General features: G+C 52.4%; 1 protein-coding gene and 1 long non-coding RNA gene across 2 annotated transcripts; both read right to left on the bottom strand.

Moving 5' to 3' along the window:
- Positions 1-8,386: 8,386 nt before the first annotated feature.
- On the bottom strand, positions 8,387-29,211 carry LOC121275041 (transient receptor potential cation channel subfamily V member 6-like). Its single transcript, XM_041182432.1, has 3 exons — positions 29,095-29,211; positions 22,858-22,964; positions 8,387-8,621 (listed from the first exon to the last, which is right to left on the bottom strand). Exons 1-3 carry the CDS (start codon positions 29,209-29,211, stop codon positions 8,387-8,389), a joined length of 459 nt encoding a protein of 152 aa, XP_041038366.1.
- A 22-nt stretch (positions 29,212-29,233) lies between these two features.
- LOC121275039 lies at positions 29,234-54,455 on the bottom strand. Its single transcript, XR_005942348.1, has 3 exons — positions 54,433-54,455; positions 43,144-43,210; positions 29,234-29,363 (listed from the first exon to the last, which is right to left on the bottom strand). It is a non-coding gene; the product is annotated as an uncharacterized LOC121275039 (long non-coding RNA).
- Between the last annotated feature and the right edge of the window lie 14,565 nt (positions 54,456-69,020).

Raw genomic sequence — 69,020 nt, 5'->3', positions numbered from 1 at the left:
AAGGCCCTTCTGCCCTCCAACCACCTGAGAAGCCAGACGGAGGGGTGGGGGGTGGTGGGGGCCAACCCAGCTGATTGACTGTGGCGGGCCTCGCCGCCCCATCAGAAACCACCCCCTCGTCCATCGTCTGTGAGCGGGCTGTGGGGTGGCGGGGGCGGGCAGTGGACAAAGCCCTTATTTCCTCCAACCACCTAGGACTCGGAGGGCGCGGGTTGGGGGGGGGGGGGGCAACCTTGCTGATCGACTGTGGCAGGCCTCGCTGCCTGGTTAGAAACCGCAACCCCCACTCCCCGACCCCCGGCCACCTTCCGAGAGCAGGAGGAGTGGACAAGGGCCCTATGCCCTCCAACGACCTGGGAAGCAAGAGGTGGGTGGGGGGGGGGGGGGGTGCAATGATGCAAGGATCGACAGGCAGGAGGGCCGACCCAGCTGATCGACTGGGGTGGGCCTCGCTGCACCATCAGGGACACACCGCACCCCCCTGCCACCACCCCCCCCCAACCCCCACAACCCGACTTCATCGTCGGCGAACAGGGGAGGGGTGGTAGTGGATGCAACCGCTTGAGAAGCCGGAAGGGGACCAACCCAGCTGATCGTCTGGGGCGGGCCTCGGTGCACCATTAAGAAAGACCCCCCCCCCCCACAAAACCCCCACTCCCCCCCCCCCACCCCGACCCCACTTCATCGTCGGCGAGCGGGGGAGGGAGCGGACAAGGGCCGAATCCCCTCCAGCAACCTGGGAAGCAGACGGGAGCCGATCGGCTGATCGACTGGGGAGGGCCTCACCGCCAAATCAAAAACGACCACCCACCCCCCTCTCGTCGGTTGACTGGGAGCTTTTATTGGCCGCGTCCAGGCAGGCGGATTCGGAACACCCCGGCCCCCTCCCACCCACACCCCCACCGCCCAGCAGCTCAGCCTGCAACGCTGTGCAGAGCCAGCTGCGTAATGTCCTCGTCCTCCAGCCAGTGCCAAAGCAGCTCGGCAACCTCGTTGCGCTGCACGAAGATCAGCAGGTCGGTCAGCTTGGAGACGACGGCCGAGTCGAACAGCTGGAAGCGGTCAGGGCGGGGCTCAGGGTCGCCCAGGCCCACCAGCCCGGAGAGGAGGTGGAGAGCATCCAGGTCCCGCTCGCCGCTCAGCGAGGCAAGTCTGTGTGTCATCCCGTGTGGACCTAGAGGCAGGGAGAGGGAGAGCAGGGAGGTCAGATACAGAGTAAAGCTCCCTCTACACTGTCCCCATCAAACATTCCCAGGACAGGTACAGCACGGGGTTAGATACAGAGTAAATCTCCCTGTACACCGTCCCCATCAAACACTCCCAGGACAGGTACAGCACGGGGTTAGATACAGAGTAAATCTCACTCTACACTGTCCCCATCAAACACTCCCAGGACAGGTACAGCACGGGGATATGTACAGAGTAAATCTCCCTCTACACTGTCCCCATCAAACACTCCCAGGACAGGTACAGCACGGGGTTAGATACAGAGTAAATCTCCCTCTACACCATCCCCATCAAACACTCCCAGGGCAGGTAAAGCACGGGGTTAGATACAGAGTAAATCTCCCTCTACACTGTCCCCATCAAACACTCCCAGGACAGGTACAGCACGGGGTTAGATACAGAGTAAAGCTCCCTCTACACCGTCCCCATCAAACACTCCCAGGACAGGTACAGCACGGGGTTAGATACAGAGTAAATCTCCCTCTACACTGTCCCCATCAAACACTCCCAGGACAGGTACAGCACGGGGTTAGATACAGAGTAAATCTCCCTCTACACCGTCCCCATCAAACACTCCCAGGACAGGTACAGCACGGGGATATGTACAGAGTAAAGCTCCCTCTACACCATCCCCATCAAACACTCCCAGGGCAGGTACAGCACGGGGTTAGATACAGAGTAAATCTCCCTCTACACTGTCCCCATCAAACACTCCCAGGACAGGTACAACACGGGGTTAGATACAGAGTAAATCTCCCTCTACACCGGCCCATCAAACACTCCCAGGACAGGTGCAGCACGGGGTTAGATACAGAGTAAATCTCACTCTACACTGTCCCCATCAAACACTCCCAGGACAGGTACAGCACGGGGATATGTACAGAGTAAAGCTCCCTCTACACCATCCCCATCAAACACTCCCAGGGCAAGTAAAGCACGGGGTTAGATACAGAGTAAATCTCCCTCTACACTGTCCCCATCAAACACTCCCAGGACAGGTACAGCACGGGGTTAGATACAGAGTAAATCTCCCTCTACACTGTCCCCATCAAACACTCCCAGGACAGGTACAGCACGGGGTTAGATACAGAGTAAATCTCCCTCTACACTGTCCCCATCAAACACTCCCAGGACAGGTACAGCACGGGGATATGTACAGAGTAAAGCTCCCTCTACACCATCCCCATCAAACACTCCCAGGGCAGGTAAAGCACGGGGTTAGATACAGAGTAAATCTCCCTCTACACTGTCCCCATCAAACACTCCCAGGACAGGTACAGCACGGGGTTAGATACAGAGTAAATCTCCCTCTACACCGGCCCATCAAACACTCACAGGACAGGTACAGCACGGGGTTAGATACAGAGTAAATCTCCCTCTACACTGTCCCCATCAAACACTCCCAGGACAGGTACAGCATGGGGTTAGATACAGAGTAAATCTCCCTCTACACTGTCCCCATCAAACACTCCCAGGACAGGTACAGCACGGGGTTAGGTACAGAGTAAAGCTCCCTCTCTCTGCTCCTTGGGGGTACCTTGTGCATATTTTCGGGCTCGGGACTGGGCGTTACTCTTCATCTCGATTATTCCAATCCAAATCATGATGACACTGATGGAGAGGAATCCGATGAGCTTCAGGAAGATCCAGACGTTGATTCTTTGCATGTTTCCTCCTGTGTTTCTCCCTCTGTCTGTCAGGCTGTCAGCTTGGCGCAAACACACACGCAGAGAGAGGCCGAGGGAAAGTGAGGGAGTCTCTGGGTGAGTCCTGCCTCAGATCGACGCTGCTCACTGACATTGTGACCTCGCTGGCCCTGTCCCCCTGTGACCTCGCCGGGGTTCAAAGTGTTAAATTCACCCTCCTACAGGGGGCATCGCTATATAAAATAATCCCGGTCGCTGCAGCAACCCCCCCCCCCCACCCAAAATACTCACCCCCTCCCCCAATCCACTCCCCCTCCTCTCCCCCAATCTAATCCACATCCTCTCCTCCAATCTACTCCCCCTCCTCTCCCCCAATCGACTCCCCCTCCTCTCCCCCAATCTACTCCCCCTCCTCTCCCCCAATCTACTCCCCCTCCTCTCCCCCAATCTACTCCACCTCCTCTCCCCCAATTTACTCCCCCTCCTCTACCCCAATCTACTCCCCCCTCCTCTTCCCCAATCTACTCCCACTCACCTGCCGCAATCAACTCCCCCCTCCTCTCCCCCTATCTACTCCCCCCTCCTCTACCCCAATCTACTCCCCCTCCTCTCCCCCAATCTAATCCACCTCCTCTCCCCCAATCTAATCCACCTCCTCTCCCCCAATCTAATCCACCTCCTCTCCCCCAATCTACGCCCCCCTCCTCTCCCCCAATCTACTCCCCCTCCTCTCCCCCTATCTACTCCCCCTCCTCTCCCCCAATCTACTCCCCCTCCTCTCCCCCAATCTAATCCACCTCCTCTCCCCCAATCTAATCCACCTCCTCTCCCCCAATCTAAACCACCTCCTCTCCCCCAATCTACGCCCCCCTCCTCTCCCCCAATCTACTCCCCCTCCTCTCCCCCAATCTACTCCCCCCTCCTCTCCCCCAATCTACTCCCCCTCCTCTCCCCCTATCTACTCCCCCTTCTCTCCCCCTATCTACTCCCCCTTCTCTCCCCCAATCTACTCCCCCTCCTCTCCCCCAATCTACTCCCCCCTCCGCTCCCCCAATCTACTCCCCCTCCTCTCCCCCAATCTACTCCCCCCTCCTCTCCCCCAATCTACTCCCCCCTCCTCTCCCCCAATCTACTCCCCCTCCTCTCCCCCAATCTAATCCACCTCCTCTCCCCCAATCTACTCCCCCCTCCTCTCCCCCAATCTACTCCCCCCTCCTCTCCCCCAATCTACTACCCCCTCCTCTCCCCCAATCTACTCCCCCTCCTCTCCCTCAATCTACTCCCCCTCCTCTCCCCCAATCTACTCCCCCTCCTCTCCCCCAATCTACTCCCCCTCCTCTCCCCCAATCTAATCCACCTCCTCTCCCCCAATCTACTCCCCCCTCCTCTACCCCAATCTACTCCCCCCTCCTCTCCCCCAATCTACTACCCCCTCCTCTCCCCCAATCTACTCCCCCTCCTCTCCCTCAATCTACTCCCCCTCCTCTCCCCCAATCTACTCCCCCTCCTCTCCCCCAATCTAATCCACCTCCTCTCCCCCAATCTACTCCCCCCTCCGCTCCCCCAATCTACTCCCCCCTCCTCTCCCCCAATCTACTCCCCCTCCTCTCCCCCAATCTACACCCCCTCCTTTCCCTCAATCTACTCCCCCTCCTCTCCCCCAATCTACTCCCCCCCTCTCCCTCAATCTACTCCCCCTCCTCTCCCCCAATCTAATCCACCTCCTCTCCCCCAATCTACTCCCCCCTCCTCTCCCCAATCTACTCCCCCTCCTCTACCCCAATCTACTCCCCCTCCTCTACCCCAATCTACTCCACCTCCTCTCCCCCAATCTACTCCCCCCTCCACTACCGCAATCTACTCCCCCTCTCCCCCAATCTACTCCCCCGCCTCTCCCCCAATCTACTCCCACCTCCTCACCCCCAATCTACTCCCCCTCCTCTCCCCCAATCTACTCCCCCCTCCTCTCCCCCAATACTCTCCCCCTCCTCTCCCCCAATCTACTCCCCCTCCTCTCCCCCAATCTACTCCCCCCTCCTCTCCCCCAATATACTCCCCCTCCTCTGCCCCAATCTACTCCCCCTCACCTACCCCAATCTACTCCCCCTCCTCTCCCTCAATCTACTCCCCCTCCTCTACCCCAATCTACTCCCCCTCCTCTCCCCCAATCTACTCCCCCCCTCCTCTCCCCCAATCTACTCCCCCTACTCTCCCCCAATCTACTCCCCCTCCTCTCCCCCAATCTACTCCCCCTCCTCTCCCCCAATCTACTCCCCCTCCTCTCCCCCAATCTACTCCCCCTCCTCTCCCCCAATCTACTCCCCCTACTCTCCCCCAATCTACTCCCCCTCCTCTCCCCCAATCTACTCCCCCTCCTCTCCCCAATCTACTCCCCCTCCTCTACCCCAATCTACTCCCCCTCCTCTACCCCAATCTACTCCCCCTCACCTACCCCAATCTACTCCCCCTCCTCTCCCCCAATCTACTCCCCCTCCTCTCCCCCAATCTACTCCCCCTCCTCTACCCCAATCTACTCCCCCTCCACTCCCCAATCTACTCCCCCTACTCTCCCCCAATCTACTCCCCCTCCTCTCCCCCAATCTACTCCCCCTCCTCTCCCCAATCTACGCCCCCCTCCTCTACCCCAATCTACTCCCCTCCTCTACCCCAATCTACTCCCCCTCACCTACCCCAATCTACTCCCCCTCCTCTCCCCCAATCTACTCCCCCTCCTCTCCCCCAATCTACTCCCCCTCCTCTACCCCAATCTACTCCCCCTCCACTCCCCCAATCTACTCCCCCTACTCTCCCCCAATCTACTCCCCCTCCTCTCCCCAATCTACTCCCCCTCCTCTACCCCAATCTACTCCCCCTCCTCTACCCCAATCTACTCCCCCTCACCTACCCCAATCTACTCCCCCTCCTCTCCCCCAATCTACTCCCCCTCCTCTCCCCCAATCTACTCCCCCTCCTCTACCCCAATCTACTCCCCCTCCACTCCCCCAATCTACTCCCCCTACTCTCCCCCAATCTACTCCCCCTCCTCTCCCCCAATCTACTCCCCCTCCTCTCCCCAATCTACGCCCCCTCCTCTACCCCAATCTACTCCCCCTCCTCTACCCCAATCTACTCCCCCTCACCTACCCCAATCTACTCCCCCTCCTCTCCCCCAATCTACTCCCCCTCCTCTCCCCCAATCTACTCCCCCTCCTCTACCCCAATCTACTCCCCCTCCACTCCCCCAATCTACTCCCCCTACTCTCCCCCAATCTACTCCCCCTCCTCTCCCCCAATCTACTCCCCCTCCTCTCCCCAATCTACGCCCCCTCCTCTACCCCAATCTACTCCCCCTCCTCTACCCCAATCTACTCCCCATCACCTACCCCAATCTACTCCCCCTCCTCTCCCCCAATCTACTCCCCCTCCTCTCCCCCAATCTACTCCCCCTCCTCTCCCCCAATCTACTCCCCCTCCTCTCCCCCAATCTACTCCCCCTCCTCTCCCTCAATCTACTCCCCCTCCGCTCCCCCAATCTACTCCCCCTCCTCTCCCCGAATCTACTCCCCCTCCTCTACCCCAATCTACTCCCCCTCCTCTCCCCCAATCTACTCCCCCCTCCTCTCCCCCAATCTACTCCCCCTCCTCTACCCCAATCTACTCCCCCTCACCTACCCCAATCTACTCCCCCTCCTCTCCCCCAATCTACTCCCCCTCCTCTCCCCCAATCTACTCCCCCTCCTCTCCCCCAATCTACTCCCCCTCCTCTCCCCCAATCTACTCCCCCTCCTCTCCCCAATCTACTCCCCCTCCTCTACCCCAATCTACTCCCCCTCCTCTACCCCAATCTACTCCCCCTCACCTACCCCAATCTACTCCCCCTCCTCTCCCCCAATCTACTCCCCCTCATCTCCCCCAATCTACTCCCCCTCCTCTCCCCAATCTACTCCCCCTCCTCTCCCCAATCTACTCCCCCTCCTCTCCCCCAATCTACTCCCCATCCACTCCCCCAATCTACTCCCCCTCCTCTACCCCAATCTACTCCACCTCCTCTCCCCCAATCTACTCCCCCTCCTCCACCCCAATCTACTCCCCCTCCTCTCCCCCAATCTACTCCCCCTCCTCTCCCCCAATCTACTCCCCCCTCCTCTCCTCCAATCTACTCCCCCTCCTCTACCCCAATCTACTCCCCCTCCTCTCCCCCAATCTACTCCCCCTCCTCTCCCCCAATCTACTCCCCCTCCTCTCCCCCAATCTACTCCCCCCTCCTCTCCCCCAATCTACTCCCCCTCCTCTCCCCCAATCTACTCCCCCTCCAAGCCCACAAAACGGATTCTAATTCCCCTTACACTCGACCCCTCCCCCGCCCGGGCACTCGACCCCTCGCCCGCCGGGGCACTCGACCCCTCCCCCGCCGGGGCACTCGGCCCCTCCCCCGCCTCGGCACTTGACCCCTCCCCCGCCGGGGCACTCGACCCCTCCCCCGCCGGGGCACTCGACCCCTCCCCCGCCTGGAGAAACGCCCCCTCCCCCGCCGGGCGAAATGCCCCCTCACCCTCGGCCCTTCCAGTGGACACACCCCCTCACCCTTGGCCCCTCCCCCCACCAGTGGACACACCCCCTCACCCTTGGCCCCTCCCCCCACCAGTGGACACACCCCCTCACCCTTGGCCCCTCCCCCCACCAGTGGACACACCCCCCTCAACCTCGGCCCTTCCCCCTCCTTCCACAGGCTCTGAAACCTCAAAGAAAACTCCATTCGGTTGGTGAATCATCATTTTATTTGGTTGGATATTCGCAGCGAGAGGCATCACATCTGTCTTACAATTCAACGCAGGAGGCCCCTCCCATCACCTCCCCCCCACCACATCATCTCCCTCCCCCCCATCACCCCCCCCATCACCTCCCCCATCACTTCCCCCCCACCACATCATCTCCCTCCCCCCCATCACCTCCCCCCCATCACCCCCCTATCAGCTCCCTCCTTCCCCCCATCACCTCCCCCCATCACCTCCCTCCTTCCCCCCCACATTGCCTACACCCCCCCATCACCTCACCTGCGCCGCATCACCCCCCCACATCACCCTCCCCGCAGACCCCCCCACATCACCCTCCCCGCAGACCCCACCGCATCACGCTCCCCGCAGACCCCACCGCATCACACTCCCCGCAGACACCTCCCACATCACCCTCCCCGCAGACCCCCCCACATCACCCTCCCCGCAGACCCCACCGCATCACCCTCCCCGCAGACCCCACCGCATCACGCTCCCCGCAGACCCTCCCACATCACCCTCCCCGCAGACCCCACCGCATCACGCTCCCCACAGACCCCACCGCATCATGCTCCCCGCAGACACCCCCCACATCACCCTCCCCGCAGACCCCCCCCACATCACCTTCCCCGCAGACCCCCACCACATCACCCTCACCGCAGACCCCCCCCACATCACCCTCCCCGCAGACCCCACCACATCACCCTCCCCGCAGACCCCACCGCATCACGCTCCCCTTCCTCAGATGTGGTAGATGTGTTCGTGCCTCTGGCCCATCGCTGGGCACAGCGCGGTGCGTCTGACAAGCTCCCAGCCCTGCCCTGAGACCCCCTCCGCCTCCCCCCGCCACCCCGGGGCACCCTCTCCCTCAGCCTCGCCCTCCTTCTGCTTCTCCGCTCCGGAGGCTCCCGCCTGTTGGAAATGCTTCAGGTAGCGCCGAGCTCTCTGAGACGCACTCTCGTTCCGGTCCTCAACCCTGCAGGGGGCAAGAGGCAAGACTCAGTCACTGCGGGCAGGGGTGAGGAATAGCCACACATCACTTAGCACAGAATCACACCCGCAACACTAACATACTAACCCCCAAGGCCCTAACACCCGAACCCCAAACACCCTAACCCCAAACACCCTAACACCAAACAACCTAACACCCTAACCCCCAACCCCCAACCCCAAACACCCTACCCCAAACATCCTAACACCAAACACCCTAACACCCTAACCCCCAACACCCTAACACCTAACCCCAACCCCCAACCCCCAACCCCAAACACCCTACCCCAAACACCCTAACACCCGAACCCCAAACACCCTAACCCCAAACACACTAACACCCTAACCCCCAACACCCTAACCCCTAACCCCTAACCCCCAACCCCCAACACCCAACACCCAACACCCTAACCCCCAACACCCTAACCCCTAACCCCCAACCCCCAACACCCTAACACCCAACACCCGAACACCCAACACCCTAACACCCAACAACCTAACAGCCAAACCCCAAACACCCTAACCCCCAACACCCTAACACCCTAACCCCCAACACCCTAACCCCTAACCCCTAACCCCCAACCCCTAACCCCCAACACCCAACACCCTAACACCCAACACCCTAACAGCCAAACCCCAAACACCCTAACCCCCAACACCCTAACTCCCAACCCCCAACACCCTAACACCCAACACCCTAACACCAACACCCAACACCCTAACAGCCAAACCTCAAACACCCTAACCCCCAACACCCTAACACCCAGCACCCTAACCCCCAACTCCCAACACCCTAACACCCAACACCCTAACAACCAAACCCCAAACACACAAACCTCAACACCCTAACACCCAAACCCCAAACACCCTAACACCCTAACCCCAACCCCTAACCCCCAACCCCCAACACCCTAACACCCAACACCCTAACACCCAACAACCTAACAGCCAAACCCCAAACACCCTAACCCCCAACACCCTAACCCCTAACCCCCAACCCCTAACCCCCAACCGCCAACACCCTAACACCCAACACCCTAACACCCAACAACCTAACAGCCAAACCCCAAACACCCTAACCCCCAACACCCTAACACCCTAACCCCCAACACCCTAACCCCTAACCCCTAACCCCCAACCCCTAACCCCCAACACCCAAACACCCAACACCCTAACAGCCAAACCCCAAACACCCTAACCCCCAACACCCTAACCCCCAACCCCCAACACCCTAACACCCAACACCCTAACACCAACACCCAACACCCTAACAGCCAAACCCCAAACACCCTAACCCCCAACACCCTAACACCCAACACCCTAACCCCCAACCCCCAACACCCTAACACCCAACACCCTAACAGCCAAACCCCAAACACCCCAACCCCAAACACCCTAACACCCAACACCCTAACAGCCAAACCCCAAACACCCTAACCCCCAACACCCTAACACCCTAACCCCTAACCCCCAACACCCTAATCCCAACACCCTAACCCCCAACCACCAACACCCTAACACCCAACACCCTAACAGCCAAACCCCAAACACCCTAACACCCAACACCCTAACACCCTAACACCCAACACCCTAACCCCAAACACCATAAACCCCAACACCCTAACCCCAACACCCTAACCCCTAACCCCCAACCCCCAACATCCTAACACCCAACACCCTAACAGCCAAACCCCAAATACACTAACACCCAGCACCCTAACACCCAACACCCTAACCCCCAACACCCTAACACCTAACCCCCAACCCCCAACACCCTATCACCCTATCACACAACACCCTAACACCCAAACCCCAAACACCCTAACACCCAAACCCCAAACACCCTAACACCCTAACATCCAACACCCTAACACCCAACACCCTAACAACCAAACCCCAAACACCCAAACCCCAACACCCTAACACCCAAACCCCAAACACCCTAACACCCAACACCCTAACCCCCAACACCCTAACCCCAAACACCCTAACACCTAACCCCCAACCCCCAACCCCAAACACCCTAACACCCGAACCCCAAACACCCTAACCCCAAACACCCTAACACCAAACACCCTAACACCCTAACCCCCAACACCCTAACACCTAACCCCAAACACCCTAACCCCAAACACCCTAACACCAAACACCCTAACACCCTAACCCCCAACACCCTAACACCTAACCCCCAACCCCCAACTCCCAACACCCTAACACCCAACACCCTAAGCCCCAACACCCTAACCACTAACCCCCAACCCCCAACACCCTAACACCCAACACCCTAACACCCAACACCCTAACAGCCAAACCCCAAACACCTTAACCCCCAACACCCTAACACCCTAACCCCCAACACCCTAACCCCTAACCCCCAACCCCTAACCCCCAACCCCCAACACCCTAACACCCAACAACCTAACAGCCAAACCCGAAACACCCTAACCCCCAACACCCTAACACCCTAACCCCCAACACCCTAACCCCTAACCCCTAACCCCCAACCCCTAACCCCCAACACCCAACACCCTAACACCCAACACCCTAACAGTCAAACCCCAAACACCCTAACCCCCAACACCCTAACCCCCAACCCCCAACACCCTAACACCCAACACCCTAACAGCCAAACCCCAAACACCCTAACCCCCAACACCCTAACCCCTAACCCCCAACACCCTAATCCCAACACCCTAACCCCCAACCCCCAACACCCTAACACCCAACACCCTAACAGCCAAACCCCAAACACCCTAACACCCAACACCCTAACACCCTAACACCCAACACCCTAACCCCAAACACCCTAAACCCCAACACCCTAACCCCAACACCCTAACCCCCAACCCCCAACACCCTAACACCCAACACCCTAACAGCCAAACCCCAAATACACTAACACCCAGCACCCTAACACCCAACACCCTAACCCCAACACCCTAACACCTAACCCCCAACCCCCAACACCCTATCACCCTATCACCCAACACCCTAACACCCAAACCCCAAACACCCTAACACCCTAACCCCAAACCCCAAACACCCGAACACCCTAACATCCAACACCCTAACAACCAAACCCCAAACACCCAAACCCCAACACCCTAACACCCAAACACCAAACACCCTAACACCCAACACCCTAACCCCCAACACCCTAACCCCCAACACCCTAACACCTGACCCCCAACCCCCAACACCCTATCACCCAACACCCTAACACCCAAACCCCAAACACCCTAACACCCAAACCTCAAACTCCAAACACCCTAACACCCTAACATCCAACACCCTAACACCCAAACCCCAAACACCCAAACCCCAACACCCTAACACCCAAACCCCAAACACCCTAACACCCAACACCCGAACACCCAAACCCCAAACACCCTAACCCCCAAGACCCTAACACCCGAACCCCAAACACCCTAACACCCTAACACCCTAACCCCCAACACCCATCCCCAACACCCTAACCCCCAACACCCTAACCCCCAACAGCCTAACCCCTAGCCCCCAACACCCTAACCCCCAACACCCTAACACCTAACCCCCAACCCCCAACACCCTATCACCCAACACCCTAACACCCAAACCCCAAACACCCTAACACCCAAACCTCAAACACCCTAACACCCTAACATCCAACACCCTAACACCCAAACACCCAAACCCCAACACCCAAACCCCAACACCCTAACACCCAAACCCCAAAAACCCTAACACCCTAACACCCAAACCCCAAACCCCAAACACCCTAACACCCGAACCCCAAACACCCTAACACCCTAACACCCTAACACCCAACACCCATCCCCCAACACCCATCCCCCAACACCCTAACCCCCAAATCCCTAACCCCTAACGCCCAACACCCTAACTCATAACCCCCAACACCCTAACGCCTTACCCCCAACACCCTAACACCCAACACCCTAACACCCAAACCCCAAACACCCTAACACCCAACACCCTAACACCCAAACCCCAAACACCCTAACCCCCAAGACCCTAACACCCGAACCCCCAACACCCATCCCCAACACCCTAACCCCCAACACCCTAACCCCCAACAGCCTAACCCCTAGCCCCCAACACCCTAACCCCTTACCCCAACACCCTAACACCCAACACCCTAACACCCAACACCCTAATCCCAACACCCTAATCCCAACACCCTAATCCCAACACCCTAACACCCAACACCCTAACCCCTAACCCCCAACACCCTAATCCCAACACCCTAAACCCAACACCCTAACCCCTAACCCCCAACACCCATCCCCAACACCCTAACCCCCAACAACCTAACCCCCAACAGCCTAACCCCTAGTCCCCAACACCCTAACCCCTTACCCCAACACCCTAACACCCAACACCCTAACACCCAACACCCTAATCCCAACACCCTAATCCCAACACACTAATCCCAACACCCTAACAACCAATGCCCTAACCCCTAACTCCCAACACCTTAATCCCAACACCCTAAACACAACACCCTATCAACCTAACACCCAGCAGCCTAAGCCCCAACACCCTAACCCCCAACACCCTAACCCCAACACCCTAACCCCTAACCCCCAACCCCCAACACCCTAACACCCAACACCCTAACAGCCAAACCCCAAATACACTAACACCCAGCACCCTAACACCCAACACCCTAACCCCCAACACCCTAACACCTAACCCCCAACCCCCAACACCCTATCACCCTATCACCCAACACCCTAACACCCAAACCCCAAACACCCTAACACCCAAACCCCAAACACCCTAACACCCTAACATCCAACACCCTAACACCCAACACCCTAACAACCAAACCCCAAACACCCAAACCCCAACACCCCAACACCCTAACCCCAAACACCCTAACACCTAACCCCCAACGCCCAACCCCCAACCCCAAACACCCTAACACCCGAACCCCAAACACCCTAACCCCAAACACCCTAACACCAAACACCCTAACACCCTAACCCCCAACACCCTAACACCTAACCCCCAACCCCCAACTCCCAACACCCTAACACCCAACACCCTAACCCCCAACACCCTAACCCCTAACCCCCAACCCCCAACACCCTAACACCCAACACCCTAACACCCAACACCCTAACAGCCAAACCCCAAACACCTTAACCCCCAACACCCTAACACCCTAACCCCCAACACCCTAACCCCTAACCCCCAACCCCTAACCCCCAACCCCCAACACCCTAACACCCAACAACCTAACAGCCAAACCCCAAACACCCTAACCCCCAACACCCTAACACCCTAACCCCCAACACCCTAACCCCTAACCCCTAACCCCTAACCCCGAACCCCTAACACCCAACACCCAACAACCTAACACCCAACACCCTAACAGTCAAACCCCAAACACCCTAACCCCCAACACCCTAACCCCCAACCCCCAACACCCTAACACCCAACACCCTAACACCAACACCCAACACGCTAACAGCCAAATCCCAAACACCCTAACCCCCAACACCCTAACACCCAACACCCTAACCCCCAACCCCCAACACCCTAACACCCAACACCCTAACAGCCAAACCCCAAACACCCCAACCCCAAACACCCTAACACCCAACACCCTAACAGCCAAACCCCAAACACCCTAACCCCCAACACCCTAACACCCTAACCCCTAACCCCCAACACCTTAATCCCAACACCCTAACCCCCAACCCCCAACACCCTAACACCCAACACCCTAACAGCCAAACCCCAAACACCCTAACACCCAACACCCTAACACCCTAACACCCAACACCCTAACCCCAAACACCCTAAACCCCAACACCCTAACCCCAACACCCTAACCCCTAACCCCCAACCCCCAACACCCTAACACCCAACACCCTAACAGCCAAACCCCAAATACACTAACACCCAGCACCCTAACACCCAACACCCTAACCCCAACACCCTAACAGCCAAACCCCAAACACCCTAACACCCAACACCCTAACACCCTAACACCCAACACCCTAACCCCAAACACCCTAAACCCCAACACCCTAACCCCAACACCCTAACCCCCAACCCCCAACACCCTAACACCCAACACCCTAACAGCCAAACCCCAAATACACTAACACCCAGCACCCTAACACCCAACACCCTAACCCCAACACCCTAACACCTAACCCCCAACCCCCAACACCCTATCACCCTATCACCCAACACCCTAACACCCAAACCCCAAACACCCTAACACCCAAACCCCAAACCCCAAACACCCGAACACCCTAACATCCAACACCCTAACACCCAACACCCTAACAACCAAACCCCAAACACCCAAACCCCAACACCCTAACACCCAAACCCCAAACACCCTAACACTCAACACCCTAACCCCCAACACCCTAACCCCCAACACCCTAACACCTGACCCCCAACCCCCAACACCCTATCACCCAACACCCTAACACCCAAACCTCAAACCCCAAACACCCTAACACCCTAACATCCAACACCCTAACACCCAAACCCCAAACACCCAAACCCCAACAGCCTAACACCCAAACCCCAAACACCCTAACACCCAACACCCGAACACCCAAACCCCAAACACCCTAACCCCCAAGACCCTAACACCCGAACCCCAAACACCCTAACACCCTAACACCCTAACCCCCAACACCCATCCCCAACACCCTAACCCCCAACACCCTAACCCCCAACAGCCTAACCCCTAGCCCCCAACACCCTAACCCCCAACACCCTAACACCTAACCCCCAACCCCCAACACCCTATCACCCAACACCCTAACACCCAAACCCCAAACACCCTAACACCCAAACCTCAAACACCCTAACACCCTAACATCCAACACCCTAACACCCAAACACCCAAACCCCAAACACCCAAACCCCAACACCCTAACACCCAAACCCCAAACACCCTAACACCCTAACACCCAAACCCCAAACCCCAAACACCCTAACACCCGAACCCCAAATACCCTAACACCCTAACACCCAACACCCATCCCCCAACACCCATCCCCCAACACCCTAACCCCCAAAACCCTAACCCCTAACCCCCAACACCCTAACTCCTAACCCCCAACACCCTAACCCCTTACCCCCAACACCCTAACACCCAACACCCTAACACCCAAACCCCAAACACCCTAACACCCAACAACCTAACACCCAAACCCCAAACACCCTAACCCCCAAGACCCTAACACCCGAACCCCCAACACCCACCCCCAACACCCTAACCCCCAACACCCTAACCCCCAACAGCCTAACCCCTAGCCCCCAACACCCTAACCCCTTACCCCAACACCCTAACACCCAACACCCTAACACCCAACACCCTAATCCCAACACCCTAATCCCAACACCCTAATCCCAACACCCTAACCCCTAACCCCCAACACCCTAATCCCAACACCCTAAACCCAACACCCTAACCCCTAACCCCCAACACCCTAATCCCAACACCCTAACACCCAACACCCTAACACCCAAACCCCAAACACCCTAACCCTTAAGACCCTAACACCCGAACCCCCAACACCCATCCCCAACACCCTAACCCCCAACAACCTAACCCCCAACAGCCTAACCCCTAGTCCCCAACACCCTAACCCCTTACCCCAACACCCTAACACCCAACACCCTAACACCCAACACCCTAATCCCAACACCCTAATCCCAACACACTAATCCCAACACCCTAACACCCAATGCCCTAACCCCTAACTCCCAACACCCTAATCCCAACACCCTAAACCCAACACCCTATCACCCTAACACCCAGCAGCCTAACCCCCAACACCCTAACCCCCAACACCCTAACCCCTAACCCCCAACACCCTAATCCCAACACCCATCACCCAACACCCTAACCCCTAACACCCAACATCCTAACACCCAAACCCCAACACCCTAACCCCCAACCCCCAACAACCTAATCCCAACACCCTAACCCCAACACCCTAACATCCAACCCCCAACACCCTAACAGCCAAACCTCAAACACCCTAACACCCAACACACTAACACCCTAATACCCAACACCCAACACCCTAACCCCAAACACCCTAAAGCCCAACATCCTAACCCCAACACCCTAACCCCTAACCCCCAACCCTAACACCCTAACACCCAACACCCTAACAGCCAAACCCCAAATACACTAACACCCAACACCCTAACACCCAACACCCTAACCCCCAACACCCTAATCCCAACAGCCTAACCCCTAACCCCCAACAACCTAATCCCAACACCCTAACCCCTAACCCCTAACACCCTAATCCCAACACTCTAACCCCCAACCCCCAACACCATAACACCCAACACCCTAACAGCCAAATCCCAAACACCCTAACACCCAACACCCTAACACCCTAACACCCAACACCCAACACCCTAACCCCAAACACCCTAAACCCCAACACCCTAACCCCCAACACCCTAACCCAAACACCCTAACTCCCAACACCCTACCCAAACACCTTAACCCCCAACACCCTAATACCCAACACCATAACCCAAACACCCTAACACCCAACACACTAACTCCCAACACCATAACCTCCAACACGTTAACCCCCAAAACCCTAACCCCCAAAACCCTAACCTCCAACACACTATCCCCCAACACACTATCCCCCAACACCCTAACCCAAACACCCTAACCCAATCACCCTAACCCCCAACACACCAACCCCCAACACCCTAACCCAAACACGCTAACCCCCAACACACTAACCCCCAACACCCTAACCCCCAACACTCTAACCCCCAACACTCTAACCCCCAACACTCTAACCCCCAACCCTAACACGCTAACCCCCAACACCCTAACCCCCAACACCCTAACCCCCAACACCCTAATCCCCAACACCCTAATCCCCAACACCCTAAGCCCCAACACCCTAACCCCAACACACTAATCCCCAACACACTAATCCCCAACACACTAATCCCCAACACACTAATCCCAACATCCTTATCCCTAACCCCCAACACCCTAACCCGCAACACCATAACCCCTACCCCCAACACCCTAACCCGCAACACCCTAACCCCTACTCCCCAACACCCTAACCCCCAACACCCGAACCCCAAACACCCAAACCCCAAACACCCAAACCCCAAACATCCGAACCCCAAACACCATAACCCCCAACACCCAAACCCCCAACACCCTAGCCTCCAGCACCCTAGCCCCCAGCACCCTAGCCCCCAGCACACTGACCCCCAACACCCTCTACACCCTAAATCCCAACACCCTAACCCCAACACCCTAAACCCCAACACACTAACCCCCAACACCCTAACTGTAACCGTAACGTCTAACCCTAACCCCCAGCCCTAACACGCAAATCCCTAACCCCCAAACCAAAACCCCAACCCTAACTCCTAACCCCAAAACCTAGATCCCAACCCTAAACCCTAACCTCTAACTCCAAAACCTAGACCCCAACCCTAACATGCTTCCGCTAACCCCCAGCATCCTAATCCCAACACCCTAACCCCTAACACCCTAACATCCAACACCCGAACATCCAACACCCGAACATCCAACACCCGAACCCCCAATACCCGAACCCCCAACACCCTAACCCCCAACACCCTAACCTGCAACACCCTAACCCTAACCATAACCCCCATACCTAATACCATTACCGTAACCCCCAACCCTAACACGCTAACCGCTAACCCCCAAACCTAGATCCCAACCTTAACCTCTAACACAGACCTCTAACCCCCAAACCTAATACACTATCCCAAACCCCCAACCCTAGGCCCCAACCCTAACCCCTAACCCTAACACATGAACCCCCAAATCTAACACACAAACCCCCAACATCCTAACGCCCAACACCCTAACCTCTAACCCCCAAACCTAAACCCCAACCCTAACCCCCAAACCTAGACCCCAACCCTAAACCCTAACCTCTAACCCCAAAACCTAGACCCCAACCCTAACCCCCAACACCCTAATCCCAACACCCTAACCCCTAACACCCTAACCTCCAACACCCAAACCCCCAACACCCGAACCCCCTACACCCTAATCCCCAACACCCGAACCCCTAAAACACTAACCCCTAACCCCCAACATCCTGACCCCCAACACCCTAACACGCAACATCCTAACCCCTAACTCCCAACCCCCTAACCCTAACTCTAACACCCAAGCCTAATACCATTACCCTAACCCCCAACCCTAACATGCTAACCAGTAACCGCCAAACTTAGACCCCAAACCCACTCTCTAACCCAGACCACTAACCCCCAAACCTAATACACTAACCTGAACCCCCAACCCCAGGCCCCAAACCTAACCCCTAACCCTAACACACGAACCCCAAAATCTAACACATGACCCCCCAACATCCTAACCCCCAACACCCTAACCCCTAACCCCCAAACCTAAACCCCAACCCTAACTCCTAACCCCCAAACCTAGACCCCAACCCTAACTCCTAACCCCCAAACCTAGACCCCAACCCTAAAGCCTAACCTCTAACACCAAAACCTAGACCCAAACCCTAACCCCCAACACCCTAATCCCAACACCCTAACCCCTAACACCCTAACCTCCAACACCCAAACCCCCAACACCCGAACCCCCAACACCCTAATCCCCAACACCCTAGTCCCCAACACCCAAACCCCTAAAACACTAACCCCTAACCCCCAACATCCTAAACCCCAACACCCTAACACCCAACACCCTAACCCTAACTCTAACCCCCAAACCTAATACCATTACCCTAATCCCCAACCCTAACACGCTAACCGCTAACCCCCAAACCTAGACCCCAACCCCACTCTCTAACCCAGACCTCTAACCCCCAAACCTAATACACTAACCTGAACCCCCAACCCCAGGCCCCAACCCTAACCCCTAACCCTAACACATGAACCCCCAAATCTAACACATGAACCCCCAACATCTTAACACCTAACCCCAAAACCTAGAGCCCAACCCTAACAGGCTAACCCTTAAACCCCAACACCCTAACTCCTAACCCCCAAACCTAACATGCTAACCCACACCTCCAACCCTAAACCCTAACTCCCAAACCCAATACACTAACACGAACACCCAACACTAACCCTGAACCCTAACCCTAACACACTAACCCCAAAACCTAATACACTAACACCCAACCCCAATGCCCTAACCCTAACCCCCAAACCAAACACCCTAAGCCCTAACCCTCAAACATACCACACTAACCCAACCTCTAACACGAACTCCAAAATCTAGCACCCTAACCCTAACCCTACCACACAAACCCAATACACTAACCCGAACCACCAAGCCTAGTCCCCAACCCCAACCCTAAGCCCCAACTCTAAGCCTAATCCCCAACCCTAGACACCTAAACCCTAACCCTCACCCTACCACACAAACCCAATACACTAACCCGAACCACCAAGCCTAGTCCCCAACCGCAACCCTAAGCCTAATCCCCAACCCTAGACACCTAAACCCTAACCCTCACCCTACCACACAAACCCAATACACTAACCCGAACCACCAAGCCTAGTCCCCAACCCCAACCCTAAGCCCCAACCCTAAGCCTAATCCCCAACCCTAGACACCTAACCCTCACCCTAACCCTCACCCTACCACACAAACCCAATACACTAACCTTAAACCCCAACCCTAGACCCCAACCCTAAACCTAAACCCCAACCCTAGACCCCTAAACTCTAACCCTAACCTTACCACACAAACCCAATACACTAACCCTAAACCTCAACCCTAGACCCCAACCCTATCCCTAAACTGCAACCCTAGAACCCAACCCTAACCCTAACCGCCAACCCTAGACTCCAACCCTAATGCTAAACCGCAACCCTAGACACCAACCATAACCCTAACCCCCAACCCTAGATCCCAACCCTAACACTAACCCCCAAAACAAGACCAAAACCCTAACCCCTAACCCGAACCCCCAAACAAAGCAGCCGAACCCCAACCCCCAAACTTAACACACTAACCCAACCCCTAACCCTAGCTACAAAATCTAACACCCTAACCCTAATCCTACCACACAAACCCAATACACTAACCCGAGCCACCAACCCTAGACCCCAACCCCAACCCTAAACCCCAACACTAGATCCCAACCCCTAATCCTAGACCCCAACCCTAACCCTAAACCCCAACCCTAGACCCCAACCCTAACCCCTAAACCTAACCCCCAAACCTAACACACAAACTGGAACCCACAACCCTGGACCTCAACCCTAACCCTAACACCCTAATGCCTAAACCCCAAACCTAGACACCAGCCCTAACCCCTAACCCTAACCTCCAACCCTAACCCTAACACCCTAATGCCTAAACCCCAAACCTAGACACCAGCCCTAACCCCTAACCCTAACCTCCAACCCTGACCACAACACCCTAACCCTTAACCCACAAACCTAACACACTAACCCGAACCCCCAAGCCCAAACCTTAAACCTTAACCCCAATACCTTAAACCCTAACCCCCAACCACCAAACCTAACACCCTTACCCCAACACCCTAACAACTAACACCCAAACCCTAACCCTTAAACCCAAAGCTAACACACCAACCTGAACCCCCAACCCAAAACCTTAACCCTAACCCAATACCCTAAACACTAACCCCCAAACCTAACACCCTTACCCCAACACCCTAACCCCCAACCCTAACCCTTAACCCCAAACCTAACACACCAACCTGAACCCCCAACCCTAAACCTTAACCCAACACCCTGAACCCTAACCCCCAAACCTAACACCCTGTCCCTCAAGACCCTAACACCCAACCCTATCGCTTAACCCCCAAACCTAACACCCTTACCCCCAACACCCTAATACCTAACCCTAATCCTTAAACCCCAAACCCAACACCCTAAACCCAAAAACCCCAACCTTAGAGCCTAACCCAAACCCCCAAAATCAGACACCAACCCTAACCCCAAATCCTAACGCCCAAACCCAAACCTAGACACCAGCCCTAACCCCTAACCCCCAAACCTAGACACCATCCCTAACCCCTAACCCTAACCCCTAACCCCCAAACCTAGACACCAAACCTAACCCCTAACCCTAAGCCCTAACCCACAAACCTAGACACCAGCCCTAACCCCTACCCCTAACCCCCAAAACTAGACACCAACCCTAACCCCTAACCCTAACCCCCAAACCTAGACACCAGCCCTAACCCCTAACCCCTAACCCCCAAACCTAGACACCAGCCCTAACCCCTAACCCTAACCCCCAAACCTAGACACCAGCCCTAACCCCTAACCCCTAACCCTAACCCCAAACCTAGACACCAGCCCTAACCACTAACCCTAACCCCCAAACCTAGACACCAGCCCTAACCCCTAACCCTGACCCCTAACCCCCAAACCTAGACACCAACCCTAACCCCTAACCCTAACCCCCAAACCTAGACACCAGCCCTAACCCCTAACCCTAACCCCTAACCCCCAAACCTAGACACCAACCCTAACCCCTAACCCTAACCCCCAAACCTAGACACCAGCCCTAACCCCTAACCCTAACCCCTAACCCCCAAACCTAAACACCAACCCTAACCCCTAACCCTAACCCTTAACCCCCAAACCTAGACACCAGCCCTAACCCCTAACCCTAACCCCTAACCCCCAAACCTAGACACCAACCCTAACCCCTAACCCCCAAACCTAGACACCAACCCTAACCCCTAACCCTAACCCCTAACCCCCAAACCTAGACACCAGCCCTAACCCCTAACCCTAACCCCCAAACCTAGACACCTACCCTTACCCCTAACACTAACCCCCAAACCTAGACACCAGCCCTAACCCCTAACCCCAAACCCCCAACCCCCAAACCTAGACACCAACCCTAACCCCTAACCCTAACCCCTAACCCCCAAACCTAGACACCAGCCCTAACCCCTAAACCTAAGCCCTAACCCCCATCCCTAATCCCCAACACCCTTACCCCAACACCCTAACCCCCAGCACCCTAACCCCCAACACCCTTATGCCCAACACCCTAACACATAACCCCCAACCCTAACCCCGAACCCTAACCCCAACTTCAAACCACAAACCCCCTAACCATAAGCCAATCTCACCCCTGTAAACCCCACAGCCTCCCACCCCTCTGTACCCCTAACCCAACTTTGGTGACACAATGCTCAGGAACCCCCAGAACAAGGAGGGGAAGTAGTTTGGGAACCAACCTGAGATACCAGTTGTTTCCCAGCCCAAATTTCGCTCCGTGAATTCCAATCCTGGGCCACATCCACTTTGGCAATCGGCGTTCCAACAGGATGGTTGTTGCGACAACCTGGTGCAGAACACAGGCGAATGAGACTGTGTACAGATGAGCGACTGGGTTATTTACCTGTATACAGGTGAACAATGGGAATATTTACCTGTGTACAGGTGAGAAACTGGGTTATTTACCTGTGTACAGCGAACAATGGGAATACCTACCTGTGTACAGGCGAACGAGTGGGTTATTTACCTGTGTACAGGCAAACAATGGGAATACTTACCTGTGTACAGGTGAGCAAAAGGGATATTTACCTGTGAACAGGTGAGCGAGGGGGATATTTACCTGTGTACAGGTGAGCAAAAGGGATATTTACCTGTGAACAGGTGAGCGAGGGGGATATTTACCTGTGTACAGGCGAGTGAGGTGATATTTACCTGTGTACAGGTGAGCAAGGGGGATATTTACCCGTGTACAAGTGATCAAGGGGGATATTTACTCATGTACAGGTGAGTGAGGGGGATATTTACCCGTGTACAGGTGAGCAAGAGGGATATTTACCCATGTACAGGTGAGTGAGGGGGATATTTACCCGTATACAGGTGAGAGAGGGGGATATTTACCCATGTACAGGTGAGCAAGGGGGATATTTACACATGTACAGGTGAGCAAGGGGGATATTTACCCGTGTACAGGTGAGTGAGAGGGATATTTACCCATGAACAGGTGAGCAAGGGGGATATTTACCCATGTACAGGTGAGCAAGGGGGATATTTACCCATATACAGGTGAGTGAGGGGGATATTTACCCGTGTACAGGTGAGTGAGGGGGATATTTACCCATGTACAGGTGAGCAAGGGTGATATTTACCCATGTACAGGTGAGCAAGGGGGATATTTACCCGTGTACAGGTGAGTGAGGGGATATTTTCCCGTGTACAGGTGAGCAAGGGGGATATTTACCCATGTACAGGTGAGCAAGTGGGATATTTACCCGTGTACAGGTGAGTGAGGGGGATATTTACCTGTGTACAGATAAACAAGGGTGTTATCTACCCCTGTACAGGTGATCAAGGGGGATATTTACCTGTGCACAGGTGAGCAAGGGGGATATTTACCCATGTACAGGTGATCAAGGGGGATATTTACATGTGTACAGGTGAACGAAGGGGATATTTACCCATGTACAGGTGAGCAAGGTGGATATTTGCCCGTGTACATGTGAGTGAGGGAGATATTTACCTGTGTACAGGTGAGCAAGGGGGATATTTACTGTGTACAGGCGAGCGAGGGGGATATTTGCCCATGTACAGGTGAGCGAGGGGGATATGTACCCGTGTACGGTTGAGCAAGGGAGATTTTTACCTGGGTACAGGCAAGCGAGGGGGTTATTTATCCATGTACAGGCAAGCGAAGGGGATATTTAACCGTGTACAGGTTAATGAGTGGGGATATATACGTGTGTACAGGCGAGCAAGTGGGGATATGTACCGGTCTACAAGCGAGCGAGGGGGATATTTACCCGTGTACAGGTGAGCGAGGGAGATATTTACCCATGTACAGGTGAGCAAGGGGGATATTTACCCATGTACAGATGAGCAAGGGGGATATTTACCTAAGTACAGGTGTGTGAGGGGGATATTTACCTGTGTACAGGTGATCAAGGGGGATATTTACCCATGTACAGGCGAGTGAGGTGATATTTACCTGTGTACAGGTGAGCAACGGGGATATTTACCCACGTACAGGTGATCAAGGGGGATATTTACTTGTGTACAGGTGAGTGAGGGGGATATTTACCCGTGTACAGGTGAGCAAGGGGGATATTTACCCATGTACAGGTGAATGAATGGGATATTTACCTGTGTACAGGTGAGTGAGGGGGATATTTACCCATGTACAGGTGAGCAAGAGGGATATTTACCCATGTACAGTTGAGCAAGGAGGATATTTACCCATGTACAGGTGAGTGAGGCGGATATTTACACATATACAGGTGAGCAAGGGGGATATGTACCCATGTACAGGTGAGCAAGGGGGATATTTACCCATGTACAGGTGAATGAGGGGGATATTTACCTGTGTACAGGTGAGCAAGGGGGAGATAAACCCATGTACAGGTGATCAAGGGGGATATTTACCTGTGTACAGGCGAGTGAGGGGGATATTTACCCATGTACAGGTGAGCGAGGGGGATATTTACCTGTGTACAGGTGAGCAAGGAGGATATTTACCCATGTACAGGTCATCAAGGGGGATATTTACCTGTGTACAGGCGAGTGAAGGGGGATAAGTACCTGTGTACAGTTGAGCGAGGGAGATTTTTACCTGCGTGCAGGCGAGTGAGATGATATTTACCTGTGTACAGGTGAGCGAGGGGGATATTTACCTGTGTACAGGTGAGCAAGGGGGATATTTACCCATGTACAGGTGAGCAAGGGGGATATTTACCCATGTACAGGTGAGCGAGGGGGATATTTACCTGTGTACAGGTGAGCAAGGGGGATATTTACCCGTGTACGGGTGATCAAGGGGGTTATTTACCCGTGTACAGGTGAGCGAGGGGGATATTTACTGGTGTACAGGTGAGCAAGGTGGATATTTACCCGTGTACAGGTGAGCAAGGGGGATATTTACCCGTGTACAGGTGAGTGAGAGGGATATTTAATCATGAACAGGTGAGCAAGGGGGATATTTACCCATGTACAGGTGAGCAAGGGGGATATTTACCCGTGTATAGGTGAGCAAGGGGGATATTTACCTGTGTACAGGTGAGCAAGGGGGGATATTTACCCATGTACCGGTGAGTGAGGGGGATATTTACCTGTGTACAGGTGAGCAAGGGGGAGATTTACCCATGTACAGGTGATCAAGGGGGATATTTACCTGTGTACAGGCGAGTGAGGGGGATATTTACCCATGTACAGGTGATCAAGGGGGATATTTACCTGTGTACAGGCAAGCGAAGGGGGATAAGTACCTGTGTACAGTTGAGCGAGGGAGATTTTTACCTGTGTGCAGGTGAGCAAGGGGGATATTTACCCGTGTACGGGTGATCAAGGGGGTTATTTACCTGTGTACATGTGAGCGAGGGGGATATTTACCAGTGTACAGGTGAGCAAGGGGGATATTTACCCGTGTACGGGTGATCAAGGGGGTTATTTACCTGTGTACATGTGAGCGAGGGGGATATTTACCAGTGTACAGGTGAGCAAGGGGGATATTTACCCGTGTACAGGTGAGCAAGGGGGATATTTACCCGTGTACAGGTGAGTGAGAGGGATATTTAACCATGAACAGGTGAGCAAGGGGGATATTTACCCATGTACAGGTGAGCAAGGGGGGATATTTACCCATGTACAGGTTATCAAGGAGGATATTTACCTGTGTACAGGTGAGCGAAGGGAATATTTACCCATGTACAGCGGAGCGAGGGGGATATATACCCGTGTACAGTTGAGCGAGGGAGATTTTTACCAGTGTACAGGCAAGCGAGGGGGATATTTATCCATGTACAGGTGAGCGAGGGGGATATTTACCTAAGTACAGGTGAGCAACGGGGATATTTACCCGTGTACAGGTGAGTGATGGGGATATTTACCCATGTACAGGTGATCAAGGGGGATATTTACCCGTGTACAGGCGAGTGAGGTGATATTTACCTCTGTACAGGTGAGCAAAGGGGATATTTACCCATGTACAGGTGATCAAGGGGGATATTTACTAGTGTACAGGTGAGCAAGGGGGATATTTACCCATGTACAGGTGAGTGAGGGGGATATTTACCCGTGTACAGGTGAGTGAGGGGGATATTTACCCATGTACAGGTGAGCAAGGGTGATATTTACCCATGTACATGTGAGCAAGAGGGATATTTACCCATGTACAGGTGAGCAAGGGGGATATTTACCCGTGTACAGGTGAGTGAGGGGGATATTTACCTGTGTACACATGAGCAAGGGTGTTATTTACCCCTGTACAGGTGATCAAGGGGGATATTTACCTGTGTACATGTGAGCAGGGGGGATATTTACCCGTGTACAGGTGATCAAGGGGGATATTTACCTGTGTACAGGTGAGCAAGGAGGATATTTACCCGTGTACAGGTGATCAAGGGGGATATTTACCTGTGTACAGGCGAGCGAAGGGGATATTTACCCATGTACAGGTGAGCGAGGGGGATACGTACCCGTGTACAGTTGAGAGAGGGAGATTTTTACCTGTGTACAGGCAAGCGAGGGGGATATTTATCCATGTACAGGCGAGTGAGGGGGACATTTAACCATGCACAGGTGAACGAGTGGCGATATATACCTGTGTACAGGCGAGCATGTGGGGATATATACCTGTCTACAGGTGAGCAAGGGGGATATTTACCCATGTACAGGTGAGCAAGGGGGATATTTACCCGTGTACAGGTGATCAAGGGGGTTATTTATGTGTACAGGTGAGTGAGGGGGATATTTACCCGTGTACAGGTGATCAAGGGGGATATTTACCTGTTTACAGGCGAGTGAAGGTGATATTTACCCATGTACAGGTGAGTGAGGGGGATATTTACCCGTGTACAGTTGAGCAAGGGGGTTATTTACCTGTGTATAAGTGAGCGAGGGGGATATTTACCAGTGTACAGGTGAGCAAGGGGAATATTTATCCGTGTACAGGTGAGTGAGGGGGATATTTACCCGTGTACAGGTGAGTGAGAGGGATATTTAATCATGAACAGGTGAGCAAGGGGGATATTTACCCATGCACAGGTGAGCAAGGGGGATATTTACCCGTGTATAGGTGAGCAAGGGGGATATTTACCTGTGTACAGGTGAGCAAGGGGTGATATTTACCCATGTACAGGTGATCAAGGGGGATATTTACCTGTGTACAGGTGAGCGAATGGGATATTTACCTATGTACAGCTGAGCCAGGGGGATATGCACCCGTGTACAGTTGAGCGAGGGAGATTTTTACCTGTGTACAGGCAAGCGAGGGAGATATTTATCCATGTACAGGCGAGCAAGGGGGATATTTACCCATGTACAGGTGAGCGAGGGAGATATTTACCCATGTACAGGTGAGCAAGGGGGATATTTACCCAAGTACAGGTGAGCAATGGGGATATTTACCCGTGTACAGGTGAGTGAGGGGGATATTTACCTCTGTACAGGTGATCAAGGGGGATATTTACCCGTGTGCAGGCGAGTGAGGTGATATTTACCTGTGTACAGGTGAGCAAAGGGGTTATTTACCCGTTTGCAGGTGATCAAGGGGGATATTTACTCGTGTACAAGTGAGCAAGGGGGATAGTTACCCATGTACAGGTAAGTGAGGGGGATATTTACCCATGTACAGTTGAGCAAGGGGGATATTTACCCATATACAGGTGAGTGAGGGGGATATTTACCCATGTACAGGTGAGTGAGGGGTATATTTACCCATGTACAGGTGAGCAAGGATGATATTTACCCATGTACAGGTGAGCAAGGGGGATATTTACCCGTGTACAGGTGAGTGAGGGGGATATTTACCCATGTACAGTTGAGCAAGGGGGATATTTACCCATGTACAGGTGAGCAAGTGGGATATTTACCCATGTACAGGTGAGTGAGGAGGATATTTACCTGTGTACAGATGAACAAGCAGGTTATTTACTCCTGTACAGGTGATCAAGGGGGATATTTACCTGTGTACAGGTGAGCGAGGGGAATATGTACCCATGTACAGGTGAGCAAGGGGGATATTTACCCGTGTACAGGTGAGCAAGTGGGATATTTACCCGTGTACAGGTGAGTGAGGGGGATATTTACCCGTGTACAGGTGATCAAGGGGGATATTTACTTTTGTACAGGTGAGCGAGGGGTATATTTACCCATGTACAGGTTATCAAGGGGGATATTTATGTGTACAGGTGAGTGAGGGGGATATTTACCCGTATACAGGTGATCAAGGGGGATATTTACCTGTGTACAGCCGAGCGAAGGGGGTATTTACCCATGTACAGGTGAGTGAGGGGGATATTTACCCATGTACAGGTGAGCAAGCGGGATATTTACCCATGTACAGGTGAGCAAGGGGGATATTTACCTGTGTACAGGTGATCAAGGGGGATATTTACCCATGTACAGTTGAGCGAGGGGGATATGTATCTGTGAACAGGCAAACGAGGTGGGTATTTACCGGTGTACAGGCGAACGAGCCGAATGCCTACCTGTGCCCGCCACAGCTGGTCCCTCTCGTGTGCCACCCGCCAGTGTGTGTCACCCATCATGGCAATCAGCAGGTTCACCATCAGGAGAAAGGCGAATATCATGTAAGCCACATACATGATCTTGATGATGGCCGGGGTGAACTTTTCATAGTTGATGGGGATGTCCAGCAGTCCCAGGAAGAGCTGGAACATGGTGAAGAGGCACATACTGAAGTCGCGGAAATGTGGCCAAGACTCCGGCTCCAGGGTTTGGAAGTTGACGTAGAACGCTGTGGACAAGGACAATTGGGATTCGAGGGGCAAGGAGAGCAAGAGAATGAGGGGGGGAGTAAGAGAGAGCAAATGCCAAAGGTGGAGGGAATAGAGAGGGACGGAGAGACAGAAAGAGACATGTTCTGGGAGCAAGGGGGAGAGAGGGGGATGGTTAGAGGGGAGAGTGAGCAGAAGGGAAGAGGGAGGGAGGAGGAAGAGGGAGGAGTGCGCAGGCAGGAGGGAGGTGGAGGAGCAGAGGGATGGAGAGAAAGGGTGAGAGGGATCCGCCGAGGGGAGAGGGAGGTTACAACAAAGGGAGAGAGTGAGAGAGAGAGAGGAGAAGGTTGAGGGAGAGGGGACGGAGAGAGAGAATGAGGGGGGGAGACATGGAGACATTTAGCGGGATTGCAAATGGCAGAGAGGGAAAGAGAGAGAAAGACAGAGACAGACAGTGAGAGGGAGAGAGGGGATAGTGACAGAGGGATAAGGAGACAGAGAGAGAGGGACAGAGAGAGAAGGACAGAGAGAGAGAGCGGGAAAGAGAGGGAGCGGGAAAGAGAGGGAGCGGGAAAGAGAGGACCGGGACAGAGAGGGAGTGGAACAGAGATGGAGCAGGACAGAGAGGGAGTGGGACAGAGAGAGAGGGAAAGAGAGAGAACGGGACAGAGAGAGAGCGGGACAGAGAGAGAGGGACAGAGAGAGAGGGACAGAGAGGGAGGGACAGAGAGGGAGCGGGACAGAGAGGGAGCGGGACAGAGAGAGAGGGACCGAGAGTAACCGGGACAGAGAGAGAGCGGGACAGAGAGAGAGCGGGACAGAGAGGGAGGGACAAAGAGAGAGATGGACAGATAGAGGGACAGAGAGGGAGGGACAGAGCGAGAAGTATAGATAGAGAGAACAGGACAGAAAGATAGTGGGACAGGGAGAGAGCAGGACAGAGAGAGGTTGGGACAGTGAGAGAGCGGGACAGAGAGAGAGGGACAGAGTGAGAGGGACAGAGAGAGAGAGAAACAGAGAGAGAAAGAGCGGGACAGAGTGAGAGAGGAACAGTGTGAGAGTGGGACAGAGAGAGAGTGGGACAGAGAAAGAGAGCGGGACAGAAAGAGCGGGAAAATGAGAGAGCAGGACAGAGAGAGATTGAAAGAGAGAGAGAGGCACAGACAGAGAGAGAGAGGGACAGAAGGAGAGGGACAGATGGAGAAGGTGACAGAGAGAGAGGCAAAGAGAGAGAGGGACAGAGAGAGAGAGGGACAGGGAGAGAGAGAGGGACAGAGAGAGAAAGAGACAGAAGGACAGGGACAGATAGAGAAGGGGACAGAGAGAGAGGCAAAGAGAGAGAGGGACAGGGAGAGAGAGGGACAGAGAGAGAGGGACAGAGAGAGAACGGGACAGAGAGAGAGCAGGACAGAAAGAGAGAGCGGGACAGAGAGGGAGGGACAGTGAGAGAGTGGGACAGAGAGAAAGCGGGAAAGAGAGGGAGGGACAGAGAGAGAGCGGGACAGAGAGACAGCGGGACAGAGAAGAGAGCGGGACAGAGAAGACAGCGGGAGAGAGAGAGCGGGACAGAGAGAGAGGGGACAGAGAGAGAGTAGGACAGAGAGAAAGTGGGACAGAGAGAGAGAGGGACAGATAGACAGCGGGATAGAGAGACAGTGGGACAGAGAGAGAGCGGGACAGAGAGAGAGGGACAGAGAGAGAGAGGGACAGAGAGGGAGCGGGACAGAGAGGGAGCAGGACAGAGAGGGAGCGGGACAGCGAGAGAGCGGGACAGAGAGAGCGAGACAGAGAGAGAGAGAGGGACAGATAAACAGCGGGACAGAGAGACAGCGGGACAGAGAGAGCGGGTCAGAGAGGGAGGGGCAAAGAGAGAGAGATGGACAGATAGAGGGACAGAGAGGGAGGGACAGAGCGAGAGGGATAGATAGAGAGAACAGTGCAGAAAGAGGGACAGAGAGAGCAGGACAGAGAGAGATTGGGACAGTGAGACAGCGGGACAGAGAGAGAGGGACAGAGAGGGAGCGGGACAGAGAGTGAGCGGCACAGAGAGAGAGGGACAGAGAGAGAGAGGGACAGAGAGGGAGCGGGACAGAGAGAGAGAGGGACAGAGAAAGAGAGGGACAGAGAGGGAGCGGCACAGAGAGAGAGGGACAGAGAGAGAGAGGGACAGGGCGAGAGGGATAGATAGAGAGAACAGTACAGAAAGAGGGACAGAGAGAGCAGGACAGAGAGAGATTGGGACAGTGAGACAGCGGGACAGAGAGAGAGGGACAGAGAGGGAGCGGGACAGAGAGTGAGCGGCACAGAGAGAGAGGGACAGAGAGAGAGAGGGACAGAGAGGGAGCGGGACAGAGAGAGAGAGGGACAGAGAAAGAGAGGGACAGAGAGGGAGCGGCACAGAGAGAGAGGGACAGAGAGAGAGAGGGACAGAGAGGGAGCGGGACAGAGAGAGAAGGGGACAGAGAGAGAGCGGGACAGAGAGAGAGGGACAGAGAGAGAGGGACAGAGAGAGAAGGGGACAGAGAGAGAGCGGGACAGAGAGGGAGCGGGACAGAGAAAGAGTAGGACAGAGAGAGAGGGACAGAGAGAGAGTGGGACAGAGAGAGATGGGGACAGAGAGAGAGTGGGACAGAGAGAGATGGGGACAGAGAAAGAGTAGGACAGAGAGAGAGGGACAGAGAGAGAGTGGGACAGAGAGAGATGGGGACAGAGAGGGAGCGGGACAGAGAGAGAGGGACAGAGAGAGAGGGACAGAGAAAGAGAGGGACAGAGAGAGAGGGACAGAGAGAGAGGGACAGAGAGGGAGCGGGACAGAGAGGGAGCGGGACAGAGAGAGAGGGACAGAGAGAGAGAGGGACAGAGAGGGAGCGGCACAGAGAGAGAAGGGGACAGAGAGAGAGAGGGACAGAGAGGGAGCGGCACAGAGAGAGAAGGGGACAGAGAAAGAGAGGGACAGAGAGGGAGCCGGACAGAGAGAGAGGGACAGAGAGGGAGCGGGACAGAGAGAGAGGGACAGAGAGTGAGCGGCACAGAGAGAGAGAGGGACAGAGAGAGAGGGACAGAGAGAGAGAGGGACAGAGAGGGAGCGGGACAGAGAGAGAGGGACAGAGAGTGAGCGGCACAGAGAGAGAGAGGGACAGAGAAAGAGAGGGACAGAGTGGGAGCGGGACAGAGAGAGAGCGGGACAGAGAGGGAGCGGGACAGAGAGAGAGGGACAGAGAAAGAGAGGGACAGAGAGGGAGCGGCACAGAGAGAGAAGGGGACAGAGAAAGAGAGGGACAGAGAGAGAGCGGGACAGAGAGAGAGGGACAGAGAAAGAGAGGGACAGAGAGGGAGCAGCACAGAGAGAGAAGGGGACAGAGAAAGAGAGGGACAGAGAGGGAGCGGCACAGAGAGAGAAGGGGACAGAGAGAGAGCGGCACAGAGAGAGAGGGAGAGAGAAAGAGAGGGACAGAGAGGGAGCGGCACAGAGAGAGAGGGACAGAGAGAGAGGGGGACAGAGAGAGAGAGGGACAGAGAGGGAGCGGGACAGAGAGAGAGAGGGACAGAGAGAGAGAGGGACAGAGAGAGAGCGGGACAGAGAGAGAGAGGGACAGAGAGAGAGAGGGACAGAGAGGGAGCGGGACAGAGAGAGAGGGACAGAGAAAGAGAGGGACAGAGTGGGAGCGGGACAGAGAGAGAGCGGGACAGAGAGGGAGCGGGACAGAGAGAGAGGGACAGAGAAAGAGAGGGACAGAGAGGGAGCGGCACAGAGAGAGAAGGGGACAGAGAAAGAGAGGGACAGAGAGAGAGCGGGACAGAGAGAGAGGGACAGAGAAAGAGAGGGACAGAGAGGGAGCGGCACAGAGAGAGAAGGGGACAGAGAAAGAGAGGGACAGAGAGAGAGCGGGACAGAGAGAGAGGGACAGAGAAAGAGAGGGACAGAGAGGGAGCAGCACAGAGAGAGAAGGGGACAGAGAAAGAGAGGGACAGAGAGGGAGCGGCACAGAGAGAGAAGGGGACAGAGAGAGAGCGGCACAGAGAGAGAGGGAGAGAGAAAGAGAGGGACAGAGAGGGAGCGGCACAGAGAGAGAAGGGGACAGAGAGAGAGAGGGACAGAGAGGGAGCGGGACAGAGAGAGAGAGGGACAGAGAGAGAGAGGGACAGAGAGAGAGCGGGACAGAGAGAGAGAGGGACAGAGAGAGAGAGGGACAGAGAGGGAGCGGGACAGAGAGAGAGGGACAGAGAAAGAGAGGGACAGAGAGGGAGCGGGACAGAGAGAGAGCGGGACAGAGAGGGAGCGGGACAGAGAGAGAGAGGGACAGAGAGAGAGCGGGACAGAGAGGGAGCGGGACAGAGAGAGAGGGGGACAGAGAGGGAGTGGGACAGAGAGGGAGCGGCACAGAGAGAGAAGGGGACAGAGAAAGAGAGGGACAGAGAGAGAGAGGGACAGAGAAAGAGAGGGACAGAGTGGGAGCGGGACAGAGAGAGAGCGGGACAGAGAGGGAGCGGGACAGAGAGAGAGGGACAGAGAAAGAGAGGGACAGAGAGGGAGCGGCACAGAGAGAGAAGGGGACAGAGAAAGAGAGGGACAGAGAGAGAGCGGGACAGAGAGAGAGGGACAGAGAAAGAGAGGGACAGAGAGGGAGCGGCACAGAGAGAGAAGGGGACAGAGAGAGAGCGGCACAGAGAGAGAGGGACAGAGAAAGAGAGGGACAGAGAGGGAGCGGCACAGAGAGAGAGGGACAGAGAAAGAGAGGGACAGAGAGGGAGCGGCACAGAGAGAGAAGGGGACAGAGAGAGAGAGGGACAGAGAGGGAGCGGGACAGAGAGAGAGAGGGACAGAGAGAGAGAGGGACAGAGAGGGAGCGGGACAGAGAGGGAGCGGGACAGAGAGAGAGGGACAGAGAAAGAGAGGGACAGAGAGGGAGCGGCACAGAGAGAGAGGGACAGAGAAAGAGAGGGACAGAGAGAGAGGGACAGAGAGGGAGCGGCACAGAGAGAGAGGGACAGAGAAAGAGAGGGACAGAGAGGGAGCGGCACAGAGAGAGAGGGACAGAGAGGGAGCGGCACAGAGAGAGAGGGACAGAGAAAGAGAGGGACAGAGAGGGAGCGGGACAGAGAGAGCGGGACAGAGAGGGAGCGGGACAGAGAGGGAGCGGGACAGAGAGAGCGGGACAGAGAGGGAGCGGGACAGAGAGGGAGCGGGACAGAGAGAGAGGGACAGAGAGGGAGCGGGACAGAGAGAGAGGGACAGAGAGAGAGTGGGACAGAGAGAGAGAGGGACAGAGAGAGAGCGGGACAGAGAGAGAGGGGGCAGAGAGGGAGCGGCACAGAGAGGGAAGGGGACAGAGAAAGAGAGGGACAGAGAGAGAGGGACAGAGAAAGAGAGGGACAGAGAGGGAGCGGCACAGAAAGAGAGGGACAGAGAGAGAGGGACAGAGAAAGAGAGGGACAGAGAGGGAGCGGCACAGAGAGAGCGGGACAGAGAGAGAGGGACAGAGAGAGAGGGACAGAGAGAGAGAGGGACAGAGAGGGAGCGGGACAGAGAGAGAAGGGGACAGAGAGGGAGCGGGACAGAGAGAGAGGGACAGAGAAAGAGAGGGACAGAGAAAGAGAGGGACAGAGAGAGAGGGACAGAGAAAGAGAGGGACAGAGAGAGAGCGGGACAGAGAAAGAGAGGGACAGAGAGGGAGCGGCACAGAGAGAGAGGGACAGAGAGAGAGAGGGACAGAGAGGGAGCGGGACAGAGAGGGAGGGAAAGAGAGAGAGGGACAGAGAGAGAGCGGGACAGAGAGAGAGGGACAGAGAGAGAGGGACAGAGAGAGAGGGGGCAGAGAGGGAGCGGCACAGAGAGGGAAGGGGACAGAGAAAGAGAGGGACAGAGAGAGAGGGACAGAGAAAGAGAGGGACAGAGAGGGAGCGGCACAGAAAGAGAGGGACAGAGAGAGAGGGACAGAGAAAGAGAGGGACAGAGAGGGAGCGGCACAGAGAGAGCGGGACAGAGAGAGAGGGACAGAGAGAGAGGGACAGAGAGAGAGAGGGACAGAGAGGGAGCGGGACAGAGAGAGAAGGGGACAGAGAGGGAGCGGGACAGAGAGAGAGGGACAGAGAAAGAGAGGGACAGAGAAAGAGAGGGACAGAGAGAGAGGGACAGAGAAAGAGAGGGACAGAGAGAGAGCGGGACAGAGAAAGAGAGGGACAGAGAGGGAGCGGCACAGAGAGAGAGAGGGACAGAGAGAGAGGGACAGAGAGAGCGGGACAGAGAGAGGGAGGGAAAGAGAGAGAGGGACAGAGAGAGAGAGGGACAGAGAGAGAGGGACAGAGAGAGAGGGACAGAGAGAGAGAGGGACAGAGAGGGAGCGGGACAGAGAAAGAGAGGGACAGAGAGGGAGCGGGACAGAGAAAGAGAGGGACAGAGAGGGAGCGGGACAGAGAGAGAGGGACAGAGAGAGAGGGACAGAGAGGGAGCGGGACAGAGAGAGCGGGACAGAGAAAGAGAGGGACAAAGAGGGAGCGGGACAGAGAGAGCGGGACAGAGAGAGAGAGGGACAGAGAGGGAGCGGGACAGAGAGAGCGGGACAGAGAGAGAGGGACAGAGAGAGAGCGGCAGAGAGAGAGAGGGACAGAGAGGGAGCGGGACAGAGAGTGAGCGGCACAGAGAGAGAGGGACAGAGAAAGAGAGGGACAGAGAGGGAGCGGCACAGAGAGAGAGGGACAGAGAGAGAGAGGGACAGAGAGGGAGCGGGACAGAGAGAGAGGGACAGAGAAAGAGAGGGACAGAGAGGGAGCGGCACAGAGAGAGAAGGGGACAGAGAGAGAGCGGGACAGAGAGAGAGGGACAGAGAGAGAGGGACAGAGAAAGAGAGGGACAGAGAGGGAGCGGGACAGAGAGAGAGGGACAGAGAGAGAGAGGGACAGAGAGAGAGAGGGACAGAGAGGGAGCGGGACAGAGAGAGAGAGGCACAGAGAGAGAGGGACAGAGAGGGAGCGGCACAGAGAGAGAGAGGGACAGAGAGAGAGGGACAGAGAGGGAGCGGGACAGAGAGAGAGAGGGACAGAGAAAGAGAGGGACAGAGAGGGAGCGGCACAGAGAGAGAGAGGGACAGAGAGAGAGAGGGACAGAGAGGGAGGGACAGAGAGAGAGGGACAGAGAGAGAGGGACAGAGAGGGAGCGGGACAGAGAGAGAAGGGGACAGAGAGAGAGCGGGACAGAGAGAGAGAGGGACAGAGAGAGAGCGGGACAGAGAAAGAGTAGGACAGAGAGAGAGGGACAGAGAGAGAGAGGGACAGAGAGAGAGGGACAGAGAGAGAGAGGGACAGAGAGGGAGCGGGACAGAGAGAGAGAGGGACAGAGAGAGAGCGGGACAGAGAGAGAGGGACAGAGAAAGAGAGGGACAGAGAGAGAGGGACAGAGAGAGAGAGGGACAGAGAGAGAGGGACAGAGAGAGAGAGGGACAGAGAGGGAGCGGGACAGAGAGAGAGAGGGACAGAGAGGGAGCGGGACAGAGAAAGAGAGGGACAGAGAGGGAGCGAGACAGAGAGAGAGGGACAGAGAGAGAGAGGGACAGAGAGGGAGCGGGACAGAGAGAGAGGGACAGAGAGAGAGCGGGACAGAGAGAGAGGGACAGAGAAAGAGAGGGACAGAGAGAGAGGGACAGAGAGAGAGAGGGACAGAGAGAGAGGGACAGAGAGGGAGCGGGACAGAGAAAGAGAGGGACAGAGAGGGAGCGGGACAGAGAGAGAGGGACAGAGAGAGAGAGGGACAGAGAGGGAGCGGGACAGAGAGAGCGGGACAGAGAGAGAGGGACAGAGAGAGAGGGACAGAGAGAGAGCGGCAGAGAGAGAGAGGGACAGAGAAAGAGAGGGACAGAGAGGGAGCGGCACAGAGAGAGAGGGACAGAGAAAGAGAGGGACAGAGAGGGAGCGGCACAGAGAGAGAGGGACAGAGAAAGAGAGGGACAGAGAGGGAGCGGCACAGAGAGAGAGGGACAGAGAAAGAGAGGGACAGAGAGGGAGCGGCACAGAGAGAGAAGGGGACAGAGAGAGAGCGGGACAGAGAGAGAGGGACAGAGAGAGAGGGACAGAGAAAGAGAGGGACAGAGAGGGAGCGGGACAGAGAGAGAGGGGGACAGAGAGGGAGCGGGACAGAGAGAGAGCGGGACAGAGAGGGAGCGGGACAGAGAGAGAGAGGGACAGAGAGAGAGAGGGACAGAGAGAGAGGGACAGAGAGAGAGGGACAGAGAAAGAGAGGGACAGAGAGGGAGCGGGACAGAGAGAGAGGGACAGAGAGAGAGGGACAGAGAGAGAGGGACAGAGAGAGAGGGACAGAGAAAGAGAGGGACAGAGAGGGAGGGACAGAGAAAGAGAGGGACAGAGAAAGAGAGGGACAGAGAGGGAGCGGGACAGAGAGAGAGGGACAGAGAGAGAGGGACAGAGAGAGAGAGGGACAGAGAGAGAGGGACAGAGAGAGAGGGACAGAGAAAGAGAGGGACAGAGAGAGAGGGACAGAGAGAGAGGGACAGAGAAAGAGAGGGACAGAGAGGGAGCGGGACAGAGAGAGAGGGACAGAGAGAGAGGGACAGAGAGAGAGGGACAGAGAGAGAGGGACAGAGAGAGAGGGACAGAGAAAGAGAGGGACAGAGAGGGAGCGGGACAGAGAGAGAGGGGGACAGAGAGGGAGCGGGACAGAGAGAGAGCGGGACAGAGAGGGAGCGGCACAGAGAGAGAGGGACAGAGAGAGAGAGGGACAGAGAGGGAGCGGGACAGAGAGAGAGAGGGACAGAGAAAGAGAGGGACAGAGAGGGAGCGGCACAGAGAGAGAGGGACAGAGAGAGAGGGACAGAGAGGGAGCGGGACAGAGAGAGAGAGGGACAGAGAGAGAGCGGGACAGAGAGAGAGAGGGACAGAGAGAGAGCGGGACAGAGAAAGAGTAGGACAGAGAGAGAGGGACAGAGAGAGAGTGGGACAGAGAGAGAGGGACAGAGAGGGAGCGGGACAGAGAGGGAGGGACAGAGAGAGAGCGGGACAGAGAGAGAAGGGGACAGAGAGAGAGCGGGACAGAGAGAGAGGGACAGAGAGAGAGGGACAGAGAGAGAGGGACAGAGAGAGAAGGGGACAGAGAGAGAGCGGGACAGAGAGGGAGCGGGACAGAGAAAGAGTAGGACAGAGAGAGAGGGACAGAGAGAGAGTGGGACAGAGAGAGAGGGACAGAGAGGGAGCGGGACAGAGAGGGAGGGACAGAGAGAGAGTGGGACAGAGAGAGAGAGGGACAGAGAGAGAGCGGGACAGAGAGGGAGCGGGACAGAGAAAGAGTAGGACAGAGAGAGAGGGACAGAGAGAGAGTGGGACAGAGAGAGAGGGACAGAGAGGGAGCGGGACAGAGAGGGAGGGACAGAGAGAGAAGGGGACAGAGAGAGAGCGGGACAGAGAGAGAAGGGGACAGAGAGAGAGCGGGACAGAGAGAGAGGGACAGAGAGAGCGGGACAGAGAGAGAGGGACAGAGAGAGAGTGGGACAGAGAGAGATGGGGACAGAGAGAGAGTGGGACAGAGAGAGATGGGGACAGAGAAAGAGTAGGACAGAGAGAGAGGGACAGAGAGAGAGTGGGACAGAGAGAGATGGGGACAGAGAGGGAGCGGGACAGAGAGAGAGGGACAGAGAGGGAGCGGGACAGAGAGAGAGAGGGACAGAGAGGGAGGGACAGAGAGAGAGAGGGACAGAGAGAGAGGGACAGAGAGAGAGTGGGACAGAGAGAGAGGGACAGAGAGGGAGCGGGACAGAGAGGGAGGGACAGAGAGAGAGTGGGACAGAGAGAGAGAGGGACAGAGAGGGAGCGGGACAGAGAGGGAGGGACAGAGAGAGAAGGGGACAGAGAGAGAGCGGGACAGAGAGAGAGGGACAGAGAGAGAGGGACAGAGAGGGAGCGGGACAGAGAGAGAGCGGGACAGAGAGAGAAGGGGACAGAGAGGGAGCGGGACAGAGAGAGCGGGACAGAGAGAGATGGGGACAGAGAGGGAGCGGGACAGAGAGAGACGGGGACAGAGAGGGAGCGGGACAGAGAGAGAGAGGGACAGAGAGGGAGGGACAGAGAGAGAGAGGGACAGAGAGAGAGGGACAGAGAGAGAGTGGGACAGAGAGAGAGGGACAGAGAGGGAGCGGGACAGAGAGGGAGGGACAGAGAGAGAAGGGGACAGAGAGAGAGCGGGACAGAGAGAGAGGGACAGAGAGAGAGGGACAGAGAGGGAGCGGGACAGAGAGAGAGCGGGACAGAGAGAGAAGGGGACAGAGAGGGAGCGGGACAGAGAGAGAGAGGGACAGAGAGAGAGCGGGACAGAGAGAGAGAGGGACAGAGAGAGAGCGGGACAGAGAAAGAGTAGGACAGAGAGAGAGGGACAGAGAGAGAGTGGGACAGAGAGAGAGGGACAGAGAGGGAGCGGGACAGAGAGGGAGGGACAGAGAGAGAAGGGGACAGAGAGAGAGCGGGACAGAGAGAGAAGGGGACAGAGAGAGAGCGGGACAGAGAGAGAGGGACAGAGAGAGAGGGACAGAGAGAGAGGGACAGAGAGAGAAGGGGACAGAGAGAGAGCGGGACAGAGAGGGAGCGGGACAGAGAAAGAGTAGGACAGAGAGAGAGGGACAGAGAGAGAGTGGGACAGAGAGAGATGGACAGAGAGAGAGTGGGACAGAGAGAGAGGGACAGAGAGGGAGCGGGACAGAGAGGGAGGGACAGAGAGAGAAGGGGACAGAGAGAGAGCGGGACAGAGAGAGAAGGGGACAGAGAGAGAGCGGGACAGAGAGAGAGGGACAGAGAGAGAGGGACAGAGAGAGAGGGACAGAGAGAGAGGGACAGAGAGAGAGGGACAGAGAGAGAGTGGGACAGAGAGAGATGGGGACAGAGAGAGAGTGGGACAGAGAGAGATGGGGACAGAGAAAGAGTAGGACAGAGAGAGAGGGACAGAGAGAGAGTGGGACAGAGAGAGATGGGGACAGAGAGGGAGCGGGACAGAGAGAGACGGGGACAGAGAGGGAGCGGGACAGAGAGAGAGAGGGACAGAGAGGGAGGGACAGAGAGAGAGAGGGACAGAGAGAGAAGGGGACAGAGAGAGAGTGGGACAGAGAGAGAGGGACAGAGAGAGAGTGGGACAGAGAGAGATGGGGACAGAGAGGGAGCGGGACAGAGAGAGAGAGGGACAGAGAGGGAGGGACAGAGAGAGAGAGGGACAGAGAGAGAAGGGGACAGAGAGAGAGTGGGACAGAGAGAGAGGGACAGAGAGGGAGCGGCACAGAGAGAGAAGGGGACAGAGAGAGAGGGACAGAGAGGGAGCGGGACAGAGAGAGAGTGGGACAGAGAGAGAGGGACAGAGAAAGAGAGGGACAGAGAGGGAGGGACAGAGAAAGAGAGGGACAGAGAGGGAGCGGGACAGAGAGAGAGGGACAGAGAGAGAAGGGGACAGAGAGAGAGCGGGACAGAGAGAGAGGGACAGAGAAAGAGAGGGACAAAGAAAGAGAGGGACAGAGAGGGAGCGGCACAGAGAGAGAAGGGGACAGAGAGAGTGGGACAGAGAGAAAGGGACAGAGAAAGAGAGGGACAGAGAGGGAGCGGGACAGAGAGAGAGGGACAGAGAGAGAAGGGGACAGAGAGAGAGCGGGACAGAGAGAGAGGGACAGAGAAAGAGAGGGACAGAGAAAGAGAGGGACAGAGAGGGAGCGGCACAGAGAGAGAGGGACAGAGAGAGAGGGACAGAGAGGGAGCGGGACAGAGAGAGAAGGGGACAGAGAGAGAGCGGGACAGAGAGAGCGGGACAGAGAGAGAGGGACAGAGAGAGAGCGGGACAGAGAGTGAGCGGCAGAGAGAGAGAGGGACAGAGAAAGAGAGGGACAGAGAGGGAGCGGCACAGAGAGAGAGAGGGACAGAGAGACAGTGGGACAGAGAGAGAGGGACAGAGAGGGAGCGGCACAGAGAGAGAGAGGGACAGAGAGACAGTGGGACAGAGAGAGAGGGACAGAGAGGGAGCGGCACAGAGAGAGAGAGGGACAGAGAGACAGTGGGACAGAGAGAGAGGGGGACAGTGAGAGAGGGACAGAGAGGGAGGGACAGAGCGAGAGGGATAGATAGAGAGAACAGTACAGAAAGAGGGACAGAGAGAGCAGGACAGAGAGAGATTGGACAGTGAGACAGCGGGACAGAGAGAGAGGGACAGAGGGACAGTGGGACAGAGAGAGAGCGGGACAGAGAGAGAGAGCGACAGAGAGGGAGCGGGACAGAGAGAGAGCGGGACAGAGAGGGAGCGGGACAGAGAGAGAGGGGGACAGAGAGAGAGAGGGACAGAGAGAGCGGGACAGAGAGGGAGCGGGACAGAGAGAGAAGGGGACAGAGAGAGAGAGGGACAGAGAGAGAGAGGGACAGAGAGAGAGAGGGACAGAGAGGGAGCGGGACAGAGAGAGAGAGGGACAGAGAGACAGTGGGACAGAGAGAGAGGGACAGAGAGAGAGGGGGACAGTGAGAGAGGGACAGAGAGAGAGAGGGACAGAGAGAGAGAGGGACAGAGAGGGAGCGGGACAGAGAGAGAGAGGGACAGAGAGACAGTGGGACAGAGAGAGAGGGGGACAGTGAGAGAGGGACAGAGAGGGAGGGACAGAGCGAGAGGGATAGATAGAGAGAACAGTACAGAAAGAGGGACAGAGAGAGCAGGACAGAGAGAGATTGGACAGTGAGACAGCGGGACAGAGAGAGAGGGACAGAGGGACAGTGGGACAGAGAGAGAGGGGGACAGTGAGAGAGGGACAGAGAGGGAGGGACAGAGCGAGAGGGATAGATAGAGAGAACAGTACAGAAAGAGGGACAGAGAGAGCAGGACAGAGAGAGATTGGACAGTGAGACAGCGGGACAGAGAGAGAGGGACAGAGGGACAGTGGGACAGAGAGAGAGCGGGACAGAGAGAGAGAGCGACAGAGAGGGAGCGGGACAGAGAGAGAGGGGGACAGAGAGAGAGAGGGACAGAGAGGGAGCGGGACAGAGAGGGAGCGGGACAGAGAGAGATTGGACAGTGAGACAGCGGGACAGAGAGAGAGGGACAGAGGGACAGTGGGACAGAGAGAGAGCGGGACAGAGAGAGAGGGACAGAGAGGGAGCGGGACAGAGAGGGAGCGGGACAGAGATGAGAGAGGGGGAAAGAGAGAGAGGGACAGAGAGAGAAAGGGACATATGGAGAGACGGACAGATGGAGAGAAAGAAAGAGACAGATGGAGAGACACAGACAGAGAGAAAGAGACAGAGTGAGACAGAGACAGAGAGATGGACAGAGGCAGAGAGAGAGGGAATGGGAATGGTAGAGAGAGAGATGTAGTGGAGAGAAAGAGGAGAAAGGGGGAAGGTAAGGGCAAAGTTGAGAGAGGTGCAGGGAGAATAAAAGAGAAAGGGAGCGAGGGAGAGAGAACGTGAGGGACGATGGGGAGAGAGGGAGCGAGGAAGAGAGAGAGAGAGAGAGAAAGAGACAAGCACATGGTCAGTCAACAGTTCCACTCCCAAAGGTGGAATCAATGCAAATCGAGAGGGATACCATTCCCCAACTTCACTTTCACACTCACTCCATCCTCCCTAACCCAGGGGTCAGTGGACAGGGATGCGGAGCAGGAACCCGGGCTGATTCACCCCCCTCCCTAACCCAGGGGTCAGTGGACAGGGATGGGGAGCAGGAACCCGGGCTGATTCACACCCCCCTCCCTAACCCAGGGGTCAGCGGACAGGGATGGGGAGCAGGAAACCTGGATGAATCACCCCCCTCCTCATTGACGCAGGGGTGGGAGAATTAAGACTAACCTGCGGTGAATCCTAGAAGAACCATAAACATTAACCAGCAAAATCGCAACAAATCTCCCATAATCATCTGCAAAAAACAACAGAATTAAACAGTGAGTGAAACATACCCTCAATAATCAGGGAGTCTGTACAGTTACACAGTGAGTGATCCTTACCCTGAATAAGCAGTGACTCTGTACAGTTACACAGTAAGTGGTCATTACCCTGAATAAACAGTGACTCTGTACAGTTACACAGTGAGTGATCCTTATCCTGCTGAATAAACAGTGACTCGGCAAAGTTACACAGTGAGTGACCCTTACCCTGAATAAGCAGTGACTCTGTACAGTTACACAGTGAGTGATCCTTACCCTGAATAAACAGTGAATCTGCACAGTTACTCAATAAGTGGTCATTACACTGAATAAAAAGTGACTCTGTACAGTTACACAGTGAGTGACCCTTACCCTGAATAAGCAGTGACTCTGTACAGTTACACAGTGAGTGACCCTTACCCTGAATAAACAGTGAATCTGCACAGTTACTCAGTGAGTGGTCATTACCCTGAATAAAAAGTGACTCTGTACAGTTACATAGTGAGTGATCCTTACCCTGAATAAGCAGTGACTCTGTCCAGTTACACAGTGAGTGACCCTTACCCAGAATAAACAGTGAATCTGCAACAGTTACTCAGTGAGTGGTCATTACCCTGAATAAAAAGTGACTCTGTACAGTTACATAGTGAGTGATCCTTACCCTGAATAAACATTGACTCTGTACAGTTACACAGTGTGTGACCCTTAAACTGAATAAACAGTGACTCTGTACAGTTACACAGTGAGTGAACTTTACCCTGAATAAAAAGTGACTGTACAGTTACATAGTGAGTGATCCTTACCCTGAATAAGCAGTGACTCTGTCCAGTTACACAGTGAGTGACCCTTACCCAGAATAAACAGTGAATCTGCAACAGTTACTCAGTGAGTGGTCATTACCCTGAATAAAAAGTGACTCTGTACAGTTACATAGTGAGTGATCCTTACCCTGAATAAACATTGACTCTGTACAGTTACACAGTGTGTGACCCTTAAACTGAATAAACAGTGACTCTGTACAGTTACACAGTGAGTGAACTTTACCCTGAATAAAAAGTGACTGTACAGTTACACAGTGTGTGAACAATACCCTGAATAAACAGTGACTCTGAACAGTTACACAGTGAGTGACCCTTACCCTGAATAAACAGTGATTCTGTACAGTTACACAGTGAGTGACCCTTACCCTGAATAAACAGTGACTCTGTACAGTTACACAGTGAGTGACCCTTACCCTGAATAAACAGTGACTCTGTACACTTACACAGTGAGTGAACTTTACCCTGAATAAACAGTGACTCTGTAGAGTTACAAAGTGAGTGACCCTTAACCTGAATAAACAGTGACTCTGTACAGGTACACAGTGAGTGATCCATACCCTGAATAAACAGTGACTCTGTACAGTTACACACTGAATGATCCTTACCCTGAATAAACAGTGACTCTGCAGAGTTACACAGTGAGTGACATTTACCCTGAATAAAGAGTGACTCTGTACAGTTACACAGTGAGTGAACTTTACACTGAATGAACAGTGACTCTGTAGAGTTACACAGTGAGTGACCTTTACACTGAATAAACAGTGACTCTGTACAGTTACACAGTGAGTGATCATTACCCTGAATAAACAGTAACTCTGCAGAGTTACACGGTGAGTGACCATTAATCTGAATAAACAGTGACTCTTTACAGTTACACAGTGAGTGATCCACACCCTGAATAGATATTGACTCTGCACAGTTACAGTTTGTGTGATTCTTATCCCGAATAAACTATAACTCTGTACAGTTACAAAGTGAGTGATTCTTACCCTGAATTAACAATGTACCTGTACAGTTAAACCGTGAGTGACCCTTACCCTGAACAAGCACTGAATCTGTACAGTTACACAGTGAGTGATCCTTACCCTGAATAAACATTGACCCTGTACAGTTACACAGTGAGTAACCCTTACACAGAATAAACAGTGACTCTGTACAGTTACACAGTGAGCGATCCTTACCTGTATAAACATTGACTCTGTACAGTTAAACAGTGAGGGATCCTTACCCTGAATAAACATTGACTCTGTACAGTTACACAGTGAGTGATCCTTACCCTGAATAAACAGTAACTCTGTACAGTTACTCAGTGAGTGAACCTTACCCTGAATAAACAGTGACTCTGTACAGTTACACTTTGAGCGATTCTTATCCTGAATAATCTGTAACTCTGTACAGTTACAAAGTGAGTGATTCTTACCCTGAATTAAAAGTGTACCTGTACATTTACACAGTGAGTGATCCTTACCCTGAATAAACAGTGACACTGTACAGTTACACAGTGAGTGATCCTTACCCTGAATAAACAGTGACTCTGTACAATTACACAGTGAGTGATCCTTACCCTGAATAAAAAGTGACTCTGTACAGGTACACAGTGAGTGACCCTTACTCTGAATAAACAGTGACTCTGTACAGGTACACAGTGAGTGACCCTTACCCTGAATAAACAGTGACTCTGTACAGGTACACAGTGAGTGACCCTTACCCTGAATAAACAGTGACCCTGTACAGTTACACAGTGTGTGAGCTTTACCCTGAATAAACAGTGAATCTGTACTGTTACACAGTGAGTGATCCTTACCCTGAATAAACAGTGAATCTGTACAGTTACACAGTGAGTGATCCTTACCCGGAATAAACAGTGAATCTGTACAGTTACACAGTGAGTGATCCTTACCCTGAATAAACATTGACCCTGTACAGTTACACAGTGAGTAACACTTACACAGAATAAACAGTGACTCTGTACAGTTACACAGTGAGTGATCCTTACCCTGAATAATCATTGACTCTGTACAGTTACACAGTGAGTGATCCATACCCTGAATAAACAGTGACTCTGTACATATACACAGTGAATGAGCCTTACCCTGAATAAACATTGACCCTGTACAGTTACACAGTGAGTAACCCTTACACAGAATAAACAGTGACTCTGTACAGTTACACAGTGAGCGATCCTTACCCTGAATAAACAATGACTCTGTACAGTTACACAGTGAGGGATCCTTACCCTGAATAAACAGTAACTCTGTACAGTTACTCAGTGAGTGACCCTTACCCTGAATAAACAGTGACTCTGTACAGTTACACTTTGAGCGATTCTTATCCTGAATAAACTGTAACTCTGTACAGTTACAAAGTGAGTGATTCTTACCCTGAATTAACAGTGTACCTGTACATTTATACAGTGAGTGATCCTTACCCTGAATAAACAGTGACACTGTACAGTTACACAGTGAGTGATCCTTACCCTGAATAAACAGTGACTCTGTACAATTACACAGTGAGTGATCCTTACCCTGAATAAAGAGTGACTCTGTACAGGTACACAGTGAGTGACCCTTACCCTGAATAAACAGTGACTCTGTACAGGTACACAGTGAGTGACCCTTACCCTGAATAAACAGTGACTCTGTACAGGTACACAGTGAGTGACCCTTACCCTGAATAAACAGTGACCCTGTACAGTTACACAGTGTGTGAGCTTTACCCTGAATAAACAGTGAATCTGTACAGTTACACAGTGAGTGATCCTTACCCTGAATAAACATTGACCCTGTACAGTTACACAGTGAGTAACACTTACACAGAATAAACAGTGACTCTGTACAGTTACACAGTGAGTGATCCTTACCCTGAATAAACAGTGACTCTGTACAGTTACACAGTGAGTGATCCTTACCCTGAATAAACAGTGACTCTGTACATATACACAGTGAATGAGCCTTACCCTGAATAAACATTGACCCTGTACAGTTACACAGTGAGTAACCCTTACACAGAATAAACAGTGACTCTGTACAGTTACACAGTGAGGGATCCTTACCTGTATAAACATTGACTCTGTACAGTTACACAGTGAGTGATCCTTACCCTGAATAAACATTGACTCTGTACAGTTACACAGTGAGTGATCCTTACCCTGAATAAACAGTAACTCTGTACAGTTACTCAGTGAGTGAACCTTACCCTGAATAAACAGTGACTCTGTACAGTTACACTTTGAGCGATTCTTATCCTGAATAAACTGTAACTCTGTACAGTTATAAAGTGAGTGATTCTTACCCTGAATTAACAGTGTACCTGTACATTTACACAGTGAGTGATCCTTACCCTGAATAAACAGTGACTCTGTACAGGTACACAGTGACTGACCCTTACCCTGAATAAACAGTGACTCTGTACAGGTACACAGTGAGTGACCCTTACCCTGAATAAACAGTGACTCTGTACAGGTACACAGTGATTGACCCTTACCCTGAATAAACAGTGACCCTGTACAGTTACACAGTGTGTGAGCTTTACCCTGAATAAACAGTGAATCTGTACAGTTACACAGTGAGTGATCCTTACCCTGAATAAACAGTGAATCTGTACAGTTACACAGTGAGTGATCCTTACCCTGAATAAACAGTGAATCTGTACAGTTACACAGTGAGTGATCCTTACCCTGAATAAACATTGACTCTGTACAGTTACAGAGAGAGTGATCCTTACCCTGAATAAACAGTGATTCTGTACAGTTACACAGTGAGTGAACCTTACCCTGAATAAACATTGACTCTGTACAGTTACATAGTGAGTTTTCCTTACCCTGATTAACCAGTGACTCTGTACATTTACAAAATGAGTGATCATTAACCTGAATAAAGATTGACTCTCTACAGTAACACAATGAGTGATCCTTACCCTGAATAAACAGTGACTCTGACCAGTTACACAGTGAATGATAATTACCCTGAATAAACAGTGACTCTGTACAGTTACACAGTGAGTGATCCTTACCCTGAATAGACAGTGACTCTGTACAGTTACACAGTGAGTGAACTTTACCCTGAATAAACAGTGAGTCTGTAGTTACACATTGAGTGACCTTTACACTGAATAAACAGTGACTCTGTCCAGTTACAGAGAGTGATTCTTACCCTGAATAAACAGTAACACTGTACAGTTACTCAGTGAGTGACCGTTACCCTGAATAAATAGTGACTCTGTACAGTTACACTTTGAGCGATTCTTATCCTGAATAAACTGTAACTCTGTACAGTTACAAAGTGAGTGATTCTTACCCTGAATTAACAGAGTACCTGTATAGTTACACAGTGAGTGACCCTTACCCTCAATAAACAGTGACTCTGTACATTTACACAGTGAGCGATCCTTACCCTGAATATACATTGACTCTGTACAGTTAGACAGTGTGTGACCATTACCCTGAATAAACAGTGACTCTGTACAGTTAGACAGTGAGTGATCCTTACCCTGAATAGAGAGTGTCTCTGTACAGTTACACAGTGAGTGACCTTTTCACAGAATAAACAGTGAATCTGTACAGTTACACAGTGAGTGATCCTTAACCTGAATAAACAGTGACTCTGTACAGTTACACAGTGAGTGATCGTTACCCTGAATAAACAGTGACTCTGTACAGTTACACAGTGAGTGACCTTTACCCTGAATAAACAGTGACTCTGTACATTTACACAGTGAGTGATCCTTACCCTGAATATACATTGACTCTGTACAGTTAGACAGTGAGTGACCTTTACCCTGAATAAACAGTGACTCTGTACAGTTACACAGTGAGTGATCCTTACCATGAATGAACAGTGACTCTGTACAGTTACACAGTGAATGACTCTTACCCTGAATAAACAGTGACTCTGTCCACTTACACAGTGATTGATCCTTACCCTGAATAAACAGTGACTCTGTACAGTTAGACAGTGAGTGAACTTTACCCTGAATAAACAGTGAATCTGTAGAGTTACACATGGAGTGATCCATACCCTGAATAAACAGTGACTCTGTCCAGTTACAGAGAGAGTGATCCTTACCCTGAATAAACAGTAACACTGTACAGTTACTCAGTGAGTGACCGTTACCCTGAATAAATAGTGACTCTGTACAGTTACACTTTGAGCGATTCTTATCCTGAATAAACTGTAACTCTGTACAGTTAAAAAGTGAGTGATTCTTACCTTGAATTAACAGTGTACCTGTACAGTTACACAGTGAGTGAACCTTACCCTGAATAAACAGTGACTCTGTACATTTACACAGTGAGTGATCCTTACCCTGAATAAACATTGACTCTGTACAGTTAGACAGTGTGTGACCTTTACCCTGAATAAACAGTGACTCTGTACAGTTATACAGTGAGAGACCCTTACCCTGAATAAACAGTGACTCTGTACAGTTACACAGTGAGTGACCTTTTCACAGAATAAACAGTGAATCTGTACAGTTACACAGTGAGTGATCCTTACCCTGAATAAACTGTGACTCTGTACAGTTACACAGTGAGTGACCCTTACCTTGGATAAACAGTGACTCTGTAGAGTTACACTGTGAGTGATTCATACCTTGGATAAACAGTGACTCTGTACAGTTACACAGTGAGTGATCCTTACCTTGGATAAACAGTAACACTGTACAGTTACTCAGTGAGTGACCGTTACCCTGAATAAACAGTGACTCTGTCCAGTTACAGAGAGAGTGATCCTTACCCTGAATAAACAGTAACACTGTACAGTTACTCAGTGAGTGACCGTTACCCTGAATAAATAGTGACTCTGTACAGTTACACTTTGAGCGATTCTTATCCTGAATAAACTGTAACTCTGTACAGTTAAAAAGTGAGTGATTCTTACCCTGAATTAACAGTGTACCTGTACAGTTACACAGTGAGTGAACCTTACCCTGAATAAACAGTGACTCTGTACATTTACACAGTGAGTGATCCTTACCCTGAATAAACATTGACTCTGTACAGTTAGACAGTGTGTGACCTTTACCCTGAATAAACAGTGACTCTGTACAGTTATACAGTGAGAGACCCTTACCCTGAATAAACAGTGACTCTGTACAGTTACACAGTGAGTGATCCTTACCCTGAATAAACTGTGACTCTGTACAGTTACACAGTGAGTGACCCTTACCTTGGATAAACAGTGACTCTGTAGAGTTACACTGTGAGTGATTCATACCTTGGATAAACAGTGACTCTGTACAGTTACACAGTGAGTGATCCTTACCTTGGATAAACAGTGACTCTGTACAGTTACACAGTGAGTGATCCTTACCCTGAATAAACAGTGACTCTGTACAGTTACACAGTGAGTGACCTTTACCCTGAATAAACAGTGATTTTTTACAGTTACACAGTGAGTGATCCTTACCTTGGATAAACAGTGACTCTGTACAGTTACACAGTGAGTGATCCTTACCATGAATGAACAGTGACTCTATACAGTTACACAGTGGTTGATCCTTACCCTGAATAAACAGTGAATCTGTACAGTTACACAGTGAGTGAACTTTACCCTGAATAAACAGTGACTCTGTACAGTTACACATGGAGTGATCCATACCGTGAATAAACACTGACTCTGTACAGTTACACAGTGAATGACTCTTACCCTGAATAAACATTAACTCTGTACACTTACACAGTGAGTGATCCACACCCTGAATAAACAGTGACTCTGTACAGTTACACAGTGAGTGAACTTTACCCTGAATAAACAGTGACTCTGTACAGTTACAGTGAGTGACCCTTACCCTGAAGAAACAGTGACTCTGTACAGTTACACAGTGAGTGAACTTTACCCTGAATAAACAGTGACTCTGTACAGTTACACAGTGAGTGATCCACACCCTGAATAAAGAGTGACTCTGTACAGTTACACAGTGAGTGACCTTACCCTGAATAAACAGTGACTCTGTACAGTTACACAGTGAGTGATTCTTACCCTGAATAAATAGTGACTCTGTACAGTTACACAGTGAGTGAACTTTACCCTGTATAAACAGTGACTCTGTACAGTTATACAGTGAGTGACCCTTACCCTGAATAAACAGTGACTCTGTACAGTTAGACAGTGAGTGATCCTTACCCTGAATAGAGAGTGTCTCTGTACAGTTACACAGTGAGTGACCTTTTCACAGAATAAACAGTGAATCTGTACAGTTACACAGTGAGTGATCCTTAACCTGAATAAACAGTGACTCTGTACAGTTACACAGTGAGTGATCATTACCCTGAATAAACAGTGACTCTGTACAGTTACACAGTGAGTTACCTTTACCCTGAATAAACAGTGACTCTGTACAGTTAGACAGTGAGTGATCCTTACCCTGAATAAACAGTGACTCTGTACAGTTACACAGTGAGTGACCTTTACCCTGAATAAACAGTGACTCTGTACATTTACACAGTGAGTGATCCTTACCCTGAATATACATTGACTCTGTACAGTTAGACAGTGAGTGACCTTTACCCTGAATAAACAGTGACTCTGTACAGTTACACAGTGAGTGATCCTTACCATGAATGAACAGTGACTCTGTACAGTTACACAGTGAATAACTCTTACCCTGAATAAACAGTGACTCTGTCCACTTACACAGTGATTGATCCTTACCCTGAATAAACAGTGACTCTGTACAGTTAGACAGTGAGTGAACTTTACCCTGAATAAACAGTGACTCTGTAGAGTTACACATGGAGTGATCCATACCCTGAATAAACAGTGACTCTGTCCAGTTACAGAGAGAGTGATCCTTACCCTGAATAAACAGTAACACTGTACAGTTACTCAGTGAGTGACCGTTACCCTGAATAAATAGTGACTCTGTACAGTTACACTTTGAGCGATTCTTATCCTGAATAAACTGTAACTCTGTACAGTTAAAAAGTGAGTGATTCTTACCCTGAATTAACAGTGTACCTGTACAGTTACACAGTGAGTGAACCTTACCCTGAATAAACAGTGACTCTGTACATTTACACAGTGAGTGATCCTTACCCTGAATAAACATTGACTCTGTACAGTTAGACAGTGTGTGACCTTTACCCTGAATAAACAGTGACTCTGTACAGTTATGCAGTGAGAGACCCTTACCCTGAATAAACAGTGACTCTGTACAGTTACACAGTGAGTGACCTTTTCACAGAATAAACAGTGAATCTGTACAGTTACACAGTGAGTGATCCTTACCCTGAATAAACTGTGACTCTGTACAGTTACACAGTGAGTGACCCTTACCTTGGATAAACAGTGACTCTGTAGAGTTACACTGTGAGTGATTCATACCTTGGATAAACAGTGACTCTGTACAGTTACACAGTGAGTGATCCTTACCTTGGATAAACAGTGACTCTGTACAGTTACACAGTGAGTGATCCTTACCCTGAATAAACAGTGACTCTGTACAGTTACACAGTGAGTGACCTTTACCCTGAATAAACAGTGATTTTTTACAGTTACACAGTGAGTGATCCTTACCTTGGATAAACAGTGACTCTGTACAGTTACACAGTGAGTGATCCTTACCATGAATGAACAGTGACTCTGTACAGTTACACAGTGATTGATCCTTACCCTGAATAAACAGTGAATCTGTACAGTTACACAGTGAGTGAACTTTACCCTGAATAAACAGTGACTCTGTACAGTTACACATGGAGTGATCCATACCGTGAATAAACACTGACTCTGTACAGTTACACAGTGAATGACTCTTACCCTGAATAAACATTAACTCTGTACACTTACACAGTGAGTGATCCACACCCTGAATAAACAGTGACTCTGTACAGTTACACAGTGAGTGAACTTTACCCTGAATAAACAGTGACTCTGTACAGTTACAGTGAGTGACCCTTACCCTGAATAAACAGTGACTCTGTACAGTTACACAGTGAGTGAACTTTACCCTGAATAAACAGTGACTCTGTACAGTTACACAGTGAGTGATCCACACCCTGAATAAAGAGTGACTCTGTACAGTTACACAGTGAGTGAACTTTACCCTGAATAAACAGTGACTCTGTACAGTTACACAGTGAGTGACCCTTACCCTGAATAAAGAGTGACTCTGTACAGTTACACAGTGAGTGACCGTTACCCTGAATAAATAGTGACTCTGTACAGTTACACTTTGAGCGATTCTTATCCTGAATAAACTGTAACTCTGTACAGTTAAAAAGTGAGTGATTCTTACCCTGAATTAACAGTGTACCTGTACAGTTACACAGTGAGTGAACCTTACCCTGAATAAACAGTGACTCTGTACATTTACACAGTGAGTGATCCTTACCCTGAATAAACATTGACTCTGTACAGTTAGACAGTGTGTGACCTTTACCCTGAATAAACAGTGACTCTGTACAGTTATGCAGTGAGAGACCCTTACCCTGAATAAACAGTGACTCTGTACAGTTACACAGTGAGTGACCTTTTCACAGAATAAACAGTGAATCTGTACAGTTACACAGTGAGTGATCCTTACCCTGAATAAACTGTGACTCTGTACAGTTACACAGTGAGTGACCCTTACCTTGGATAAACAGTGACTCTGTAGAGTTACACTGTGAGTGATTCATACCTTGGATAAACAGTGACTCTGTACAGTTACACAGTGAGTGATCCTTACCTTGGATAAACAGTGACTCTGTACAGTTACACAGTGAGTGATCCTTACCCTGAATAAACAGTGACTCTGTACAGTTACACAGTGAGTGAACTTTACCCTGTATAAACAGTGACTCTGTACAGTTACATAGTGAATGACTCTTACCCTGAATAAACAGTGACTATGTACAGGAGCAGCCAGCCAGTTACACTGTGCTCCCACAGCCTCCCACACCCTCCCACCCTCTCTTTCTCTCTCCCTCCCTCCCTCTCTCCTTCCCTCACTCCCTCCCTCCTCACACTTGCAGGATGATAAGGATTGGAGCAGACAGCCAGATACACTGTGCACCCACAACCACCCACACTCTCGGTCTCTCCCCCCCTCTTTACATCTCTCCCTCCCTCCCTCCCTCCCTCTCTCCCTCTCTCTGTCTCTCTCCCTCTCTCTCTCTCTCTCTACCTCTCTATGTCTTTCTCTCTCTCCCTCTCTTTCTCTCTCTCCCTCCCTCCCTCCCTCTCTCCCTCTCTCTGTCTCCCTCCCTCCCTCCCTCCCTCTCTCCCTCTCTCCCTCCCTTTAACTCTCTCTCTCTCTCTCTCCCTCTCTCTTTCTCGCATACACCAGACTCCAGCCCCTCACTCCCCGCTCCGGGGTCTACACCAGACTCCAGCCCCTCAATCCCCGCTCCAGGGATACACAAGTCTCCTGCCCCTCGCTCCCAGCTCTTCCCCAGCCCATGGTTCTGAGCTCACCTTCTGGATCATGATGGTGAAGGGTCCAAGCATTGCAAAGCCTCGTGCAAAATACATGACATTACACCATCCGAGCACAAGGGCCAGAGACATCGCAATAGCCTCTCCGTCTGAACTAGTCAAGCGCAGCAGCAGGATTAACAGCAGCAGGCAGGCGTAGCTGATTCTGTGGGAGAGAGGGTGTGTCAGGAGGGAGAGGGAGGGATATTTTGTGAGAGAGCGAGAGAGACAAAGAGAGACAGAGCGAGAGAGAGATGAGAGAGGCTGTCAGAAAGAGATAGAGAGGGAGACAGAGAGAGAGAGAGAGAAAGAGAGAGTCAGAGAGTGAGAGAGAGGAAGACAGAGAAAGAGACATAGAGAGAGAGGGAGAGAGTCAGATAGAGAGAGAGAGACAGAGAGAGTTAGAGAGGGAGACAGAGAGAGAGTGAACGAGAGAGAGAGAGCGAGAGTGAGAGAGTGAGAGAGAAAGACAGAGAGAGATAAAGAGGGAGACGGAGAGAGAGAGAAATAAAGAGAGAGAGAAAGATAGAGAGAGGGAGAGAGGGGGAGAGAAATATTGAGAGAGACAGAGAGAGAGGCTGAGAGAGATAGAGAGAGGAAGAGAGGGTGACAGAGTGAGACAGAGAGAGAGAGAGACAGAGGTAGAGAAAGAGAGAGAGAGAGACAGAGTGAGAGAGACAGAGAGAGAGGCTGAGAAGATAGAGAGAGGGAGAGAGACAGAGAGAGAGGCTGAGAGAGATAGAGAGAGGGAGAGAGACAGAAAGAAAGAAAGACAGAGTGAGAGAGACAGAGAGAGAGGCTAAGAGAGATACAGAGAGGGGGAGAGACAGAGAGAGAGGCTGAGAGAAATAGAGAGAGGGAGAGAGACAGAGACAGAGACAGAGAGAGAGAGAGAGACAGAGGTGGAGAAAGAGAGGGAGAGAAGAGATGGATAGTGGGAGAGGGAGAGAGAGGGAGAGATGGAGAGAGAGGGAGAGATGGAGAGAGTGTAAGAGATGGAGAGAGTGTGAGAGATGGAGAGAGTGTGGGAGCTGGAGAGAGAGTGAGAGATGGAGAGAGAGGGAGAGATGGAGAGAGTGTAAGAGATGGAGAGAGTGTGAGAGATGGAGAGAGTGTGAGAGATGGAGAGAGAGTGAGAGATAGAGAGAGTGTGGGAGATGGAGAGTGATTGAGTGATGGAAAGAGTGTGAAAGATGTAGAGTGAGGGAGAGATGTAGATTGAGGGAGAGATGGAGAGAGTGTGAGAGATGGAGAGAGTGTGAGAGATGGAGAGAGTGTGGGAGATGGAGAGAGTGTGGGAGATGGAGAGAGTGTGAGAGATGGACAGAGCATGGGAGATGGAGAGAGTGAGAGATGGAGAGAAAGAGAGATGGAGAGAGTGTGAGAGAAGGAGAGAGATTGAGAGATGGAGAGAGATTGAGTGATGGAGAGAGTGTGAGAGATGTAGAGTGAGGGAGAGATGTAGATTGAGGGAGAGATGGAGAGAGTGTGAGAGATGGAGAGAGTGTGAGAGATGGAGAGAGTGTGGGAGATGGAGAGAGTGTGGGAGATGGAGAGAGTGTGAGAGATGGACAGAGCATGGGAGATGGAGAGAGTGAGAGATGGAGAGAAAGAGAGATGGAGAGAGTGTGAGAGAAGGAGAGAGTGTGAGAGATGTAGAGCGAGGGAGAGATGGAGAAAGTTTGAGAGATGGAGAGAGTGTGAGAGATGGAGAGAGTGTGGGAGAGGGAGAGAGAGTGAGAGATGGAGAGAGTGAAGGATTGAGAGAGATTGAGAGATGGAGAGAGTATTTGAGATGGAGAGAGTATGGGAGATGGAGAGAGTGTGGGAGATGGAGAGAGAGTGATAGATGGAGAGAGTAAGAGAGACGGGGAGAGAGAGAGAGAGAGTCAGAAAGAGAGACAGAGAGTGAGAGAGACAGAGGTGGAGCAAGAGACGGAGTGACAGAGATCGATAGTGGGAGGACGAGAGAGAGGGAGAGATGGAGACAGTGTGGGAGATGGAGAGAGTGCGGGAGTAGGAGACAGAGCAAGAGATGGAGAGAGTGTGGGAGATGGAGAGTGTGTGAGAGATGGAGAGAGTGTGAGAGATGGAGAGAGAGTGAGAGATGGAGAGAGAGTGAGAGAGGGAGAGAGAGTGAGAGATGGAGAGAGTGTGGGAGATGGAGAGAGTGTGAGAGATGGAGAGAGAGTGAGAGATAGAGAGAGTGTGGGAGATGGAGAGTGATTGAGTGATGGAAAGAGTGTGAAAGATGTAGAGTGAGGGAGAAATGGAAAGAGTGTGAGAGATGGAGAGAGTGTGAGAGATGGTGAGAGATTGAGAGATGGAGAGAGATTGAGTGATGGAGAGAGTGTGAGAGATGTAGAGTGAGGGAGAGATGTAGATTGAGGGAGAGATGGAGAGAGTGTGAGAGATGGAGAGAGTGTGAGAGATGGAGAGAGTGTGGGAGATGGAGAGAGTGTGAGAGATGGACAGAACATGGGAGATGGAGAGAGTGAGAGATGGAGAGAAAGAGAGATGGAGAGAGTGTGAGAGAAGGAGAGAGTGTGAGAGATGTAGAGCGAGGGAGAGATGGAGAAAGTTTGAGAGATGGAGAGAGTGTGAGAGATGGAGAGAGTGTGGGAGAGGGAGAGAGAATGAGAGATGGAGAGAGTGAAGGATTGAGAGAGATTGAGAGATGGAGAGAGTATAGGAGATGGAGACAGTATGGGAGATGGAGAGAGTGTGGCAGATGGAGAGAGAGTGATAGATGGAGAGAGTAAGAGAGACGAAGAGAGAGAGAGAGAGAGTCAGAAAGAGAGACAGAGAGTGAGAGAGACAGAGGTGGAGCAAGAGACGGAGTGACAGAGATCGATAGTGGGAGGACGAGAGAGAGGGAGAGATGGAGACAGTGTGGGAGATGGAGAGAGTGCGGGAGTAGGAGACAGAGCGAGAGATGGAGAGAGCGTGGGAGATGGAGAGTGTGTGAGAGATGGAGAGAGTGTGAGAGATGGAGAGAGAGTGAGAGATGGAGAGAGAGTGAGAGAGGGAGAGAGAGTGAGAGATGGAGAGAGTGTGGGAAATGGAGAGAGTGTGAGAGATGGAGAGAGTGTCAGAGATGTAGAGCATGGGAGAGATGGAGAGAATTTGAGAAATGGAGAGAGTGTGAGAGATGGAGAGAGAGTGAGAGATGGAGAGAGTCTGGGAGATGGAGAGAGTGTGGGAGATGGAGAGAGAGTGAGAGATGGAGAGAGAGTGAAAGATGGAGAGAGAGTGAGAGATGGAGAGAGTGTGGGAGAGGGAGAGAGAGTGAGAGCTGGAAAGAGTATGGGACATGGAGAGACTGAGAGAGATGGACAGAGAGAGAGAGATGGAGAGAGTGTGAGAGATGGAGAGATGGAGAGAGAGTGAGAGATGGAGAGAGATTGAGAGATGGAGAGAGAGTGAGAGATGGAGACAGTGTGGGTGATGGAGAGAGTGTGGGAGATGGAGAGAATGTGGGAGATGGAAAGAGAGTGAGAGATGGAGAGAGAGTGAGAGATGGAGAGAGTGCGGGATAAGGAGAGAGAGTGAGAGATGGTGAGCGAGGGAGAGATGGAGAGTGTGGGAGAGGCTGAGAGAGTGAGAGATGGAGAGAGTATGGGAGATGGAGAGAGATTGAGAGATGGAGAGAGATTGAGTGATGGAGAGAGTGTGAGAGATGTAGAGTGAGGGAGAGATGTAGATTGAGGGAGAGATGGAGAGAGTGTGAGAGATGGAGAGAGTGTGAGAGATGGAGAGAGTGTGGGAGATGGAGAGAGTGTGGGAGATGGAGAGAGTGTGAGAGATGGACAGAGCGTGGGAGATGGAGAGAGTGAGAGATGGAGAGAAAGAGAGATGGAGAGAGTGTGAGAGAAGGAGAGAGTGTGAGAGATGTAGAGCGAGGGAGAGATGGAGAAAGTTTGAGAGATGGAGAGAGTGTGAGAGATGGAGAGAGTGTGGGAGAGGGAGAGAGAGTGAGAGATGGAGAGAGTGAAGGATTGAGAGAGATTGAGAGATGGAGAGAGTATATGAGATGGAGAGAGTATGGGAGATGGAGAGAGTGTGGGAGATGGAGAGAGAGTGATAGATGGAGAGAGTAAGAGAGACGGGGAGAGAGAGAGAGAGAGTCAGAAAGAGAGACAGAGAGTGAGAGAGACAGAGGTGGAGCAAGAGACGGAGTGACAGAGATCGATAGTGGGAGGACGAGAGAGAGGGAGAGATGGAGACAGTGTGGGAGATGGAGAGAGTGCGGGAGTAGGAGACAGAGCAAGAGATGGAGAGAGTGTGGGAGATGGAGAGAGTGTGAGAGATGGAGAGAGTGTGAGAGATGGAGAGAGAGTGAGAGATGGAGAGAGAGTGAGAGAGGGAGAGAGAGTGAGAGATGGAGAGAGTGTGGGAGATGGAGAGAGTGTGAGAGATGGAGAGAGAGTGAGAGATAGAGAGAGTGTGGGAGATGGAGAGTGATTGAGTGATGGAAAGAGTGTGAAAGATGTAGAGTGAGGGAGAAATGGAAAGAGTGTGAGAGATGGAGAGAGTGTGAGAGATGGAGAGAGTGTCAGAGATGTAGAGCATGGGAGAGATGGAGAGAATTTGAGAAATGGAGAGAGTGTGAGAGATGGAGAGAGAGTGAGAGATGGAGAGAGTCTGGGAGATGGAGAAAGTGTGGGAGATGGAGAGAGAGTGAGAGATGGAGAGAGAGTGAAAGATGGAGAGAGTGTGAGAGATGGAGAGAATGTGGGAGAGGGAGAGAGATGAGAAATGGAGAGAGTGTGAGAGATGGAGAGAGAGTGAGAGATGGAGAGAGAGTGAGAGATGGAGAGAGTGTGGGAGAGGGAGAGAGAGTGAGAGCTGGAGAGAGTAAGGGACATGGAGAGACTGAGAGAGATGGACAGAGAGAGAGAGATGGAGAGAGTGTGAGAGATGGAGAGATGGAGAGAGAGTGAGAGATGGAGAGAGATTGAGAGATGGAGAGAGCATAGGAGATGGAGAGAGAGTGAGAGATGGAGAGAGAGTGAGAGATGGAGAGAGTGTGGGAGATGGAGAGAGTGTGGGAGATGGAGAGAATGTTGGAGATGGAAAGAGAGTGAGAGATAGAGAGAGAGTGAGAGATGGAGAGAGTGCGGGATAAGGAGAGAGAGTGAGAGATGGTGAACGAGGGAGAGATGGAGAGTGTGGGAGAGGCTGAGGGAGTGAGAGATGGAGAGAGTATGGGAGATGGAGAGAGAGTGAGAGATATAGAGAGAGTGAGAGATGGAGAGAGTGTGGGAGATGGAGAGAGAGTGAGAGATGGGGAGCGAGGGAGAGTTAGAGAGTGTTTGAGAGATAGAGAGAGATTGGGAGAGTGAGAGAGAGTAAGAGATGGAGAGAGTATGGGAGATGGAGAGATGGAGAGATTGTGAGAGAATCAGAGAGAGGGAGAGATGGAGAGAGTTTGAGAGATGGAGAGATTGTGAGAGATGGAGAGAGTGTGAGAGTTGGAGAGAGAGTGAGAGATGGAGAGAGAGTGAGAGATAGAGAGAGAGTGAGAGATGGAGAGAGCATGGGAGATGGAGAGAGTCTGGGAGATGGAGGGAGTGTGGGAGATGGAGAGAGAGTGAGAGATGGAGAGAAAGCGAGAGATGGAGAGACTGTGGGAGATGGAGAGAGTGTGAGAGATGGAGAGAGTGTGAGAGATGGAGAGAGATTGAGAGATGGAGAGAGATTGAGTGATGGAGAGAGTGTGAGAGATGTAGAGTGAGGGAGAGATGTAGATTAAGGGAGAGATGGAGAGAGTGTGAGAGATGGAGAGAGTGTGAGAGATGGAGAGAGTGTGGGAGATGGAGAGAGTGTGGGAGATGGAGAGAGTGTGAGAGATGGACAGAACATGGGAGATGGAGAGAGTGAGAGATGGAGAGAAAGAGAGATGGAGAGAGTGTGAGAGAAGGAGAGAGTGTGAGAGATGTAGAGCGAGGGAGAGATGGAGAAAGTTTGAGAGATGGAGAGAGTGTGAGAGATGGAGAGAGTGTGGGAGAGGGAGAGAGAGTGAGAGATAGAGAGAGTGAAGGATTGAGAGAGATTGAGAGATGGAGAGAGTATAGGAGATGGAGAGAGTATGGGAGATGGAGAGAGTGTGGCAGATGGAGATAGAGTGATAGATGGAGAGAGTAAGAGAGACGAAGAGAGAGAGAGAGAGAGTCAGAAAGAGAGACAGAGAGTGAGAGAGACAGAGGTGGAGCAAGAGACGGAGTGACAGAGATCGATAGTGGGAAGACGAGAGAGAGGGAGAGATGGAGACAGTGTGGGAGATGGAGAGAGTGCGGGAGTAGGAGACAGAGCGAGAGATGGAGAGAGTGTGGGAGATGGAGAGTGTGTGAGAGATGGAGAGAGTGTGAGAGATGGAGAGAGAGTGAGAGATGGAGAGAGAGTGAGAGAGGGAGAGAGAGTGAGAGATGGAGAGAGTGTGGGAGATGGAGAGAGTGTGAGAGATGGAGAGAGTGTGAGAGATGGAGAGAGAGTGAGAGATGGAGAGAGAGTGAGAGATGGAGAGAGTGTGGGAGATGGAGAGAGTGTGAGAGATGGAGAGAGTGTGAGAGATGGAGAGAGTGTCAGAGTTGGAGAGCATGGGAGAGATGGAGAGAATTTGAGAAATGGAGAGAGTGTGCGAGATGGGGAGAGAGTGAGAGATGGAGAGAGTCTGGGAGATGGAGAGAGTGTGGGAGATGGAGAGAGAGTGAGAGATGGAGAGAGAGTGAAAGATGGAGAGAGAGTGAGAGATGGAGAGAATGTGGGAGAGGGAGAGAGATGAGAAATGGAGAGAGTGTGAGAGATGGAGAGAGAGTGAGAGATGGAGAGAGAGTGAGAGATGGAGAGAGTGTGGGAGAGGGAGAGAGATTGAGAGCTGGAGAGAGTATGGGACATGGAGAGACTGAGAGTGATTGATAGAGAGAGAGAGATGGAGAGAGTGTGAGAGATGGAGAGATGGAGAGAGAGTGAGAGATGGAGAGAGATTGAGAGATGGAGAGAGCATAGGAGATGGAGAGAGAGTGAGAGATGGAGAGAGAGTGAGAGATGGAGAGAGTGTGGGATAAGGAGAGAGAGTGAGAGATGGAGAGCGAGGGAGAGATGGAGAGTGTGGGAGAGGGTGAGAGAGTGAGAGATGGAGAGAGTATGGGAGATGGAGAGAGAGTGAGAGATATAGAGAGAGTGAGAGATGGAGAGAGTGTGGGAGATGGAGAGAGAGTGAGAGATGGGGAGCGAGGGAGAGTTAGAGAGTGTTTGAGAGATAGAGAGAGATTGGGAGAGTGAGAGAGAGTAAGAGATGGAGAGAGTATGGGAGATGGAGAGATGGAGAGATTGTGAGAGAATTAGAGTGAGGGAGAGATGGAGAGAGTTTGAGAGATGGAGAGATTGTGGGAGATGGAGAGAGTGTGAGAGTTGGAGAGAGAGTGAGAGATGGAGAGAGAGTGAGAGATAGAGAGAGAGTGAGAGATGGAGAGAGCATGGGAGATGGAGAGAGTCTGGGAGATGGAGGGAGTGTGGGAGATGGAGAGAGAGTGAGAGATGGAGAGAAAGCGAGAGATGGAGAGACTGTGGGAGATGGAGAGAGTGTGAGAGATGGAGAGAGGGTGAGAGACGGAGAGATTGTGGGAGAGGGAGAAAGATGAGAGATGGAGAGATTGTGAGAGATGGAGAGAGACTGGGAGATGGAGAGAGAGCGAGAGATGGATAGAGTTTCGGAGATGCAGAGAGTGTGAGAGATGGAGAGAGTGAGAGATGGATAGAGAGTAAGAGATGGAGAGAGTATGGGAAATTGAGAAAGAGTGAGAGATGGAGAGAAAGTTAGAGATGGAGAGAGTGTGATATATGGAGAGAGTGTGAGAGATGGAGAGAGTGTGGAAGATGGAGAGAGAGTGAGAGATGGAGAGAGTGTGGGAGATGGAGAGAGAGTGAGAGATGGAGAGAGTATGGGTGATGGAGAGAGAGCGAGAGATGGAGTGAGAGTGAGAGATGGAGAGAGAGTGAGAGATGGAGAGACAGTGAGACATGGAGAGAGAGTGAGAGATGGAGAGAGTGTGGGAGAGGTTGAGAGAGTGATAGATGGAGAGAGTAAAAGAGATGGAGACTGAGAGAGAGAGAGTCAGAGAGAGAGACAGAGAGAGAGACAGAGAGAGAGACAGTGGTGGTAAAAGAAAGGGAGCGACAGAGATGGATAGTGGGAGGAAGAGCGAGAGGGAGATTGGAGAGAGTGTGGGAGATGGAGAGAGAGTGGGAGATGGAGAGAGAGCGAGAGATGGAGAGAGTGTGGGAGATGGAGAGAGTGTGAGAGATGGAGAGAGTGTGAGAGATGGAGAGAGTGTGGGAGATGGAGAGAGTGTGAGAGATGGAGAGAGTGTGAGAGATGGAGAGAGTGTTGGAGAGGGAGACAGATGAGAGATGGAGAGAGTGTGAGAGATGGAGAGAGAGTGAGAGATGGAGAGAGAGTGAGAGATGGAGAGAGTGTGGGAGAGGGAGAGAGAGTGAGAGCTGGAGAGAGTATGGGAGATGGAGAGAGTGTGGGAGATGGAGAGATTGGGGGAGATGTAGAGAATGTGGGAGATGGAGAGAGAGTGAGAGATGGAGAGAGAGTGAGAGATGGAGAGAGTGTGGAGATGGAGAGAGAGTCAGAGATGGTGAGAGTATAGGTGATGGAGAGAGAGCGAGAGATGGAGAGAGAGTGAGAGATGGAGAGAGTGTGAGAGATGGAGAGACAGTGAGACATGGAGAGAGAGTGAGAGATGGAGAGAGTGTGGGAGAGGTTGAGAGAGTGAGAGATGGAGAGAGTAAAAGAGATGGAGACTGAGAGAGAGAGAGTCAGAGAGAGAGACAGAGAGAGAGACAGAGAGACAGACAGTGGTGGAAAAAGACAGGGAGCGACAGAGATGGATAGTGGGAGGAAGAGCGAGAGGGAGATTGGAGAGAGTGTGGGAGATGGAGAGAGAGTGGGAGTTGGAGAGAGAGCGAGAGATGGAGATTGTGTGGGAGAGGGAGAGAGTGTGAGAGATGGAGAGAGTGGTGGAGATTGAGACAGATGAGAGATGGAGAGAGTGTGAGAGATGGAGAGAGAGTGAGAGATGGAGAGAGAGTGAGAGATGGGGAGAGTGTGGGAGAGGGAGAGAGAGTGAGAGCTGGAGAGAGTATGGGAGATGGAGAGAGTGTGGGAGATGGAGAGAGAGCGAGAGATGGATAGAGTTTCGGAGATGCAGAGAGTGTGAGAGATGGAGAGAGTGAGAGATGGATAGAGAGTAAGAGATGGAGAGAGTATGGGAAATGGAGAAAGAGTGAGAGATGGAGAGAAAGTTAGAGATGGAGAGAGTGTGAGATATGGAGAGAGTGTGAGAGATGGAGAGAGTGTGGGAGATGGAGAGAGAGTGAGAGATGGAGAGAGTGTGGGAGATGGAGAGAGAGTGAGAGATGGAGAGAGTATGGGTGATGGAGAGAGAGCGAGAGATGGAGTGAGAGTGAGAGATGGAGAGAGTGTGAGAGATGGAGAGACAGTGAGACATGGAGAGAGAGTGAGAGATGGAGAGAGTGTGGGAGAGGTTGAGAGAGTGAGAGATGGAGAGAGTAAAAGAGATGGAGACTGAGAGAGAGAGAGTCAGAGAGAGAGACAGAGAGAGAGACAGTGGTGGTAAAAGAAAGGGAGCGACAGAGATGGATAGTGGGAGGAAGAGCGAGAGGGAGATTGGAGAGAGTGTGGGAGATGGAGAGAGAGTGGGAGATGGAGAGAGAGCGAGAGATGGAGAGAGTGTGGGAGATGGAGAGAGTGTGAGAGATGGAGAGAGTGTGAGAGATGGAGAGAGTGTTGGAGAGGGAGACAGATGAGAGATGGAGAGAGTGTGAGAGATGGAGAGAGAGTGAGAGATGGAGAGAGAGTGAGAGATGGAGAGAGAGTGAGAGATGGAGAGAGTGTGGGAGAGGGAGAGAGAGTGAGAGCTCGAGAGAGTATGGGAGATGGAGAGAGTGTGGGAGATGGAGAGATTGGGGGAGATGTAGAGAATGTGGGAGATGGAGAGAGAGTGAGAGATGGAGAGAGAGTGAGAGATGGAGAGAGTGTGGGAGATGGAGAGAGAGTCAGAGATGGAGAGAGTATAGGTGATGGAGAGAGAGCAAGAGATGGAGAGAGAGTGAGAGATGGAGAGAGTGTGAGAGATGGAGAGACAGTGAGACATGGAGAGAGAGTGAGAGATGGAGAGAGTGTGGGAGAGGTTGAGAGAGTGAGAGATGGAGAGAGTAAAAGAGATGGAGACTGAGAGGGAGAGAGTCAGAGAGAGAGACAGAGAGAGAGACAGAGAGACAGACAGTGGTGGAAAAAGACAGGGAGCGACAGAGATGGATAGTGGGAGGAAGAGCGAGAGGGAGATTGGAGAGAGTGTGGGAGATGGAGAGAGAGTGGGAGATGGAGAGAGAGCGAGAGATGGAGATTGTGTGGGAGATGGAGAGAGTGTGAGAGATGGAGAGAGTGTGAGAGATGGAGAGAGTGGTGGAGATTGAGACAGATGAGAGATGGAGAGAGTGTGAGAGATGGAGAGAGAGTGAGAGATGGAGAGAGAGTGAGAGATGGAGAGAGTGTGGGAGAGGGAGAGAGAGTGAGAGCTGGAGAGAGTATGGGAGATGGAGAGAGTGTGGGAGATGGAGAGAGTGGGGGAGATGTAGAGAATGTGGGAGATGGAGAGAGATTGAGAGATGGAGAGAGAGTGAGAGATGGCGAGAGTGTGGGAGGTAGAGAGAGAGTGAGAGATGCAGAGCAAGGGAGAGATGGAGAGAGTGTGGGAGTTGGAGAGAGTGTGAGAGATGGAGAGAGTTTGAGAAATGGAGAGAGTGTGAGAGATGGAGAGAGAGTGAGAGATGGAGAGAGTCTGGGCGATGGAGAGAGTGTGGGAGATGGAGAGAGGGTGAGAGATGGAGAGAGTGAAGGATTGAGAGAGATTGAGAGATGGAGAGAGTATGGGAGATGGAGAGAGTATGGGAGATGGAGAGAGTGTCGGAGATGGAGAGAGAGTGAGAGATGAAGAGACAGTGAAAGATGGAGAGAGAGTGAGAGATGGAGAGAGAGTGAGAGATGGAGAGAATGTGGGAGAGGGAGAGAGATGAGAAATGGAGAGAGTGTGAGAGATGGAGAGAGAGTGAGAGATGGAGAGAGAGTGAGAGATGGAGAGAGTGTGGGAGATGGAGAGAGAGTGAGAGCTGGGGAGAGTATGGGACATGGAGAGACTGAGAGAGATGGATAGAGAGAGAGAGATGGAGAGAGTGTGAGAGATGGAGAGATGTAGAGAGAGTGAGAGATGGAGTGAGATTGAGAGATGGAGAGAGCATAGGAGATGGAGAGAGAGCGAGAGATGGAGAGAGAGTGAGAGATGGAGAGAGTGTGGGAGATGGAGAGATTGTGGGAGATGGAGAGAATGTGGGAGATGGAAAGAGAGTGAGAGATGGAGAGAGAGTGAGAGATGGAGAGAGTGCGGGATAAGGAGAGAGAGTGAGAGATGGAGAGCGAGGGAGAGATGGAGAGAGTGGGAGAGGGTGAGAGAGTGAGAGATGGAGAGAGTATGGGAGATGGAGAGAGAGTGAGAGATATAGAGAGAGTGAGAGATGGAGAGAGCATGGGAGATTGAGAGAGAGTGAGAGATGGAGAGAGAGTGAGAGATGGAGAGAGTGTGGGAGATGGAGAGATGGAGAGATTGTGAGATGGAGAGAGTGAAGAGATTGAGAGAGATTGAGAGATGGAGAGAGTTTGGGAGATGGAGAGAGTCTGGGAGATGGAGAGAGTGTGGGAGATGGAGAGAGAGTGAGAGATGGAGAGAGTGTGAGAGATGGAGAGAGAGTGAGAGATGGAGAGAGAGTGAGAGATGGAGAGAATGTGGGAGAGGGAGAGAGATGAGAATGGAGAGAGTGTGAGATGGATAGGAGAGAGAAGTGAGATGGAGAGAGAGTGAGAGATGGAGAGAGTGTGGGAGATGGAGAGAAAGTGAGAGATGGAGAGAGTATGGGATATGGAGAGAGTGAGAGAGATGGAGATAGTGAGAGAGAGAGATTGGAGAGAGGTGAGAGATGGGAGATGGAGAGAGAGTGAGAGATGGAGTGAGATTGAGAGATGGAGAGAGCATAGGAGATGGAGAGAGTGCGAGAGATGGAGAGAGAGTGAGAGATGGAGAGAGTGTGAGAGATGGAGAGAGAGTGAGAGATGGAGATTAGAGTGAGGGAGAGATGGAGAGAGTTTGAGAGATGGAGAGATTGTGAGAGATGGAGAGAGTGTGAGAGTTGGAGAGAGAGTGAGAGATGGAGAGAGAGTGAGAGATAGAGAGAGAGTGAGAGATGGAGAGAGCATGGGAGATGGAGAGAGTGTGGGAGATGGAGAGAGTGTGGGAGATGGAGAGAGAGTGAGAGATGGAGAGAGAGTGAGAGATGGAGAGAGAGTGAGAGATGGAGAGAGTGTGGGAGATGGAGAGAGAGTAAGACATGGGGAGCAAGGGAGAGTTAGAGAGTGTTTGAGAGATAGAGAGAGATTGGGAGAGTGAGAGAGAGTAAGAGATGGAGAGTTTATGGGAGATGGAGAGAGAGTGAGAGATGGAGAGAGAGTGAGAGATGGAGAGAGTGTGGGAGATGGAGAGATGGAGAGATTGTGAGAGAATTAGAGTGAGGGAGAGAGGAGAGAGTTTGAGAGATGGAGAGATTGTGAGAGATGGAGAGAGTGTGGGAGTTGGAGAGAGAGTGAGAGATGGTAAGAGAGTGAGAGATAGAGAGATTGAGAGATGGAGAGAGCATGGGAGATGGAGAGAGTCTGGGAGATGGAGGGAGTGTGGGAGATGGAGAGAGAGTGAGAGATGGAGAGAGAGCGAGAGATGGAGAGACTGTGGGAGATGGATAGAGTGTGAGAGATGGAGAGAGTGTGAGAGATGGAGAGAGTGTGGGAGAGGGAGAAAGATGAGAGATGGAGAGAGTGTGAGAGATGGAGAGAGACTGGGTGATGGAGAGAGAGCGAGAGATGGATAGAGTTTCGGAGATGCAGAGCGTGTGAGAGATGGAGAGAGTGAGAGATGGATAGAGAATAAGAGATGGAGAGAGTATGGGAGATGGAGAAAGAGTGAGAGATGGAGAGAAAGTTAGAGATGGAGAGAGTGTGAGATATGGAGAGAGTGTGAGAGATGGAGAGAGTGTGGGAGATGGAGAGAGATTGAGAGATGGAGAGAGTGTGGGAGATGGAGAGAGAGTGAGAGATGGAGAGAGTATGGGTGATGGAGAGAGAGCGAGAGATGGAGAGAGAGTGAGAGATGGAGAGAGTGTGAGAGTTGGAGAGACAGTGAGACATGGAGAGAGAGTGAGAGATGGAGAGAGTGTGGGAGAGGTTGAGAGAGTGAGAGATGGAGAGAGTAAAAGAGATGGAGACTGAGAGAGAGAGAGTCAGAGAGAGAGACAGAGAGAGAGACAGAGAGACAGACAGTGGTGGAAAAAGACAGGGAGCGACAGAGATGGATAGTTTGAGGAAGAGCGAGTGGGAGATTGGAGAGAGTGTGGGAGATGGAGAGAGAGTGGGAGATGGAGAGAGAGCGAGAGATGGAGAGAGTTTGAGAGATGGAGTTAGTGTTGGAGTGGGAGACAGATGAGAGATGGAGAGAGTGTGAGAGACGGAGAGAGAGTGAGAGAAGGAGAGAGTATGGGAGATGGAGAGAGTGTGGGAGATGGAGAGAGTGGGTGAGATGTAGACAATGTGGGAGAAGGAGAGAGATTGAGAGATGGAGAGAGAGTGAGAGATGGAGAGAGTGTGGGAGATGGAGAGAGAGTGAGAGATGCAGAGCAAGGGAGAGATGGAGAGAGTGTGGGAGTTGGAGAGAGTGTGAGAGATGGAGAGAGTGTGAGAGATGGAGAGAGTGTGAGAGATGTAGAGTGAGGGAGAGATGGAGAGAGTTTGAGAGATGGAGAGATTGTGAGAGATGGAGAGAGTGTAAGAGCTGGAGAGAGAGTGAGAGATGGAGAGAGAGTGAGAGATGGAGGGAGAGTGAGAGATGGAGAGAGTGTGGGAGATGGAGAGTGAGTGAGAGATGCAGAGAGTGTGTGAGATGGAGAGAGATTGAAGAGGGAGAGAGCATGGGAAATGCAGAGAGTGTGAGAGATGTAGAGAGAGTGAGAGATGGAGATAGTGTGGGAGATGGAGAGAGTGTGGGAGATGGAGAGAGAGTGAGAGATGGAGAGAGAGAGAGATGGAGAGAGTGTGGAAGATGGAGAGAGAGTGAGAGATGGGGAGCGAGGGAGAGTTGGAGAGTGTTTGAGAGATAGAGAGAGTGTGGGAGAGGGAGAGAGAGTGAGAGATGGAGAGATTGTGCGAGATGGAGAGATTGTGGGAGATGGAGAGAGAGTGAGAGATGGAGAGAGTATGGTTGTTGGAGAGAGAGTGAGAGAGAAAGAGAGAGTGAGAGATGGAGATAGTGTGAGAGATGGAGAGAGAGTGAGAGATGCAGAGAGTGTGGGAGAGGGTGAGAGAGTGAGTGATGGAGCGAGTTAAAGAGATGGAGAGTGAGAGAGTGAGAGTCAGAGGAGGAGACAGAGAGAAGACAGAGAGAGAGAGAGACAGAGGTAGA

This window comes from Carcharodon carcharias, assembly GCF_017639515.1.
Source record: "Carcharodon carcharias isolate sCarCar2 chromosome 40 unlocalized genomic scaffold, sCarCar2.pri SUPER_40_unloc_5, whole genome shotgun sequence".
NCBI classification, from domain to species: Eukaryota; Metazoa; Chordata; class Chondrichthyes; order Lamniformes; family Lamnidae; genus Carcharodon; species Carcharodon carcharias.
Note: the sequence above shows the minus strand (reverse complement) of the source record. Positions and strands in the feature narration are given on the sequence as shown.

Bases quoted from the DNA above. Each gene is read 5' to 3' on its own strand.
- LOC121275041 (XM_041182432.1), bottom strand. From the start codon at position 29,211: ATGTATGTGGCTTACATGATATTCGCCTTTCTCCTGATGGTGAACCTG. The intron at 22,965-29,094 runs GTAGGCATTCGG...GTTCTGCACCAG, and splicing joins ACCAGCTGTGGCGGGCACAG to GTTGTCGCAACAACCATCCT. The intron at 8,622-22,857 runs GTTGGTTCCCAA...TGCCCCCTGCAG, and splicing joins GGAAACAACTGGTATCTCAG to GGTTGAGGACCGGAACGAGA.